Here is a 60,252-nt window from a genome sequence, read left to right as displayed (position 1 = left end):
TTTTAGATTTTTTATATTTAAAATAAGATGTTTATCTTGTATTTGATTATGTTTATCTGCAATTAGTTACACGAATTCAAATATGGAGCTTTACTAAGTTGTACGTAAGCACAATCTACTTGTAATCTTGAGTGTTAAGTAATATGCATTAATAAACAGTACTTTACGCATAAAAAGTAATTTTTAAGAGTTTTTGTCAAGTGCTTTATAATATAGTATAAATTATTTTTTTTAAATTTAATTTAAGTTTAATAATGAAATAATTTATTTTTGGTTTAACAGTATAACATTTTATAAGGATAATAATAATTAAATATTCTGTTAGAACTCAATGATTATCCTAATTATATTTTAGATTTTTTATATTTAAAATGAGATGTTTATCATGTATTTGATTGTGTTTATCTGCAGTTAGTTACACGAATTCAGATATGGAGCTTAATAAGTTGTACATACGCACAATTTACTTGTAATCTTGAGTTTTAAGTAATATGCATTAATAAACAGTATTTTACGCATAAAAAGTGGTTTTTAAGAGTTTTTGTCAAATGATTTATAATATAGAATATATTTTTTTATATAATTTAATTTAAGTTTAATAATAAAACAATTTTTTTTTGTTTAATATTATAAATTTTATAAAGATAATAATTAAGTATTCTGTTATAATTTAATGATTATACTAATTATACTTTAGATTTTTTATATTTAAAATGAGATGTTTATCCTGTATTTGATTGTGTTTATATGCAATTAGTTACACGAATTCAGATATGGGATGAAATCGGATAGGGATGAACGGGTTTAAGAGTTTTAGCCATATGTTTTATAATATAGTATAGATGATTAAGTAATCGGAATGCTTAAGATACTCTAATGATATAGAACAAGATATTATTCATTAGTGAATAATATCTACATGTGTGTGTGGAACTGGTTTGGTTGAGAAGTTGTTTTCTGTTGCGAAATGAGGGAGCAACAAGAACGACCACCTGTCTGGAACATTCATCAAGATTTTTGTAAAAAAATGCACGTGCATTAATCAAGATTAATGGCAACACGTGTCACACCCTTAGTTGCTCCCCGATTTGCAACAAAAATCATATTTTATAGGTGAATTTCCCTCTCTCACTCTATATATTTATAGAAGGAGAAAGTGAGATATGTAGAGCGACTTAGTTAATGGTTTCGATGAGAGATTCAATATACTAGATAAGACGAGGGACGGGTTTAAGAGAAATTTAAGGCGAAGGTGTATAGCGGTATTGGAAAAGTTGTCGGGTTTTTCATTAATATAATAATCACTAAATATGATAGTGTTTTATGCAGTAATGTAAATTGAAAATTAATTGAACTTGCTGATGTTTTCATTAATATATGCAAAAACTAGTCGAGCAATCATCTAGTAGCTATAGAATCCATCGAGCAGTATATTCGAAGGGAAATCTGTATTTTTAATTGATATATACATAAAACTCGTCAAACAACCGTGGAGTATCTATAGATCCGTCAAGTATCCATATAACCCTTGTCATATTTTCGACTATCACTTGATATATTACATAAACACTCATACATTGAATGTACGTTACTTCATATATAAACAATTGAACGTTTATAAATAAAACATGGGCAATTGCTAAAGATTATTACAAAATATTTATAAGTTATAGCATTCAACAAGAGAATCAAGTTTTACAAAGGTAGTTTGGTAGACCAGCTGACGAATTAGGCTAATTTACAAGAGAATCGTTATAATTGGATGAATCTTACTTATAATCTCCTATATACCTTCCACCTTCAACAACTTCCATCGAGTAACTATATCGAATTACTGTAACTTTCGTCTAAAAAAGAGCTCGAGGGTTTGTCGAACGAGTTTAGGGGTTTTTAGCAATAGAGGGGTTGGACGTCTCCAATATGATTTTCATATACTTTAAATTCTATTTAATTCAAGTTCACATTTTCTCTTCGAGAATGTTTATTCATGTGATTTGTGGACACACATGAAATGTAAGAGCATCTCCAACAGATGATCTATAATGAAAAATCAAAACTGAACATCTTTAAAGAAATTACACTCATCTAGCGATTTCTCCATTTTGGAGACTACAATATGAATAATTAATACATTCGATATTTTTTAATAAAAATATTAATTTTCTCCCATGTACATTTAATTTCAAGGATTATTATTGGTAAGGAAAATAAAATGTAATCTCTTTCATAAGTAATCATTTTTAGAGAGTTCTCTAAATTTGGAGAATTTTAGCCCCCTCTCATACTTTAACCATTTTGAATAATCTATTAGAGCAAAAATTCCCAAAATCTCTGGAGATGCTCTAAGAGCATCTGAAACAAATTATCAAAAATGGATAAAATAGATTTTTTTTTTTTTGAGATTTTGGCCATGTTTGTTGCTACAACAGATTTCCAAATTTTTTCTTCAAAATGGACAAAGTAGGAGAAAGAGTGTAAAAGCATCTCTAACAAATTATTTTAAATGGAGAAGTAAGAGCATATCCAACAATCATGCTATAATTTTCTTAAAATAGAGTATCAAAGAGTTAATTTTTTTACATCCAACTGTAAAAACTACTTTATTTTAACAATTATATCAGTAAATACATTTATTAAAATATTTTCAATACATTTAATAAAACATTATTATATATTCTAAACACTTAATTTCAATGTCTCATGTTGATGAGAGAGAATTAAATTTTTTATTTATCTTAAAAATAGAGTTATAAGAGTTGTCTACACCCTCTCTCTTCTTTTGTCTATTTAAACAAAAATATTACTTAAAATCTCCAAAATCTTTATTTTAGCACCTCTACAAAGTTAAAAGCTTCAAAAAGAATTACATTCATTTCCAATAGATTATTCATGCCGGAGATTACATTATTAATTATATTATTAAAATATTGAATACAATTCATAAAATATTATTTATTTATTATAAACATTTAATTTCAAACAACCTCATTGGTAGAAAGAATAAAAAAATATTTTCTCTCTCATAAATAAAAATACATTTAATCATTTTCAGAAAATTCTTCAAATTTGGAGAATTTCATCTTATGGATGTGCATCGGGCAGGGCGGATGGGTTTGGATGGACAAACCGAAAATCCAATTTGATTTCGAATGTGGAAACGATGCCCCAATTTTTGAATTTTGGATTACTTTAGGTTCGGGTCGATCGGATTTTCGTGGAGGTCGGTCTCAAGTTTGGATATAGTTATAATGCAAATAATTATATATATTCAATCGGTTTATAAAATCATTAGTAGGTTTAGATATTAGAAAATAGCATGATCAACTAGGGTTTGAGATTCTCAAAAAATAATTAGATGGATAAATATATTTACATTTAAAATATACATGTATACATATTTCGGGCGGATCGGATGGTCAAAAATCAAACCCAACCCGAACTCAAATAACCCCCAAAGTCGGGTTTCAGATTTATGGACATTCGGATTTCACAAAACACTTGACTTTCAGCTCGGGTTCGGATTTCAAACCATTCGAGTTTTTCACACTAAGGCCCTGTTTGTTTTTCTAAAAAATCACTTAATTGCCTCTTAAGTCTGATTCAGACCTAGAGGAATTAAGTGCGTTTGTTTTTTTTATAAATTAAGTGCTGAAAATGTCTCATTTTGTCTGAATCGGTTAGATGTAAATTTAACTCTGAAAACCTCTTAATTTGATTCCCCTTATTCTCGGCTGCTGCTTCCTTCCTTCTTCTGCTGCTTCCAATCGACAGCCCCCTGCTGCTCGATTTCTTCCTCTCGGCTGCTTGATGACAGCCCCTTTTGCTGTCCACTTTCGATGTTCCCTCTCGCCTCTATCCTTTTGCTGTCCACTTTCGATTTCTTCCTCTCGGCTGCTCGATTTCTTCCTCTCGATTTCTTCCTGCTGCTTGATGACAGCCCCCTGCTGCTCGATTTCTTCCTCTCGGCTGCTCGATTTCTTCCTCTCGATTTCTTCCTCTCGATTTCTTCCTGCTGCTTGATGACAGCCCCTTTTTCTATCGACAACCCTCGTCCTCGGTTTTTCTCTCAAACGACAGCCGGCTGCTTGATTCCTCTCGCGACCGCCCTCTCCTTCTTTTCTCCTTCCACGCGACCAGCCTCTCCCTTTTCGACAGCTTGCTGCTGTCCTCTTTAATTGCTCCCATCTTTGCCCACGATCTTCCTCGAACTCACCCACGATCTCCTGATCTGCTGCTCCTTCTCCCGAACTCTCGCTGCACACGTCTCTCTCTCTCTCTCGCTGCCGATTTCAGGACTGGGCAGCAACTTGGGCTGGTTTTTCCTCCTTCTCATTGCTGCTGGTCTGGGCTTACAGCAGCCTTGGGCTGCTTTTGGGCTTAGAGATGATGAGCTAAAGATTGTTATTACATGTGATTGATTAACTGTATAACTGATTGGGTAATGGTTTATGATTACACAATTACATATCACGTTTATATTTGTCAAGTATACTGATTCAGATTTCAGATTTCAGACGTAAAAACAAACAGTCTGACTGATTCAAATTTCAGACTTCAGCACCACCTCTTAAAATTCAGAAGTGAATTCAGACTTCAGCACCACCTTTTAAAATTCAGAAGTGAATTCAGACTTCAGCACCTCTTAAAAAACAAACGCCACCTAAAAACCTACACCAGTATTTTAATTAAAAATAATAAATAAATAAATAAATAATTAATTAATTTAAAAAGAGAATTTGTACCGGGAGGCGTGAGGTTAAATGCGAGCATATGCGAATCAAGAAAAAGGGTCAATGTCAAATGCCACATTTGAAAACCACCGAGGGATAAAAAAAAGCCCTCTTTCGATACAACAACGCCGATCGCTGCGGTGGGACGCCACCAACCACCACCACCACCACCGCCTTGGGATTCCAACTCATATCATCACCATTTCTCTCTCCAGTAAGTCTTTCTATGTATCTACCTCTACGCATATGAATTCTGGCCTGCCTTTTGCTTTGAAGTAAGCTGCAATTCACACACATGGGGCGTAAGAAGCGAAACGTCACTACTCGCCCCAAGCCTGCTAATCCTTCTCCATCGCCGCTTAACGACCATGGCGGTGATGGTGATGTTAGCTCACTCACTATGGAACAGAATTTGGGTGTGAATTCGTTGGTTGTACAAGAGGAACTGCCGAACCTAGAGAGTGAAGTTTCATTAGCGATTGAATCGGATGGTTACTCTGCTGTGAAAGTTGAGTGCGAGAAAGCTTTAAATGCGCTTCGACGTGGGAATCATAAGAAAGCCTTAAGGTTGATGAAGGAGATGTGTGCCAAACACGACAACACGACTTACTTGTCGTTGATTCATCGAGTTCAAGGGACTGTGTGTGTTAAGGTTGCTTCCATTATTGATGATCCTAATGCAAAACAGCGGTATGTGAAGAACGCGATCGAGTCGGCTAAGAAGGCGGTGATGTTATCGCCAAATTCTGTTGAGTTTGCACATTTTTATGCAAATTTGCTGTATGAAGCAGCTAATGACGGAAGGGATTATGAGGACTCGGTGCATGAGTGTGAGCGTGCACTGGCCATTAAGAATCCAATAGATCCTGGGAAGGAGAGTTTGCAGGATGAGAGCCAGCAGAAGATCTCTGCAGCGGATGCAAGGATCGCGCATGTGCAGAACGAGCTTCGTGCATTGCTTCAAAAGGCCAACCTTGGTTCTATTTCAAGTTGGATGAAGAATCTAGGAAACGGGGAGGACAAATTTAGGATTATTCCTATCAGGAGGGTTCCTGAAGACCCAATGGATATAAGAGTAGTTCAAGCCAGAAGGCCAAATGACATCAAGAAAGCAAATAAGACCGAAGAGGAACGGAAGAAGGAGATTGAAGTTAAAGTGGCTGCAGCRAGGCTGTTGCAGCAGAAATTAGAGTCGTCCTTATCCCAAAGTGATGTAGATAAGGGTTCAGAACCTTCTGCTGGGCCTGGTCAGCGAACAAGTGAACGAAAGAAGAGTGGAAAGGCGAGGAAGAATGCATCTGCTTCTGAGAGAAAAGATAGTATTCTCCCTTATTGGAAGTCCATGGGTAGGGATTTGAAGAAAGACTTGTTCAAGATAAGGATATCGGATATTAAGGCCCATTTTAGATCACTAAAAGATGGGTTGGCATATGATGTCATTTCGGAAGCTTTATCATTTGGTGTGGATAATAATGGTTGGAGGTTTTGGATGTGCTGTCGATGCAGTGAGAAATTTGCAGACCCTGAATTGCACAAGCAACACGTTGTACGCGAGCACATGGATAGCTTATTGCCGAAATTGCAGGCAATGTTGCCTCCAAATGTTGACCATGAGTGGACCGAAATGCTTCTGACCTTTCCTTGGAAAGCATTGGATGTTAATGCTGCAGTTAAGATGATTGAGCTGCAATCGAATTCCCTTGTTACTAACTTTGTTGATAGACCATACACAAAGAACCCAGAATTAGCTAATGACCATTTTGGTGACAGTTATTGCTCTGATGATGCATGGGATTCATCATTTGGACAAAAAAAACACAAGGATAGTTGCAACGCTATAATTGTGGGGAGCAGAAAGCATGCCAAGACTCTTGATTGTGTCCCAATGGAATGCAATCAAAGTGAAGGTTGCAAGGGGTATTTTAGTCCTGATAGCTGGCCTTCATCCAACGACATTGAGCGCACAAAGCTACTTGAAAAAATAAAAGCTTTATTCCAGTTGCTTATCAAACATAAGTGCCTTGCAGCTAGTCATCTTACCAAGGTTATACAGTTTGCAGTTGAGGAGTTGCACCCTCAGCTTCTCAACTGCAGTGTGGAGAACTCACCCATTTGTATATGCTTTCTTGGAGCACAAGAGCTCAAGAAAGTGCTCATATTCTTGCAAGAACTATCTCATTCCTGTGGAGTAGGTAGGTATTCAGAGAAAAGTAATGCCATGGAAGAGTTGAACAGTGTCATACAAGTGACCAAAATGGCCGAGAAAGTAGTTATTGATGAAGATGGTTCTAGTCTCTTGTTGGATGAGAGTTCTTTGCCGTTCAAGCTAAGTGTGACCACTCACCAAGATAATCCTGCAGGCAATGCAATCGCCGCTAATATTTGCTCTGAGAACAGGTTAGCACATGATGATGATCCTCTATTGTCCTGGATATTTTCTGGTCACACAAGTCGAGAGCAGTTGACACTCTGGACATGCACTAGAGAGGAGAAGATGCATCAAGGGATTGTGATCCTAGAGATGCTTGGTAAGGAATTTTTCCATCTGCGGAGCTTATGTGATAGAAAGTTGGAGCATATAAACTACGGGGAAGCATTGCAGCTAGTTGAAGATCTCTGTCTAGAAGAAGGTAAGAGAAGAGAGCATGCTACAGAATTTGTCCGGCAAAGTTACGAGTCTGTTTTGAGGAAGCGACGAGATGAACTTACTGAACATGACAAGGAGCTTACCTGTGTCAATCAGTTTGAGTTGGAGGCCTTGACAAATGTTCTAAAAGAAGCAGAATCTTTAAACGTTAACCAGTTTGGGTTTGAGGAGACATATGGTGGTGCAAATTCGCATGTATGTGACTTAGAAGCCGGCGAAGATGATTGGAGGATGAATGACTATCTCCATCAGTTGGATTCTTGCATAGAAGTTGCAATCCAGAAACAGAAAGAACAGTTGTCTATAGAGGTTAGCTTGAATAAATGGAGATATGTATTTTATACAGAAATTTTATGTTCAGTCTCTCCACCTTATCTCACCTTTTCAGAAATGCAGCTTAGCAAAATAGATGCCCGGATCATGCGAAATGTCTCTGGAATGCAGCAGTTGGAAGCCAAGTTAGGTCCTTTATGTGCTCATGATTTTGGAGTCATAGTTGTGCCTCTTGTAAAATCATATTTACGGGTTCGTAGACAACTTGCTAGGCAGTTTTTGAGATTATGTATTATCCCTGCTATGAAGGCCCTTAGAAGTGCGATTTTTTTTATTTCTATTTTCGTTTTTTCTTCAGGCACACATAGAGAATTTAGCAGAGAAAGATGCTACAGAGAAATCAGATGCTGCCAGAGAAGCTTTCTTGGCAGAACTTGCTCTAGATTCTAAAAAAGGGTTCGGAGGTATCCCAAAGCATCTTAATGATAAGCTAAAGGATAAAAGAAAGAACAAGGAATTCAGAAAAACGAAGGATTCCAAGGTTTGAAAAAAATTATTGTGAACTCTTATCTTTAATTAGATCATAAGTTGAGAATACACATACTGTTACATGTGCAGGCGATAAGCACTGGTGAGCTACATGTTTTACCCCTTGAGAATGCAGAAAAGGCGTATGTGCTTCCTCATCATGCTCTGATCTTCACAATAGGATTGTTTTTTTATCCCTGTTCTGATGTTATGGAAATGTCTGTGTTCTCAGTTCCTCCACTGCACTCATGATAGATGGACAACCGACTGAAAGTGGTGCCGAAGTTGGTGTTGCTTTCCATCAACATGTAGATGAAGCCAGGCGTAGAAAAATCGAACTTGAAGCTGAGGAAAGGAAGCTTGAAGAGACATTGGAATATCAAAGAAGAATTGAGGATGAGGCTAAACAAAAACATCTTGCAGAGCAACAGAAAAATAGCTCAAAAGTGATCCCAATGAGCATGGTTCCAGTAGATATTTCTGATGTCTACATGAAGCATAACATTGGTAATCATGTTGATGATAAACGTAAACCTTCTAGGCTGGTGAGCATCTTTGTGATGATATTACTTAGGCACATGTTAAGTTTTCTGTCCCTATTATGTTAAATGAAGTAGGAGGTTGGTAGATATAAAGGACATTATGAGAACAGCGTCAAAATAATTACCTTTTGGGTCAATGTAATTTCATAGTATGGGTGGCTTACCAACTTTTTCTTCTAGGAACCTATGAAGCAAATCAATGGACTTCTTAGCCCCCTTGAAGATGCTTCTGGCAAGGCTGAAGATGGAGTTCTAGAGAGGATTGGTATTGGTAGTGCTTATAATTCATAATGCAAATTAAAGAAAACGTATTGGACTAATTGGACTACATGCTGTTCTCTTTCTGTGTAGGTTTACTTAATGGAGGAATAGTTGAGGATGGTGCCTTGCTTTCTGAGCGTAGAACAGGAAGAAGAGGTAGGCGGCAAAAAAATACAACCAAGCTAGTTGAAGGAAGACAGCAACCGGCGTCATCTGGAAAGGAAACTACTGAATTTGGACAAGTTATATACGGTGACAGTTTCCAGGGTGATAGTAGTAAGTTCCATTTATACTCTGACAAGTTCTACATACTTGAGTTGTCTTAGAGCTGTTCTCTTTCTGTTCAGCCATCACTTGTGGTTACTCAAGCATGCCTCCTTATATGTCTTGTTCCTTATATATACTTATATTATGTGTGTGTGTCACTGTGTCTCTCTTCAATTCTCCATCAGTTTTGTGTGTGCCTCTCCAATTCTACATCCTTTTTGTTTTTCCTTTCCCCCCTGGTGTAATGATCTAGTTCCAGAACTAAAAATTAGTAGTAGGTCTTATGGGGATGCCTTAGATGTAAAAAGTTGAAAATGCAAGAAGCTGCAGCCAACAAGAACCATCAGCAAACACTGATAGCATTTGCTTGTCCTCGTGTACTGATGGCAATATAAATCATGGAATAATGTGATCTACATTTGAAGGAACTAGCAATAATCTATATCATGGATCTAACACCTATCAAGCGAAGTTTTCATCCTATCTGGTCAAGGACAATCAGTTCATCAATAATAATAATAATTCATTATTCAATAGGTATCCTGTTGTGACCAATTGATTTTCAGATGAAATCGCAGGATGATTTACATAGGATTAGGGTCTAGGACAGATGCACTATCATTTTTCCTTTCATGTCTCAGAGACTTGTAGATGTGCTGTCTCTGCATGTGTTTGCCTCAACCGATAAGCTGTGAACACGTAAGCGGGTGTGCTTTTCTTACTTATTTGGTAAATAACAACTAATTCTTCAACATCTATCATTTGAAGGTGCTCATAGCCAAAATTGGCATTGAGATGAATACCTAACAGATTCTCTATTACACTATAAGTTATCTTATGAATTCTATGTTCTTCTCTATGATATATGATCAGCGCTTGTGAGAGAGGGAGCTCCCTCAACACAACAAGCGTCCTTGCTGATCTTGAAACACAGGACAACTTTAAGTACACTTTTAAGTAGTGAAAACTCAAAATTTATCAGGTATCCATTATGGGGAGAATAATAACATACCGAAATGGCCTATGTGCAATCCGCGATCTTTGGGTTCTTGGTTTTGCACATGTTTAAATCCTGAAGATCACCTATTTTCGTGTGTTTCTGTGAGCCTGTGCTGCTAGATCCTCCCTAGAATCTCTTCTCTGGACTTTGCACGTTGGGTTTCTTTTTTTGGTAGTTTACCGTAATTAATTGTTAGGAAGTACTGATATGTGAATTTTTTTTGTCGGTTCATATCTTGATGAACATTTATTTTTGATATTCTTGTGGAGTTCTTTTCTTCATTTTGATGTTGATGGTTGCTAGAACTGTAAACAAGTTAAGTTGGCTTGTCATCTACATTCAATCAGTATTGAATGTGGCTTTGCAAAAGTGGGGTTAATCTCCAAGCTCGTTCGACGCACCCTAGGCATTTTGATATTTGCTGAACATTTTACATTATGGCAGGAGATAGGTGTTTTAACTTTTCCTGTCTGGTTTTTTCCTTTTCATTTTGTTATCTTTATCTGGACTGCATTGAAAGATAGAGATGGAAGAATACTTAGAAAGCTACTCTGACTTGCATGCTCACATTGAGACTGATTGGTTATGTGAATTTTGAGCCAAGTGATTACAATTGGGCTTTGCAATGGTTGCTTGTCTGTGTTGGATGAACCATGGAAGGCTCAAAAAGCTGGAAAGAAGCACATTGTGAGGAGCAATACTTTAATTCATCACCTATCACACAAGGGCTACCAAATCTGAACATTTTTAAAGGCTCTAAACATACATGTTGGATCGGGTCAAATGCATGCTGTATTTGCAATTTCCCATGTTTGTGCACACTAGGTACACATCAATCAAATTCTAAGAATAAGATGCAATCTGTAATAACATTCAAGAAGTCCTAAACTGACATTACTCATAAATTGAAGGTGCCGTGCTATTACTTCAAGTTTTTGGTAATATCAATCTTGTTTGGTGTGATCAGGTAAACGCTTATATCTAATTATTGAACATTGGTCACGCTTCTCCAAAATTGTAGGGTCTATTTGTTTCCTGTCATACTCATTTCGTTCCATACAGTTGTTATAACTTCTTTTGTATAAAGCAGGCTGGCTACTATGGGTTTAATGTGCAGAGGTCCCTATGGTCAATTGCTTTATGACAAAGCAAGGATGGCATAAACGAAAAATATAAAAAAATGAAGTAAATGAATAGAGGCTTGTTAATTACTGGAGTGCAGCATCTTTTTTTCCCATCTTCTCTGTGACATTAAGATATCAGCTGCTGATGTATTGTACCACTTGACGACAGATATTTCTTCAGGATATAATGAGACAAAGATATTTGGCGTTTTGCAAGCAGAAGATGATGACGAAAAGAGGTTCCAAGCTGACCTATCAAAAGCTGTCCGCCAAAGCCTCGGTATAATTTGCTTTTTACTAACAGACATGGTCATGATTTTGATGTTATTTGGGACATTCTGATTGATCAATATTTCATGGCATTGATAATCATCTTAATTTAACCCCTCTTTACTGATGGAGAGTGCTTTCAAGATGTCATCATCTAATTTAATCGAGTCTGTTGGTACCTGAATGTTTTTTACTTTTATTGTATGTGAAGCCACTTAGAACAGTCTTCAAAATTTATCTTTTGATTTACCATGGGATGTGTTAGGTGTTTCATATTGTGCTCTCCATGTAGACACGTCGATGGTTCAAGGTATAGTTCATAGGCAATATGCTATCCCAGATATGGTCAAAGAGTTGGATTCCTAGTTAGATGAGAAGGTGTTGCTCTTAATCTGAGAGTGGTCGAGAAATTCACTTGGAGCAAGAAGCTAGGGAACCCTGCTGTCTATTTTAGTTATTGCTACAGATGGCATTGTCCTTTCTCAACTTTTACCCTTATTTATGTAGGCTCTCTGTAAGGGGAAAGCAAATACCTTTTTTTAGAGGCAATATGGAGTTCTGTCATTGGTATTAGTCCATTTGTTTAGCTAATTGATTATATGTTACTTGGATTCTGGATTGTCGCTATTAACAACTTTGACTTGCCAAACTATACACAAGAACTTGATAAAGCACATATATGCTCAAAGTTGGTACGTCTATCCAACCAAGTGTATATCTTAAAGTTGACATTTGGTATGTCAATCTCTACACTTTCTGGTTATCTTAATGTAAAATAATCAAATTGTTGAGCTATATTTATCAGTTACTGTATATACAGCTTTAGTTAAGAAAAATTAGGTTATGATGCACGAAAACTCAAGTCTTACACTCTTCATTTACAAAGATATAATGGTGACTACAATAATAAGGAAACACCCAAAATCTTGACAGAGCATGTTTTAGAAGCTCAAAACATAACAAACAACTTAATGAAACTGCAACCTGTGGACCAGGTATGTTAAGGTTTTTTCCATAGTTGAAATTAGTATCACGGACCTCAAGTTAATGTCATTAATCTGCCTAACTACCCTGCAAGATGTACTTGGTGGACATAATGTTGGAACAAATACAAGTTCTGCTGATTGATAATGGGAGGTCTTGCGATCACACAAATGACTTTGTTGGGCGAGATAGGACATAAAAAGCTCAACTAGAAACATGTTAAATCTACGCTGACATTATCGAAGTTGGTAACTGATTGACCTAAGCTGGAACTGGATGGAAGTATCTGTATGAGTGTTAGAGAAATGAAAGATATAGGTCACCATAGCCTGGGGCAGAACTGTATGTTGGTTTTTGAAGATCCTTGAATGGTCATGACCTTTAAAGGTTGGTCTTAGCAGTCAGATGATGGCCTAAGAGATAAAAGGAGACCGTTCGTTAAAGCTTGATGCAGTAAAAGCTTGAATAGTGGAAGGAGCGGATTCGGAATGTAGCACAAATGTAGGCTGGATCTCAAATGTATGGTGGGTTAGGTAAGGCAGTAGCATGTATTTTGGGGCTTTGGGTGGACAGTAGAGGTGGGCATGTTAATATGTTAAGTATGTTATTGCATGGGGAATGATAACCTCCTGTCTACTGGCATGAGACCAACAGGGATCTACAAATGCATAATGCTGGTGTGATATGAACTGTGTTGCTACTTGCTAGGAAGTTTGAGGATTGTGAACAAAAGGGTGGCTCTCTTGAGTAACAACCAGAGGCCACCCTCCAGAGGCAGAGGATCTGCAATAATGGGTGTCCATGTTATTACCAAGTCAGAGAAGATGAGAGGTTTTTGATGGGGGTAGAGGATGCTAACACACCCTATTAAGGATCAGTTATATTTTCCACCTTTATTGCAAGTTTTTAATACCTTTTTTATGGTTGTAAACCCAGAAGTGTTTTACCCTTTTAAGCACAACACTTGTTGTAAACCAAAAAATGTAAACGAGAGGATTTATTTGTGAAACTAGGTTGAGCTTGGTTTGAAGAAAGAAAACAGTATTGTGCCATTTCACCTGGTTCATGCATCATGCTGGGTGTTCAGTAGTCATCTATTCTGGATAAATTGTTCTAGATCTTTGGAGGTCTATGTTATTTTTCCTGTTTCTGAAAAATGATCTTCCTTGTAGTACCGAGTAATGAGATGGTGCATTCATGGTTTAATAATTTTAAGGGAGAAAACCTGGATTTGGGTGTGGAATGCACACTAGTTTGCAGTGCTGATAATTAACTCAGGTTTTTAATTTCTGATCACTCCAGCCCTATATCTAAATGGGAAATATAGACAAAACCATTCTTTTCCTGGTATTAGATATCACATGTTAGGTGATAAAATAGATCGTCAAGCTAGTACTGGAACTGAAGAACGAAAATTCTAAACACTAGTTTTGAACCTCATAAATTAACAACACATTGGCAGGACTCTTGGGCTGCCTTGTCGGCTGAGACTCCCTTGTGTTCTTCTTTGCCTGTGACTGTTCTGTAAGCCCCAATTGGTCAAATTGTCTGAGAGAAGGGGAACTTAGCATCGCTTGGAGGTTGAAGAAAATTACTCTCCATTCCATCTTAATTTTTCCTCCTGTAAGCTGTTCATTTAATTCGGGCCAGGGTGGTAATTCGAAGGGAAATGATAAAAAAAAAACCTTGGGAGGGGGGCTGACTTCCATGGTTATAAAGTCAGAATGTGGTTAGCATCCTCTTAAAGCACCCGAGCGATTTTGTCCTCTTGCCACATTTCTAATTTTGCTCTCTATGGGTGGCAATTAAACCTTTGGCATTGCATATCGATCTTTTTTGTTTCTTATGCACCCTGTGGGCATTCAAAAGTCTGCCGTTTTTATAGGCCATATCCATATTAAGGCAACCCGCATGGACTAACTTATAAGCTTCCTTTCTTAATGTAAGTCCTACATTAAACACACTTAGGGCTGTTGATTTTTTATCCATTAAGTTCTGAATTAATTAAGTTGTCCCTAGGCATTAATCTGTTGGGATGAATTAAGATAAATTGTTGTTTGATTCTTGTCCTAAATAAATAGTCTGACCACCAAAAATTTCAATTTAACCTTATGTCTACACAAGTGTTGAATAAAAATAAGTTGTCTGATAAATATTTAATTTCTTTTAGATAATATGAGTTATTTAAAAATATGAATTCAAATTCAATGAGCTCATAACACAATACTTAGTAACTTCAAATATATTTAAAACAACAAAGTATTATTGTTTGATTACAAATTTTAATTTATGCACGTTGGTAAACTATTTATTTTTTAATGAGACGCTTGATTAAAAATTGTAGGACAAGGATAATTTTGGAAAAAATTCTATCTTAATCTAATAAGATAGGATGGGATAACTTAACATCTTAAGTCAATCTTCTTGTATTAAGTTGAAAACAAACACCCCCTTGGTCCAGTTCCTGTGGCTTTAGTTATGTTGAAAAGTGTATATTTTCCGTGCAAACATGTGTAACACTCTCTAACTATATTTGTGCATGATTTCTTTGGGTTTGCTTTAACATTTCTATTTTGAAATATGGCAGATGCATTTCATTCTCACAAGAAGTATCCTTCTATATCTCTATTAACGATGCCTGAAGATATGCTTATAGATGGGGAAGACTCTTGTGTTTCATCTAATGAAGTCGTTCCAAACAATGTAATAGGAAATGATGTATATGGTACAGGCCTGAAGAACGAAGTTGGTGAATACAACTGTTTTCTGAATGTGATTATACAGGTAGTTTTTAAATATCTCATGTTTTACCGATCTTTTTTTTTTATCTTGTCTCAGATATAAATTTGTAATGTTTTCCTGTAAATTGTAGTCTTTATGGCATTTGAGACGGTTTCGGGAGGAATTTCTGAGTATGTCTACTTCAGCTCATCTTCATGTTGGTGATCCATGTGTCACATGCGCTTTATATGATATTTTTATTGCTCTAAACATGGCTTCTACGGACACACGAGTTCAGGCTGTTGCTCCTACTTCTCTTAGGATCGCTCTTAGCAACTTGTATCCGGACAGTAATTTCTTTCAGGAGGTATGTGTATTCAGCCTTTTGGGGTGGAGTGTTGGTGGTTAGAAACATAATCACATTGTAGATGCTTCCCTTTAGCTCTTTTCTGTTGGGAAAGGTTATATATGTGCTTGCTTTTGTGTACATTGGGGGCGTGTTTGGTACACCAGACAGGACAACACGAAAACTTGTCCCATGTTTGGTGCGACATTAGATTGGGTGGGACTTGACTGAGCGGGACAAAAGTAGGTGGAACAAAAATCAGGGAGACGGGATAAGATTGGCAAATTACCATACTACCCATGTCAAATTAAAACCCTAAAATCTTGCACAAATTTTTTTACCCGCCTACCCGACTCTCACCCATCCAGTCATGTCTAGTCGCGTCGCAAAATGGAGGCCAGGGAAGTGTGACTGAGTTGAACATTGTGCATGGCATTTTCTTGAAGCACCTGTTAGGCTGATATTGAATATGTACAACGATTTGACAGGCACAAATGAATGATGCTTCTGAAGTATTGGGAGTGATATTTGATTGCCTACACCAGTCATTTACATCTGGTCCTGGTGTTTTTGATATTGAACCAATGGAAAGCAATGCCCTGGGCTCTTGGGAGTGTCAAAATAAGGCTTGTACAGCACATTCTCTTTTCGGAATGGACATCTTTGAACGCATGAATTGCTATAATTGTGGTTTGGAGACTAGGCGTCTGAAGTATACTTCTTTCTTTCATCAGATCAATGCCAATGCCCTTCGGACCATGAAGGCATGTTCCTACCCATGTGCTCAATTTGTAAACTCATCGTTAGATAATCACACTGAATTACCAATAATTTTTTTTGTTTTACCCTTCAGGTCATGTGTCCAGAAAGCTCATTTGATGAGCTACTAAATCTTGTCGAAATGAATCATCAATTAGCTTGCGATCTTGAGGATGGTGGCTGTGGGAAGCTTAACTACATTCATCACATTCTTTCTTCTCCACCTCATGTTTTCACAACAGGTGTTCCTAGAACAATGATAAGCCAGCACACACCACACCACTGCTTGTTTTTGCGTTTCGTTAACAACTATTATATTTTTGTTTGTTTTGTAGTACTTGGTTGGCAAAACACCTGTGAAAGTGTTGAAGATATAAAGGCCACGTTGGCAGCCCTATCTACTGAAATAGATTTAAGTGTTCTTTATCGTGGACTTGATCCAAGGAACAAACGCAGTCTGGTTTCAGTGGTACAGCTCTTTAAACACAGCGCTCTTAAGATTATTTTCTTTTAGAATTGGCAGTGTTTCAATTTTTTTCATTTGAACTAATTGGAAACATATAGTTCATGACATTTAGTCTTCCTCAATGATAATTACTCCCTCGACCCAAAATAAGTTTCCACTTTCAAAAATAAGTACCTGCTTTTAGTTTCTACTCTTAGTTATGAGATGGAGAAATTATTGCTCCTATTATTAAGGGTAAAACTTAATGAAAAAAAGGTGTGATAATTACATATTCTCAAAACTGTGTGCCCTTTTCTTCGTGGACATTTTTTCTGGGACAGAGGGAGTATAAGGTATGCCCCCAAAAGCTTGCAAGACTCGTAAAAAGTTACCACTCCGTTGTTAATTGAAGATAATAATGATGATGTACACCCTGAATATGCCTTTCACAATTTTACCTTTTCGAAGAACTCACCCTCAAAAACTGCTCCAAATAGACATAAATATCGTGTCTTCCAACTTTAAAAAGTCAAACTACATTAGACCCCTGCCTTTCAACTTTCATATTTGGAAACCGAACACTTGCTGCATGTGGGACTGCCTGATTTTGTATAATTTATACAGCCAGTATTCGCAAGGTTCACATTGCAGGGTTTGAATTGATTCCCTATTTTTTGTACGGGACCTTTCATTGATATTGCACTTAATTTGAGAACTGTGGTCATTGGTCCTGTTGATGTATGGTATTCAACACATTTTATTAGACCTCCTATCAAAGAATCTTAGTAATGATAGAAAATTTATCCGTTAATGCCTTCTCTTGTCTTAATTGAGAGTCTAGTTTTACTTTTGCTTGCTAAGTGTCTTCTTGACAGAATTTGCTTAGGTTACGTTATTGCCCTATCTTGTGCATGCTTGATATATCCATGGAGGACTGAACCTTACTTTGTCTCTTTTCATCTTTTCTGTTCTATGGACCAGTCTGTTATCTCTTCTTTGGTTTTTCAAACATTTGCTACATGGTGATTAGAGATGACCAAAATGGGCCCGCCCCGGGACCGGTAAGGACCGATTTGGTCCCGGCCCGTTCTGGGACTGGTTCTAGGGACCGGTTACAAAACATGGAGACCGGGCCATGGGTTTTCGGTTAGGACTGCGACCGGTTATGAAAAGGAAAGCAAGGACCGGGACTGATATTTGGCCATCTCTAATGGTGATGCATATCCATATATACCACTTTAAAGCCATGCTATAAAATCTGTACTCAACCACCATCCATTCTAAATACAACCTTTTAACATGTATAGTTGCAACAATAGTTTAAAAAAGCAAAGATATAAACTCTAGTGGTCATTTGGCTGAACTACCAAGTTGAGAAACTTGAACATGGTTCTCTAAGGGTGCGTTTGGTACGTGGAACAGGGTGGGACAGGACAGGACAGGACACACTTTTCCTATGTTTGGTGTGGCTTTATGTGGGACTAACTAGAACTAACTAGAACAAGGGTGGACACGGTGGTCCACCCTTTACCCCTGGAACTAAGTAGAACAAGAAATTTTTTACAACTTTACCCTCAAAAACCTTATACGCATACTGCCCCTTCTTCCCTCAAAAACCTCATACGCTTCCACCGTCTCTCCTCTCCTCCATCGCTTCCACCTCATACGCTGTTTCTACTCGACTGGCGACCGGTGACGGCAACGGCAGTCCGACAATTTCCTTTCCATCGCACCCTACCTTCTCGGCGATGGCAGTCCGACAGCCCTATCTCGACGAGTTCCTTTCCATCGCACCCTACCTTCTCCTTCATCAGGTACACGATTGCYCTMTGTTTGCTATGTTTGGAACGATTTAGGRTTTGTTATATCTGAATCRCTATTTGGGGTTGCTATGTTTGAATCGATTTAGGGCTTTTTTTGCTTGAATCGGCTGTTGCTATTTTGAGATTTGAAGAATGGAAGTTGCTTACACTCGGGTTTAGAATCTGATGTCATCTTTGGGTTTAGAAGTATGGTAGATTAATTTGATCATGGTGGTTAGAATTCTAGGATTGACTCATCGGGGGTAAATTGGTCATTTTAACCAGTTCTGTCCAGTCCTATAATGTCTTACCAAACGCTGAACAGCTGTCCTGTCCTGTTTTGTCCCGTCCTGTCCTGTCTGCGTACCAAACGCACCCTAAGGGTGTGTTTGGTAGATGGGACAGGACAACATAGAACAATAACTTGAAATACCACGTTTGGTGCAACAATTCGACCGTGACCGAACAGGACTGGGTGGGACAAAATTGTAAATCAAGGAGATGGTACAAACTTGGTTAATTACCAAACTACCGATGTTAGATTAAAATCCTAAAACGTTCCGCAATTCTTTCACCCGCCTACCTCACTCTTGCTTGTCTTGTCCTGTCTAGTCCAGTCTGCTTTCGAGAATAAGTGCATACTTTCTAATTCTACCCTTAAGTATGAGATAGGAGAAATTCAATACTCCCTCTATCCATAATTCGTCATTTACTTAATTAAAGTGTAATAATTACATATTTTTAGAACTATGAGCATTTATTTGGGACGGAAGGATTCCAAAACCATAAAGAATTTTTAGATTCATCATTCTATCATGTCTAACTTCGTGCAACTATTCTTTGCTGCCAATTTAAGGTGTGCTATTACGGACAACATTATCATTGCTTTGCCTACAGCTACGTTCATCAACGGTGGGTGATGTATGATGATAAAACTGTAAAGGTATGGAGTCTGCAATCGTTTCCACCGCATAATCATAGTTCCTGTTACAGTTTCGGATTAATAAATATTTACTTTCTTTAGGTAATCGGAAGATGGGAAGATGTCCTTTCCATGTGTGAAAAAGGGCATTTGCAACCTCAGGTTCTTTTTTATGAAGCTGTAAACTAAGCTACACCCGAGAAAAAAAATATACAACATTTTTGACGCACCAAGTTGAATATGGATCTGTTGTGGCTCGGCTCAGAAGTCATATAATTGCGAAAACTGTATTATAAGGAATTTAGTTAGGAGAGTTGGTCTTCTGAGAGAGGATGCAACAAGTTTTGACCCAGAAAAAGTCCGATGGTTGGAGGTTTCAATCGACAAAAGTCACCGTTTTCACTATTATTGAAATCCCTTCCGTTCTATTAGTAGTTTTTGGAGGGAAAAGAGTCTACAATTTGCATTTAAAACATCACCTTTTAGCAACTTATTTTCCAGAAAAAAAAGGATCATATTTGAAGAAGTTTGTGACTCTTTGTTTTGGGTTACCCAAGAAAATGTTTGTGACTCGAGTCCGAGTAAATGAAGCCAATTGTAATCCGGATTCAGAAACTAGAAAATGGGATTTTTACTATTGAGAAAGAGGTTGGGTATAGATCAGTCATTGGTGGTTTCAACTTTCTGATTTTGGGTTCGCACATAAAAACCAGAAGGTAAGCGTAGGCTCGATCTTTGTACTGCTAAAGTTTAGAATTCCGGCATGTTCTCTTTGTTTGTTGTTCATCAAAACTCGGTGGTGCTAACGTTACCTTCGAAGTCGAAAACAGATCGAGAAATATGCGATGCTTGCATTGTGTGTGTTCTGACTTGCTTTGTTACTTCACCTTTGTTTTCCCCCTTGTTCATAGTGTGTTGTTAGAGGCCGTTTATCAAACTTTTACCAGGTAAAAGTTTACTGTGTTACTTATCTTAGCGGGTGAGTATCGCAGAACCAAGAATCTTACCTGGTAAGTAAAGGATAAGACTCTTACCGGTAAGCGTTTACCTAGTAAAAGATGCTTACTAGCAATCCATATTGGTGGCCTAGAATGTTACTGATAAGGTGAGGATGGTGACTTTTGCTGGTAAGTTTTTACTTGGTAAACATTTGGTAACTGGCCGTTTTGTCTTCTTCCTGCTAACTATTGTTTACACTCTTGCATAGTATGGGGGTTTCTACATAAACACAATTGCTCTACTCTTTGGGTATCATGTCTGTGTACATCTTATCCCTTACCTGACTTCTGAACGGAATTTACTTTACTAGGTGATTATAGTCTGTTTTTTATAGCTGGTGGTGATTGGGCAGGCATTCAAAAATCAAAATGATTGAGATTGGTTACCAGTCTGGGACTAGGGGGGTGTAAACGAGCCGAGTCGAGTAATATGACATGTTAAACGGGTTAAAATTGGTTAGGACTGGTTATTTTCAAAATTTTTCATTGAGAATCCTAAATTTCTGGTTATACAAATTCGCTCCAATTCGTTTTGGTCCAAAATAAACTATAACTTGGAATACCATCTTCTTGTTTAAATTATAAATAAAATGTAACGATAACATGAATCAAAAGTGGTGCAGGTGATGGCAGGTATGGAGTGTTGGTTAAATTGGATTCAAATATTAAATTTATATTTTTAAAATTATAAATTGTGTGATTCTTGATAATGGTCAAGGAATTCAATGGCTTCTATAAATCTCTCGATCGTAGAATTCATAAATTCAATAGAATTGTGTTTAAACCAAATGACCCTTTAGATCTCATGGTTGATGGAGGTGGTTATTCTTATGGTGCAAGAGGGGACGAGTACGGTTGACAAAGGTTTGTTATATAATATAAAATTTATATACTGCAAATGCAACAATTAAATTTGGATGCAACAATTAGTCAAACTCAAGTGATGCATATGTATCCATTCAATAAATGCATCGAGTTTCTCAGGTCATAATTGACAACCGTAAGTCATATCCAACTGATGAGCTATAGAGTTAAAAGTGTTATAATAGAATTATAAATCATTCATCTTTAACTGATAATCTAATATGCTCGAGAGCCGAAAAATGTGTTAAAATGCTTCTTGCTAGGTCAAATACAACCTTATAGAAGCACGCTAGCACACTTTACAAGAAACATGAACCCTACCCTAGTTTAACTCAAATAAAATGTAATTTTTATACATATTTTGTTTTAGTTAATTGCAAGTTTTAAAATTAAAGAAGTATTAAAACTAGTAACCTAATAATATATTAGATAATAAAATATAAAATTCACTCTACTCTTTTCCTGGTGAATAGATGATGAAAAACATATTCTCTGTCCCAAAGAGTAAAAAGAACCGGTTGTTCCACGTTTGGTTCAATATTAGACTGGAGGCAGACTTGGATGGGACAAAAACACATTTTTTTTTGTCCCACCAAAGCAGGGGAGTAGTAGTAGACTCAGGATTTTTGTTGAGCGAATACATCTTTAAGGTGGATCAAAGACCACAAGGTCGTTTGATGTGTTTTTGGTCGAATTTTACCGTTTCAATGGATTTTTATGGTTTAGTTGATTTCGAGGGATTTTTAAGTTTTTTTTGTTTATTTCAAGGGACTTTTTTCGGTTTTTTGTTTGATTTCAAGAGACTTTTTTATTGATATTTTTTTATTATCTTAGAGCACCATTCAAAGATTAACAGATACACCTCTATTCATACAAAAAAAATCTACTTACGAAAATAAGTTGAATAGTTACCTTTCCCTCTCAGGACCACTTCTGGGTGGAATAAAGTTACAAAAGATCTAATAAAAATAAGTAAATTACTAAACTACCCATATCAAAACATTCTAAACATAATGTCATGTGAAGGATGAAATGCAAGAAATTAGTACAACAAACAAATTGGCTTTTCTAAATGCTCTGATATAACCATCACGATCAAATGAAACCCACATCTAAAGCAACAGCCTCAGGTCCCGACTCAAACATGACTCACCGATTCACTCGGTATGAAACAGGCTTGCTTAAAAAATGACTCACTGATTCACATTCCGAAGTTATCTGCATCATCATCCTTCATCGGACCGTCTTCAAACCCTGAACCAGGTGCAAGCTCGTTTAGATCGAGAAACCTCCGTTTTTGTGCACCGTTTTCGAACTCCTCTTCAACCGGGCTGTCGTCTAACTTCATCTTTTGTTCTTCCTCTTCAATCTTCGGGTTTTCTTGAATAACGGGTTCGACGATCTTCATTTCTTCGGTATAATTATCATTATCATCGTCGTTTTCGTTATCGTTATTGGGGACTTCGGAATCCTCGCTGCTTCCCATTGAAAACCCGGATTTATCTGATTTCTCGCTTGCTTCTGTGTGTTTATCTGAACTACTGGACGTCTCGGCCTTCGTTGATTCCGGTTCGGTATCCGAGAATTCATATTGCTTGTAATCTATCCGGTTCCGAGTGGCCCGTCGACTGCGTCTCGGACCCGACTTGAATTCCGCAACCGATCTGAGCTTCGTTTCACGCCGGGTTCGGCCTGGTAACTTCTTGATTCTTCGTGGGCTGTCGTCGCTTTCTTCACTTGCACTTAACGACTCGTCTCCTTCGTCTTCATCTTCTTCATCTTCAGCGTTATCGCCATCCCACCGATACTCCTCATCTCCTTCTGAACTACTCGACATCTTCCTCCTCTCTTTTCGTCTCTTTAAATACTCTTCATCGTACACAGCTTCACCGACAATATCATCATCATCATCATCATCATCATCGGTATCCATGTCTGCCTCGTTGTCGGAAACTGCTTCCACAAACTCTCGTGCCGAATAACGTTGCGGCCTCTGCCGCCTCCGATTGCTAAACGGAAAAATGACGAATTTAGCCATGAACGATGAGTTGCAAAAGGTTGAAAGAACGGGAGTACCTGCGGTCCAACTGTTCGGATTTACGATCCTCATCGCTTACATCATCGTTGAGTGAATCTGGAGATGGCGGAGTGAAGGAGGCATTATGAGAATTATGCAATGGTGTGGAAGCACCCCATCTACCATTTACAGAAGCGTCTTGCCTCAAACCTTCTCTTCTCACACTAGGTTCCGGCGACGGTTGCTTCCTTCTGCAAAAGTAAAAAGGTTGAGAAACTACCCGATGGAACAAACCTATATTTCACCAATATAACCTCAAAATAAAATATATGGTCATTTTATCTTTCTGTCATGTCTAGTTCTGTCTCACCAAACGCTGAACAACTGTTTTGTCCTGTCCTATCTTAGCTGGATACCAAACGCACCCTTCTGTGACTACCCGCCAAGAGTGACACTTAGGAACCCAAAATTGATTAAGAACTCGGGAACCACCCACAGCACGCCACATGCCCTCTTCAATATCCATCATGAACATGATCAATACCACGTCCATATTCCTCATAAATATGCTATGTGTCGCATTGTGGGCGGTCCCCCAGTTCCTAATCAACTTTAGGTTCCTAATGGAACCTTCCCCTTTCCTTGGTTTGGTTCTAATGTGCTCGTGCAAGCCATACTAGGCTACACGAGGTGGCTTGCACCGTCCATATGACTTTAATACCCCTAGGATCGGAACTATAAACATGTATGATATATAGTCTAGAAAAATACAATTGATATAGGAAGGGTCAAGATTGAGTACTTGGTTATCTTGATCGCCTCGTTGATTGATCGGTCATAATCATCTGAAAGGGAAAAAAACGCAACGACTTAATATGATAGGACTAAACGACCACATGCATAAGAAATAAACTCGGTATCACGTTTCCCATCAATAGTCTTACCGAAAGTGTAGGAAACTTGTTTTCTACCACGAAGGGATCGGCCCGGACCTAGCCCATCAACGACCATGCCGTCGAGAAGAATCGCTTGTCGGTGTTGTTTCTTTAGCAATTTCTCTTTCCTCTGCACCGATGAAGAAGAATAAAAAAAAACCACCAAACGAACTTATGCAAGAATCCAAGAGAATGGGCTACAAATAGAAAGTATGCCAAACGAACCCATTATACTCCACCTGAAGGTGAGGGGTCCGCAGGGGTGTTAACGGGTCGAGTCGAGTTGCAGGTTATTCAAGCTCGGCCAGAAAAAATATTACCAGAGTCAAGCTCTAATAACTTTTTCATGGTAAGTTTTGGGCTAAAGCTCGAGCGCGGATATTTTCCAATGTTCGAGCTCAATATTCATTTACGGGCTCGAACTCAAGATCATATAGCTTTCTTATTGGCTCGACCTAAATAATTTTTATCTTTGATCATATGAACATGTTTGGCTCAAAAAGTGTATGCCCGAATGGCTCAGCTTGACTCTGTCGAAAATTTAATCAAGCTCTCGAATGAACCGAGTTGAACATTGGTGTTATGGAGCTTTACTCGTTAAGTTAAACGAGTTTTAGTGTGTTTGAGATCAACCTGAGCTCGACAATTATTAAGCTAGAGCTCGGGTAGCTCATTAAAAGCTCGAACCCATCCGGAGAAGGTAAGATATACACAAACCTCTAACCTCTACCAAAAAAAGAAGAGCAAACAGAAAGTCATCCGATGATTAGGGTAAGTTAGAATGTCGATTACCTTTTGGACCTTCTCAATCTCCGGAAGCATGTCATTTTTTAGTTTTTTCCCGAGTGAAGCCTCGGTTCGGTTTTTGCTAGTAAATAGCTTTTCCTGGTGAATAGATGGAAAAAACCACAAAAATAAGGAAAAAGCGTCAATTGTGGTGAAAGAAATCACACTGAAAACTTACGGAAACGTCTTGAAACTCATCCAAATTAGTCGAGACGGTTTCCCATTGATAGGATGAAACAGATTGTACGTTTTTCCCCTTCCCTTTCTTGACCTCCACTTTCCTAATTTCGCGGTACAACCTCTGTCCGATGTTAGGATCATCTTCATACCTTCTCGGCAATAAATAACAAACAATAAGTCGACACAATCACAATCCAATACAAATTTCTAGTACTACTAAACGACCGTACTTGCTTTTTGTTGCAAACTAACAATCTTCTTGAGAATATGAACGAAAAATAAGCGATTTTGAAACGGACCCATGATAAGGAACGGTCTTATTACCAGTAAGAAACTCCATGTGAATCACCACCTGTACGTTCTTTACGAAATGCAGAAAGAGGAACACCGTGTTTTATAGAGTCGTCTATATAGCTCCGGATGTCATCTTGCTGCAAGATTTAAGCCATAACAAAGGTTATTGAGATTTAAGTAACATTAAAGGCTGCTTAGACTCAACAAATATATATATACAGAGAGAGTGAGTGAAGTTTAGAGGAAAACCCCCAAAAAAATAAAATTAAACTGAGGAACACCTTAATAACCGTTCATCTTTACGGTATGCTCATGTGCATAGAAGTAATTGAAAATGTTTCATGGTTTCTATGCACGTGTGCATACTTGAAATTTACTTGTATGCACATGTGCATACCGTACAAGGGTGTTCCTTAGTTTTTCATTTTCAGGTTCAGGGGAAACTGCAAAAAAATGAAAAAATGAGGAACACCCTAGTAACTGTACATCTGAACGGCACGCACGTGTGCATACAAGTAATTTGCAAGCAATTTGTCCAGTATGCACATGTGCATAACACGCACACATGCATAAAACCAAAAAACAGCTTCTTTTACCTGTATACACATGTGCATACCGTCTAGATGAATGGTTACCAAGATGTTCCTCAGTTTTTCGTTTTTTAGGGGTTTTTCCTTGAACCTCCCTCTATGTATGTATATGTATATGTATATATAGATTAAAGCAAAAGAGGACCCTGAAGAGCATATGATTGAAGCAGCTACTGGACCAAGCAACAAAAAGAATCAAACCAAACACATTCGTATGTCCCACTAGGAACTAGGATCTATATCATCTACCCCAAAGAGTAGAGCGGTTATTTCCATGAAGACCATCTTGGGAAAAACATTTGGTGAAAAACCGACTTCTTCAAGAAAACTTCGGAGATCGACTTTTTGAACCATAATTTTTGCTGGAAATTAACCAACCATTGTACTCATAAAAATGCAAAAAACACCACGGTTTACAAGAATGAACAATCTTGATTAAATTCCGAACATGTAAATACAAGAATGATAATTGTATTTTTATATGAAGTGTTCCGTATGCAATTTTGCAAGAATGATCGTTTATTTGCAACGATTTTAAAAATCAATCGCTTGTGGGAAAAATGTTACCTCGACACGGATATCACATAAGGCTTTCAGTATGACGACACGAACACCAGGATCAAGTGTGTTGTATGCATCAATTTCAGCCCTGGAAGTGCCAAAGTTAGTAAATTACCTATTTAACCCCCAAGGCGAGATACAATTATCCAAAATGGATTTATAAGTATAACCTACCCATGTGAGGCAACTATAGGTAACTCCCCCTCTGAAACCTGTAACGAAAGTTTTAAAGAAAATTTGGATTCTAGAAATGTGAAAATCGAACCAAAACGCTTAATTTTAATTTGAAATGAGTACCCAATGCCACCAATCTCTTAGCTTTCGGCATAGAACCGTAACCCATGTGTTTTGTCCTAACGCCATCCGAGTAACCGGAGGTATTGCCTATACAGAAAAAAATTAAACATCAATTGAAATAACACAATTAACATTTTTGCTTCTTGTTCTAATAATCAAACCTAACAAGCCCAGTATATAAGGTTCTAAATGGCGTGCGGCGAGGCCACGGTTTTTCAAAGCGTGACTTATGGCAGCAAATCTCTATATCCTATATAATATTATATATATGAACACATGTTTTCTACTATTGCTCAATGGGTCAATGATAATAAACAATTTAAATTAAGTTACGTATTAAAAACTAACAAATAAGACATTAAAAAGGTAAGAAAATCAAATATCTTGTTACAAAAAATCACACATTAAGCCATGGCGGTGGTTGCACCGAGATGAGATTGGGGTCTGGGGGAGGTGAGATCTATGCGGACCTGACTCTCCCCCCTCCGAAAAGAAAAGAGTAGAACGATTGTTTCCATGAAAACTCAGATGATTAACATCAATTAGGCCTACGATGGTCCTCTCCATGAGGTGATTGCTATATTAGTTGTTATAGATAACCTAGGCTCTAAGGCTCATAAGACTGAAGGTCTTGGCTTTTTTAAAGTCGAGGCTAGGCGTATTCACAAGGCTCACTAAGGCACTGCGTCTTGCCTGTGGCACCTTGTGGGCCTAGGCGTGCCTCATAAAGAATTATTAAATACCTAATCAAACCCTAATATTAAATTAGTTTTCTCATCGTCTAACTTCTTAAGAGAAGATCTACTAAATAGATGACATAAGTCAAACCATAATATACCCATACCTTAAAACTTCTCCCTCGTAGCTCACGCTTTAAACCTTTCTTCCTTTTGCCTCTATCAAAGTATTGTTGGTTGTGTCGGATGCTTCTACTTGTTGCATATTTGAGTTGTGTAACTCTGTGTGTGTGTGTGTGTGTCTATACGTATATATACACATTTTGATAATATGTGCCTCACGCCTAGGCCCCGAGACCCTTTGCGCCTAAGTACGCCTTGAGCCTTTAACGACTTTGCGCCTAATATCCTCTGATGCTCTGTCACTTAAAGCCTAAGCCAAACTAGTATATGATTACACCATATAATGCATCGTTACACCATTTAATCGAACTAACATGTCTATAACCAATTACCTTTACAAATCGAAATCAAACACACCAATGCTTTGATGTTCTCTAACAAAAATGTCCTAAAAAACATATATGCACTTGGATAGTGATTGAAAATGGTATCCCGAACAACGATATCTTCTATGTTCAGCAAGAGCCTTAAAAACCGACATAGGAGTTCTCCTTTTTCCTTTACAGTGCACACAAGAAATAGCTACATTACAATAGCACATGAAGTTCACAATGATTTTGTATTCTAATTCTAACAAGTTGTCATTAAGAGAAAAGTTCAATTGCAAACCTCCTTTCCTTTACGAACTGGGGATAAAGGAGAGCACCATATGTGTCCCTGGCTATATTCATCATGAATAACGAATGTAAACATTCGTGATCAGTTCATGATGAATAACATGTGAATGTATGGGACACGTGACGCACTCTCCTTTGTCCCCAGATCATAACAAAACTCAAATTTTCAATTGAACCTGCCTTTATCATGTAATTTGCTAAATATACTCCTCTAACTCAAAGAGTTCCCACTAAACAAGCCCCTTTAAACACAAGCAAACAAGAATCATCTTCCATGTCATATTTCTGGAAAAGATGCAATCTTATTTGCTCTTAGAAGCAAAACCAACAATCGGTTCCAACGGTGGCAACATACTTCACCGAAGTTAACAAAAACCCCAAACGTAACAGAATGGATACGGATTTTTTTATCAAGAATGAACACCAACAGTATGCAAGATTCAACCTTTCACTTCTATCCACATTATACCAACCTTCAACAAAGGAATATGTATTTCACCCAAAGTATTATTCGGCGAAATCAAAGCTGTTTCGAGCTCTTCAACTGAGAATTCAGCTTTAATATTCAAAAGATCCCTAAAAACCTGCAAAACAAAAGGTTCTTCACATTTCAATAATACCCACATCAACAAAAATAGCTACAAATTTCTCTAAAAATTTCATCTTTTTTGAGTTTAAACCTCACATTTAAGAAGTTAAGAATTGAGGCCAGTTCCCACATAGACCTAATATTCCACCGTGGCAACAGTGACGGCGGCGGCTCCGCCACCAACGGCGTCACAATCTTGCTATACGGGTTGGGCGGAGACGGCGGTGGCTCCTCCTCTTCTTCTTCATCCTCCTCCTCCATTTCTCGCCGAGAAGGTCTCCGCCGTGGCTTCTTCTTCCGTACGGCGGCGACAGCCGCCGCCTCCGCTGCCGCAGCTTCGTAAAGGCGAGCAGCGGAGCGAGCAGTACATGCACGTGACGGCCTTTCTCTCCTCACTACAACGTTGTTGCCGTTTGTTTGATTGTTATTGTTCTTGATTTCATCGTCGGAAGGGATCGGTGGCGATGAGGGTTGTTCGTCGGACATGGTGAGGGGATCTTGAAGAGGAAAGGCCAAAGATTATGATTATGTACAGAATCTAGACATTAGAGATCATTGGGGGGCATTTTAACAGGAATTATAACCAAGAAATCTACTTTTTGATAGAGATTTCGAAGATGGTATAATCATAAGGTCAAAATCATCATGATACAACACAGAGAACTCTCATCTTTTCCCTCTCTTTTTGGGTTTAGAGAGAGAAAATGGAGACAAGAAACCAAATTCGAAGGGATTTTCTTGAAATTGATTGAAGAAAGAGGAGTGAAAGGAAGAAGAAGATTAGGGCAGAAAGGGTGCAAGGGGAAAAACCAGTTTCTGCTCGACAAAGGCGAGGGCTTTGAGTACGGGGAACGACAAGCGATGGAGACAAGAAACGACGTCGTTGCTGCTACTTGTAATTTTTTCTCCTTTTTCTTTCTCAATTAGATTTTTATAGGATTTGGTTTGATCTCGTTATGAACATATTATCTTTTATTCCAAGTTAAAATTTGGATGGTTCAAAAAATGGAATCCATTAGAATTAGAATCTGAAAAAATTAGAATGAAATTTAATTTTTTTTGGTCATGTGTTCGGTTGGCAGGAATTAAAATGGAATATGTCAAAAGAATTTAAATCCATCTGTTCTGGTGGTGGGATAGTGGCGGTAGTGGCGTCAATGTTGGTGGCGGCGGTGACGACAAATGTGGTGAGGGTTTGGGTGAAGGCGACAATGATAATGTCGACGGAGGGGTGGTAGTGGTGGCGACGACGGTGGTGACATCCATCGTGGTAGGATGGAATAGAATGGCGTAATATAATGAATATAATGGTTTTTCGTAAAAGATGACACGAAGGAACCATTTGTGGAATTCGATTCATCATGGAAACTTAAAAATTGAGCCAAATGCAGGAATGAAATTGACCATTACAATTCCATCGGATTCCAACGAACCAAACGTCACCTAACTTTATAAAATGGATTTTGACCATATGAATTGAAATGAAATATTTCAAAACAATTGGAATCTACGTATTTGATTGACAAAGTATAGTTTTGGAAGTGAAATGATAATAAATGACCAAAATACCTCTCTATTACATTTTCATAATTTCTTGCTTAAATTATAAATACAGTATAATAATAATAATAATATCAATTGGTGATAGGTGTGGCGGTTGTGATGATGTCGATAGCGTGGTGGTGCCAACGATGGAGGTGGGTGGTGGTTGTGACAACAATAATAATGGTGTTGGGTTGGTGTGGGGTGACTGTAATGGCAACATTAATGTAATGGTGGCAACAACGACGATTGTGTATGGATGAGGTGGGTGGGTGGATGGAGGTTGTGACGATAACAATAATGTCATGGTGGTGGCGGCAATGGTGTTTTGTGGGGGTGTAGAGAACTAGTGATAGGGTGAGGTAGGTGGAGTTGTGGGGATAGGTGTGTGTTGGCTATGTTAAGGAGCCACTAACAACGAGGATTAAATTGGATACAAAGGTTATTTTTGTCTTTTTACGATTATAAATATGACTTAACCGAATCACAAAACTTTATTATTTGGATAACAATAATATATAGTTTCATATGTCTCTTCATTTATGATCATAAATATGATTTATAACTATTGCCAACATAATAAAATCACAATAGATCACACATGGAATGCTCGAATAAAGCTATTGGATAATTAAAGTGTTTAATTATTAATATCTTATATATAATTCAACGATATTAAATTTAATTTAATTACTCCATATATAATTTTAATTAGATATAAAAGGGATAATCCCTTTAACATCAATAAGTTGGAGACTCTTTGGTTGGTTTTTATCAAATGTTTCTATTAAGATTTTTGTTAGAGGGTTTTTTTCATATATGGAACGAGTGTGTTTTTTAATTTGGTGTGACATGTTTGGAAAAAACACGGCTTTCTGCATAAAGCTCAACTTTAAAAGTTTACTGAATAAGTCATAATCTATATCATTAAACCATTATCAAACAGTCATGTTTTAACTAACTCAATAAGCTATAAGTCTCAATAAACTATCAAACAACCCCAAAATATGTGGTTTTTATTAAGAATTATAGAAAAACAAGCACCAAGAAAGAAAGGAAAAACAGTGCAAATTTTGCAGCCTTCAGTAAGGCTCCCGATGTGGGAACTTTAGTCAAATTCGAATACCTTTCTTTGGCGCAACGGTACCCGCAACGGCTTGGAGCTGCAACTCTATACACACCGCTGCTCGTCAACAAGTACACATCTTTGTTGTTATCTTCACTTAACGACACCACGTACCCAAGGTCAGGAACCCCGTGACTCCCCGGCTTGAGCCCACATTGTATCGGTGAGTCGTGGGCACACCCAAAAGGGACACCAAAACTCTTGAAGTTTTCGCTGTTTTCAGTGGCTTCAATAGTTGCCCAGATAGCATAACTGTACAAGTCTGTGTATATGTACCTGCAAATGCATCCATGTGATCATAATCGCTCTGCTACCACGGAATATGTTGGTTCCGGGCTCAAAGGAACTAACTTTCAAGTTTAATTATGGCATAAGAAATGAACAATTAGACACCGTAAAGTTTCATAATGTTTTCAATGTCGGTTTTGAAACAAGTATTTGCCAAAATGTTTAAAACCTTACGAAATTGGCTTTATAGAACGTCAAATATGTCTAGATGTCCTAATAGAATGGTCAAGACTTAAATTTATTGGACACGACGATTGTAAAATTGTTACAAATGAAATAAAGTTTCTTATTAGTTTTTTTAATATGACACTTTTGAGAAGTGTCTTACGAACACATTTTTACACGACACTTGTTTTTATAATAAAACGTTTTTTCAAATAATGTCATATAAAAGACTAATATTTCAAAAGTGTCCTAAAAGACTTGTTAAGATTAAGATGCCTAAAAGCGTCCTATCAACTTATTGTAACACCTTTTACACAAGATCCACAATCATTTGGTCTCGTAAACCTAAATCATGTAGTCTATTAAGATAATTAGACATATTTAAAGTCCTATAAAACCAATTTTGTTGTAGTGAAAATATCATCGTTGTTGGCCGAAGTGTGGAAGAATACTAACCAGCCATACAAGCATGGATCAGTGGCTGAACGATAGAAGTAACCACCAATTACCGAGGCTGGACCTTTGTTCGCATCAATACTATCGTGGTTATATCCCGCCAAAGGAAATATGGGTGTAATGGAGCTTGGCTTAGTGTACCCTCCAGGAGCATGCGATGGATGGAAGAGATGGGGCCCCTCGTAAACACGCCATCCGTAGTTTCCGCCTTTCTTGATTAGATCAATCTCTTCGTATTGATTCTATAAAATGTAACACACAGATTTAAGGTAATAAGATCTAGAGAAAGTCTTTGTAAACTACTTTCTTGTGAACTGTTTAGATTCTGTTTCGGCTAAAACGTACCTTCCCGATATCCCCACAGATGAAGCGAGACGGGTTTTCGGAGTCAAAACTGCATCGCCAAGGATTACTAAAACCCAAGGCCCAGATCTCGGGATTAAGTTCCTTATCGGTAGTGTACGGATTGTCTTTCGGTATTGAATAGTTTCCCCATAGGCCGAGCCTGCTTATTTCTGCTGCACCTAAGTTTATGTTCATGACAAAAGAAAGTGGAACCCCGTCATATTACTCCCCAAAAGAGAGCTTAAAGGAGAGGGTGGGGGGCAGTTCCAACGTATATGGAGGAGAAATGGTCCAACTCTAGCCGATGCCTAATGTCGAGTCTCTAGATTGGTTGATACCATGTGAGAATATGTGAAACCCCATCAGATTACTCTCCAAAAGATCCCTCAAAGTTCATGTCCATGACAAAGAAAATGGAACCTCAACAGATTAATCCCCAAAAGAGTCCTTAACGATAGAGGGGAGGTTCTAACATATATGGAGGAGAAAATGGTCCAAATTTAGCCGATGTTGGACTCCAGCAAGTATCATAGATTACCATCTGCTATGGCCTTACCCGTAAACTTCACAAGTGTTTAAAGATGCCAAAGTGTTTTAGATCAATAAATCATCAAGAGTTCTTGTGAAGATACTTACTCGGAATGATGTCTACGTCAAGCCTCAATATCTTTCCTAGCAATGATCTCTTGTTTTGTGCAAAATTGTATGGATCGGCATCGTGAGAAGCATCTCCGATCATGAAATACAAGTAGCCATCGGCAGGGCCAAAGAGAATCTGGCCGGCATGATAAGCTTCAAACGGGAGCCCCATTGTGAAGATCCTCCTGACCTCAACCAAATTAGCATGTCCCATCTGTAGAATATTGATCAAGAACGCATGATCTAAAGTTGGCCAATCTAAAGGGTGCCTATATTCAGGAAAGGGCTATTTAGCCAAGTGACCTTCTCAGAAACGGAATTTAAGAATTTAACTCTCTAGTGTAGTTCTAAGTTTTTACGGTGGCAAACTATTTTGAACCAGGGGGTCCGTAGTTTGAAAGACCTTATCAAAAGTTCCTTTTAAATCCATGACCTTCTAACATGTTTAACATGCCACTTCCATACATCATATGATCATAATGCCACTTCCATACATCATATGATCATAATGCCACTTCAATACACCAGAATGTCACTAAACTTGTCAGAAGGTTATGTTGTTAATAAATATCTCATTTAAGGTCAATGGCCTAAATAGTCGTTGCAAGTTGGGATCACGTGAGAACAACCCCTTTTCGTGAGAAGGTGAGGACATTTTTGAGCGTTTGGATGAGTTGATTCTTTTATCTAACGGCTAAAAAATGCCTTCAATTGATAGCCAACAAAAACACAGACCTTCATCTACCTTCATCTTCACCTTTATCTTTGCTTTCAGTCACCATCATGAATACATATCTTCAATCATTTTCACATGCATGAATTTACTAGAGTTTCAGTCATGTTGATAGAAATAGGTAAATGAAGGTAGATAAAGATTTGTGAAATGCGAGTAGATGAAGCTTTTGTTCACAGGTTCTACCCAAATTCATTCTCACGGGAACCAACCCTAATCCTTGAACCAGCCGAAGGTCATTAAGCTAAAAAAAGAATTTTAGAAGGTCATGCTCTTAACTGAAAACTCATTTAAGGTCATTCATCCAAAGGACCCATTTATGAAAATCACAAATAAACGTTAGTTACCCATGAAAGTTTTGTCGAAGTGGTGGTGCCGTTGGCAGTGAACTCCGCAATTGCAACATGAAACTGGCAAGGATAAGTTTCTTGAAGAGATCCATCATTGGAAGGATCACAACCTACATCAGTATTACATGAACATCTGCCTTCGCATCCAGACTGCTGAAACTTATCACAGTTATAAGCAACAAAGAATCTGCCATTACTGGTAAAGTTTGGATGGAACGCAATGCTTGTAAGTCCCATTTCGGTCGCAAATTGCACTTGATCACTCAGATCAAAAAAGGGGTCTGATTCGTCCATCATCAAACTTTGTGAAGAACCCACCTCAGGAACCATGGTTAACCATATCTTACCTTGTTGGTTACACACAAAAACTCGGTTTGAGCCATCTGGGTGTGGAACCATATCAACGTAGGAACCATTTCCAAGTTTCTCCAGACATAGACCATTAGGAGCTCGAAGCCCATTTGAGTCGCAACAGTTTGCTCCATTATCAGAACAAAGCTTCAATTGGCCTGTGTCCACCAAAACCAGAATACATATTAAAGAACAACAGAAAATAGAAACAACTTAAATGAGCATAAACAAATATAAACAGAGATTTAGATTCAGACTTGAGTTGGTGCAAATTGGAGCTGATGAAGAATGATGAAGAACAAACAAGAGAATGAAGATGAAGATGATCTCAATGATTCCAGCCATGGAATTTGAACAATAAAACGTTTTAGTAATCCTTGAGTTTAACTTCTAATACCATATCAGACCACAGAACAACAAAATTTGGAGTTTCAAACCAAATTTGGAATTTGATTACCCAGAAAATGCAAATAGGACTTGATTTGATGCAACAAATCACCCTTTTCTCGATGTGTTCATCAATTTCAAGTCCAAGTTGTGCAAAAGCAGCAATCTCAAAGCACAATTTCGCTTTAATTTCAGTGCTTACAGCTGATTGGGACTGTCTAATCTAATGGAGGCTGACAACCTTATTGATTCTCGAGACAGATAGAGAGAAAGAGAAACCCTAGGTGTAGATTTGGGTGCAGTTACGAGATTGTGCTGGTAAATTTCACGACACCACCATGTTTAATTCTTCAATTTCATAGAATGTTTCATTTTCATCATCGTACATATTCAAACCAACATGAATCATCCAAACTACAACAATTAAAACATAACATTCATCAACTACAAATCTTACACAACTGAAACCATATTCGTAAATCGACGATTACATGAAACAAATTCTGATCAAATTGCGATGAACACTAGATAAAAATTTCTACATGCAAATGAGGGAAAACCAACAAGATCGACAACACTGAAAGTATTGATATCAGTAAATCAGATCGATAACTGAAACTTGACAGGAAATTGAATAATTAATGGGTTAATCCGAGCAAATGCATCACCATATCCATTATCGCCACCGTTGTTTGAACCGTAACCACCGTAACATCATCACTTTGCCTTCTTACCACCATTCCCTTGCACGAACCCTAAACGACACATCAAAAAAACAATGGGTTGGTCAGATTTAGGAGAAAACGAGAAGCCAACAACCATGAAATCAAGTAAGAAGATCATGACTGCCCATGCATCGTAAAAAAACCTTGCATGAACAAAAAATTTCCATAAATTTCCCGTATATTTAACGACAACAAAAAATTAATTTCTTTTCAAGAATTTTTTATTTTGTATACACCGAACCGATAAGTTGTTGATCTTGTAATATGTGGTTATTTTGTTATGACAGGTTTACAAAATGTGTACAAAAAGCTTATATGTTGAAGTGGACGATAAACTTGACATTTATGTTACATGATTATGACGTTATAAATCAATTAGAAATCTTGAAAATGTGTTATATTGATTGAGAAAATTTTATTTATTACACTAAATAGAAGCTAAGGGTTTAAAAGTTAGTCGATAAGTGCTTAATGTTCCCTTACCTTATCGGATGATCATGATAATGACCGATAATCTTAATGATAGGAGGTATGACGAGGACATAGGGTCTTGTCTGGTAAACGAAGGTGGTGAATCTTACCTGGTAAGTGTTTACTACATGATAAACATTTACTAACAATCTTATAATGTCATTTTGATGGTCGAGAATCTTAACCGGTAAGATAAGTAAGGGCAAACCTACATACAAGTCCTCGAGTGTACAAACTACTACTTAAAAGATTTGTCGTGATATAATTTTTTTTTGGTATGCCGCTGAAGTTAATTGAGAATAGTGACTCTTATTCGATAACTGTTTACCGCATTGACGTTTATTAAATGGTTGTACAGTAATTTTTTGTTGTTTTATAATCATTTTTACTCTTTATAAATAAATGATTTTATATATCGCTAATATGCAGTGACACGACAAAATGATTGAGAGTTACGTTGATTTGTTTGGTCTTCGTCTTTTCTAATAACAACAACGTTATAACTCAATTTCAAAAAGATTTTAATCGTAGAAATAATCGTCTTTAAGGCAACAACCAAAAACTCGTTATGTACTGTGAATTTTAATGGTTTTGATCGATGGTTGTCATGGATCTATTCTACGTATGAACGTTGCATACCTTGATTCATTCTTCTCTTTTGAATCTATGTGTAATTGTCGGTCTTCAATATGATCGAAGAACGGAAATATTCCGTCGTGGTTGTTTACAGCTTCTTCTATAACCGAAGGTTGCGACATCAAGGGGCTATGGTGGTGGTTGTTGGTATTGTTTGTTTCTTGAAGCCATAGCGTATTGATACACATACCAGTATTGTTGTGGGAAGAAATTGGCATTGTTGTCGTAGCTTCGTCTTGAAAAAGAGTAAGTGGTGCAATATCAGGTGGTGCTATAGCCATGCCAAGTTGCAACGACCCACGAAAGACAACAGGGGACAAAGCCGTCGTCCGTTGTTGCTCATGGTCTTGCTTATAAAAGGCTAGTCGAGTGAGCACGCTACGTAGCTCATCTTCAGCCTGCCTTATTTGGCACCAAAGCTCACATATTACACCCAAACACCCATGAACAGGGAACTGGTCTCGCATGTTAGCCTCGTAGATTATGGACCGCATGGCCTCTGGCTGCTGGTAGTGATCGATCTCTTCAAGTATTCTTAAGATTTTCCTCACGCCAAACAACTTGTGTACGTTCCTGAAAACGGTGGGGTGTTCAGGCCGGAAGTGTGGGGCAAGGGCGCACTCAGGGGTGCATCGCTTACGCTGGTATTTGCAGGCGGCACAAGCTTGGCTGGTGGTGGCACCCTTGAGGGTCATTTTGGTTCGGTTTAAAGAATGAAATGGCTTGTAATATAAAAAGACGAGACCAGGTGAGGTAAGGTGGGTTGGGTTGGATTGGGTGAGGAGTGGGGTTGGGGGCATGAAAGAAAGAAATATATTTGGAAGCATAATATAAGTACAAAGGTGAGCGAGGTCTCACACAATCACCCTATTTTAATTTTATTCCCACCTAACCCACAGGGCACAGGTGTCAGGTGATACTATGACATGGTCATAATGGTCATTTAACATCAAGCCCCCCATGGCCATATGAGCTTTTCAACCCTTGAAAGCTTAAAATGGATACCAAATAACAACCTATATCTCCACTCTTGTTTAATTTCTTCCCCTTTTTGCTACTCAAATTAATTAATATCCAAGTAACTATATCGGTTAATAAATTAAATATATCATTTTATTTAATGTAATATTTATCAATAAAAAAATTAATTTTAAAGTTAACTATCAAATAACTTACAATATTGAGTTTTAATAAAATAGTATAAATATGGCTATTTATTATTAAAATATGTTTTTTAAAATTTATATTATATTATAAAGCATTTGACAAAAACTCTTAAAAATTATTTTTTATGCTTGAAGTACTGTTTATTGATGCATATTACTTAAAAATCAAGATTCCAAGTAAATTTTGCATAAGTACAACTTATTAAAGATTAATGTTTGAATTCGTGTAACTAACTACAGATAAACATAATCAAATAGAGGATAAATATCTCATTTTAAATATAATATATTTAAAATATAATTAAAATAATCATTTAGTTCTAACAAAATACTTAATTATTATCTTTATAAAAAAGGAGAAATTTTAAAGTCATTTTGGTACTAACATCAATATTTTTTTTCAATTTTTTATAACATCAACCGAGACAAAAAAATGAAACATTAAAATCGAAATGTATCTCGCTGCATTGTACGAGTACCCTTCTAATATTATATAAATATATTTATTTATTTGATTATTTTTTGAAAATTGTAAATGCTTAGTCAGCCATACTTTTTTCTAATTTCTAAACAAACTACCGATTTCATCAATCCTTAAAAGTCAAAAGCGATATATATATATATATATATATATATATTACATATAATTGTTCCCGAACTTGAAATCCGATCAAATGAACCTGAAGCAATTCGAAATATGAGTTTCGATTTTCATATTCGAAATCCGATTGAATTTTTGGTTTACCCACCCAAATCAGTCATATAATTAAACTCATTTGACCTATGAGCTGTTTGACAGTTACTGAATGGTTTTGTATATAATGATTAAGTGGTTGGAATGATTAATAGACTCTCATGATATAGTGCAAAATGAAATATAATTGTTCACAATAAACTTAAGGTGCTGCATGGTTAAAGGAGACCTATGATACAAAATCATTCCGATGGTTTTAGAATCATTAAAAAACAAACTTTTTTACCAAAAAAATTTCACCTTTTAACGATTGAGAAGCTACCTCTTAATAAAAACTATTAACAGGTAAACAAACAACCTAATATCTAATCAATTCATTTGCCATTTATATATATTTGTAATTGATTAATAGTTTAAATTAAAAAGAATTGTTGGGTGAATTGTTGTTAGAAAAGTTTAGTAGGAAAGGCTTTGGTGATGTTTGTAATTATCTCCGTGTCAATATGAAAATTTGACCCACAAATCATTTATAAATATAATAAATCTTATAAACTGATTTTTATATCTTGTTTCACATATGAAACAATATATGTAAAGATGCAGTATTTATAAAATGTTATTTTATACGTGGAACGTTGAATACTGTTTTGTGTGTGAAGAAAAAAAAGTCTTCTACATTTCATACATGAAACAACACTCTGTATTCTAAACATTGCATTTTTATATGATAATTAGTTTGGAAATTTATATGAATTTTTGAGTTTGTAAAAAAGTCTCTCCTTATACACACACACACTAGAAAGATACTAATGCAATGCATCGAGATACATCTTGATTTCAATGTTTTGTTTTATTCTTTATCTATGTCGATGTAATACGGTTTTGTATGATTTTGAGAAAACGATAATGTTTTTTTATTTTTAAATAAAATATAAATTTGAAAATATCATAAAATTTTAAAAAATATATATATATATATATCGATATTAGTATCAACATAATTGTTTAAAAGTTCTTGTTTTGTGTAGTTTCTTTAATTAAATTTTTTATTATAATTTAATTTAACGTAACGAAATAATTTAGTTTAGGTTTAATAATGTAATTTTTTATAAAGATGATAATTAAGTATTCTGTTAGAATTCAATAATTCTAATTATATTTTAGATTTTTTAAATTTAAAGTGAGATGTTTATCCTATATTTAATTATGTTTATCTGCAGTTAGTTACACGAATTTAAAAATGGAGTTTTAATAAGTTATACTTACGTACAATTTAATTATAATCTTAAATTTTAAGTACTTTGCATCAATAAACAATACTTCATGCATAAAAAATGTTTTATAATATAGTATAAATATATGGGCTTAAGCATTTGAGAACTCTAAAATTTGTGAGATTCGTGAGAACTTCTAACTTAAGATTTTATTTCACGTGATTTTTTTTCTAAGTATAATATTAATGTATTAATTAACATACATATCTGTTTCATATGTATTCGGTTCATAATGTGAAACTTTTTTACGTTTATTTTTTTGTTTCACAAAACACGTCAAGAAGTTTCACATCATGTATTGAGTATATATGAAACAAATACATAATGAAACAAATATATGTTAACTACAACATTAAATTTTAGACATAAATAAAAAAAATTCATATTAAATAACACATGATACACTGATTTTCAGAAATTTCATAAATTAGAGTGTTTCCAAAAGAATATAATTTGATTTTCAAAACACTTATTTACATTAACTACTAATATTTTACCTAACAAACATCAATAAGCAAATCTCAAACTGCGTTTTTTTTTACCAGACGTGCATGTTATGTATGATTTGAATTGCCGTTAACCAAATTCTACGTAATAACTACTAAGAACTGGTACACACATATACATACATATAAAACCAAACCAAACAAATATAATAAATTCCAGATATGACTTCAATAAAATAAGACGTAGCATTTGGAATTTCATCTCTGATGGTACCTTCTTAATTAAAAATAGTGACGGAGACAGTTATTAACATTCATGAATGTTAATTCACATAGAAAACAACACATTTTCATACGTGAAACAACACATGAAATGTTCGTAACTGATTTAGTGACGGATCATCAACGAATCAAAGAAAATTGGCTTTTAACGTTACAAATCTATCAGTGATCCAACTGATTTTATTAAACAGGACTAACATATAAATTATTATCTTTAATTATAAACAATAGAATTTCATTTCAATTATCGAACGGTTTCTTAAACCATGTTATGATCATGCAAAAACGGTGGATATACAAAAGCATGGCACAAATGGTTTCCCCATTAATTAGTTGGATCATGTCTTTATCAAACTTAATTATGATTTCATGTGTAACTAATCAAATCACATTTTCAAACATTTTTAATCCCAATTAAATTCATTAATTCAAGATTAATATCTAATAATTTACCAAATAACCCACCCAATATGAACCTATTTCAAGACTCTTTGATCCAAATAGTTGAGCTACTCAATTTATTTAATATTTAAATCATTATTTATTTTCTATGAATCCATTCAAGTTTTGAGAGTAAATGTGATTTGTTCATGAAAATTTAGTTAATTAGGGCATGCTTTTCTTGCCTTTTTTCTTCTAACTTCAATTCTCCATTTTAAGTTCATCATCTTTGAGCATTTCTATTATTAGAATAGGTTAATTACACCAAGAATGCAATCTTCTTTATGTCGTGGGCGAATTTTGATCTGATCGATATATACGATTAAGATCATGGTGAGACCTTTGTGTTGTGATAAGCTCGGTATGCGAAAAGGGTCGTGGAACGAAGAGGAGGATGCACAGATGCTTGCTTTTGTAACCAAACAACCTACAGGTAATTGGCAAGTCGGGGCTCCGAGAAAACCAGGTAATTAGTTTTAGTTCAAGTATGAATCAATATCTTGTTTGTGTAGTCTATAACCAAACAGCTGTTCTATTTTTTGGGATAAAGGTCAGATCTACATACATAAACCTTTTCCGGAACCCACTTCTAAGTGGGATATACTGAGTTCATTTGGTTTTGGTTTCTTGAGAAAATTAGTTTTGGGTTTTAAATTTTATGGTTTCGTGTGTGAGGTAAAGGGTTAAGAAGATGCGGGAAGAGTTGCAGGATCAGGAAAACAAATGTTTCGAGGAACGATCATGTTAGGCATGAGAGCTTTACGCCACAAGAAGAGGAGTTGATCATCAAGCTTCATTCCGCCATAGGCAGCAGGTGCACCTCATTTTGATTGATATATATATATATATATATATATATATATATAGTTGAGTTACATTGATCCATGTTTGGATCAATCATAAAGCGCAATTTATGGGTTGGTTTGAGACTAAAAAGTGATCAATGGTCCAAATTCCTTTCTTACACTTCTCATTTTAACTTGTATTCTCACACGTGCTTCGTTTATGCACACACACATATATATCGCTCGAGTCTCATATCGGCTAGATTTTAACCATTTATCCTCCATACGTTGAAACCTCCCTTATCTCCTCAAAAGTATCTTTTGAATATAATCTACTATGTTTCACATATGCTTATATGATATCAGAGTCAAAGTCTACCACTGAACGAACTTGACACTCTAAGATAATTTGCGCATGCCTAGCCCTCTCGACACTCTATGACAATCTGTATCCGTCTAGCCTTCTTTGCAGGGAGCGTCTTACAATCCCATATCGGTTAAACTTTGACCTATTCTCCTCAATATAGTTGGAACCTCCATTATCTTTTCAAAGTCTCTTTTGAAATATAATCTACCGTGTTCCACATATTCTCACATAGTATCAGAGTTAAAGTCTACTGCTCTAGGGACTTAACTCTGGACAATATGTGCCAGTCGAGTATGACAATCTATACATATTTAGCATCCATTGTAGGGGTATGCCAGAGTCCCATATTAGTTAAATTTTGATATGTTATCCGCTCTTTTGAAAAACAATCCAATGAGATTCCATATATTCTCAAAATTTTGATATTAGATCATGTCGGGTTTTTTTGCAGGTGGCCGATAATCGCACAACAACTTCCGGGAAGGACGGATAACGATGTGAAGAACTACTGGAATACTAAACTGAAGAAGAAGCTATCGGCAATGGGGATCGATCCTGTAACTCATAGACCTTTCTCTCAAATGCTGGCCGATTATGGCAACATCAGTGGACTCACAAGGACCCAAACTCGAATCGCTTCACTCAATCGAGACAACAACAACAATAACAACAACAAGAAGATAAACACGTTCTTCATTTCGAATCAAGAAATCCAACAAATCCCTGAAACATTATTCCCCAATTTCAACAATTCGGTCAAAATGGAACCATCGGAGGTCATCAAACCCGATTCGCTCGACCTTCTAACTCAACTCCAAGCAATCACGCACGTTAAGGATCCATCAACGAATCCAGAGATCTCCCTGACTCAATTCCACGTTTCATTGGCATCATCGTCGTCGTCTTCTTCGAGTACCTGTTCTGCAACTCTAAATGAAGCGACGCCACAACAGACCTTCAATTGGCGCGATTTTCTGATCGAGAATTCGCAGGATGGAAACGTTAACGATGAAAGCTTTGAAGCCATGGGAGGAATTGAGGTCGTTAAGGGTAATAATACCAATACACCATTGATGAAAGGAAGTGTAGACGAAGAAGGCTGTGACGGATCGTTTGTGGAAGCCATGTTAGATGGAGAAAACGATATGCTTTTGGACTTCCCAGGGCTTTTGGGTGAACCAGTTTATTACTAAAAAAACCCGGTTTGGCTTATAATAAATGGTTTGAAAGTATTTTCTAGAACACAATATCTACTAATACAATCGAATTGAATGGAACCCTTTTTTTTTTCTTTTTCTTTTTCCTTGTAGGAAATGTTTCTAAATCCAGAGTTATAATGTTATGGTAGAATATATTTAATGGATTAAAAGTTTTAAGCTTTGGAATCTCTGTTATTACTGATTTTTAAAAATAAGTGTCTACTTTACTATTTTAGTTTATGTAAAAATAAGTGTCTATTTTTAGGATAAAAAATATTTGTTCTAAATTTTTATATCTCATTCATATCCACCAATCATATGAATACATATAATCAAAAAGATAGTGAACATTAATTAATTAAATTTAAATTATGGCATGTCTTAATTTCGTTGGTGGAACAAGAACGAGACTATAATTTTGAGACATGATTTTCGTCGGTCTTTTCAAAGTAACGAGTATCTTTCCATTCTATCTTTATTGTGAGATAAAAAAAAGTTCAAGGGTAAAATTGTCATTTTATTGATTGAAAAAAATGTAATAATTAGATTGCTTAAACTATAAATACTTTTTATTATATACATTTATTTTAGGACGAATAAATATTATTATCGTTATAAGTTTTATAATGTTATCCACCGTTTTGATTAGTGTTATTTTTGTTGTTTGTACACTTTTTGTTCCTCGAGTTTACGTTTGACTTTCGAGTTATTATATATTAGGTTCTTTTTTTGTGTGGTAATCATGAGTTTTTGGATCGTCTTATGCATACTCACTAATTCTTTTGGCAACCATGAATGACTTGGAGTTATCGCAGATGAACCTTCAGGCCATAAGGGTAGGTATGAGAACGGAGTGGAGACCCCAGTCTCCAACTTTGTCCTCACCATCGAGGAATATGACCACATACTCATCTTCGTCCCCAATGGGGAATCAGAGACACATGAGTTTTAGAATTCACTTAAAATGGATTTTTATGATACAAGATTTTGTTATTGTCATACATGGTCCATATATAAAGAAGAAGTCAACATGCATTTAGCCAATTTTAATGCACTCGAAGTGCACTTGAGCACTTCGCCAAAATGGGTATTTTGGAATTCTCCGAACAAAATAGGTGTACCTTTTTTAGATCTGGGTCCCACTTTGTAAGTATTTCGTCAAAACCTTCTAAACTGGTTAAATAGATAGATGAATCATTACTTTCATGACATGTGAAACCAATGTAAGAAATTCATCAAACTGATGGTAATACTTAACGAAAATGGTAGTCATTTTAGTAAATACATAAAAAAGAGTCATTTTATCAATTATATATTTGTATATCGGTCATGTAGATGATTTTTCCTAAATTTTTAAGCTGCAGTTATGACAAAATTAATTAAAATTACATTTTATTCTTCATTTTTAACATTATTTTTTGTAACTGAACTAAGCATATGTATATGTACCAAACAATCTATACTATATTATAAATTAGTTAACGAAAATTCTTAAAAAACTATATTTTATACATGAATTATTGTTTATTGATGCATATTACTTAAAATTTAAGATTACAAGTAAATTATCCGTAAGTACAATTTATTAAGCTCCATGTTTGAATTCGTATAACTAACTGTAGATAAATATGATCAAATATAAGATACAATTCTTATTTTAAATATAAAATCTAAAATATAATTACGATAATTATTGAGTCTTAACAAAATACTTAATTATCATCTTTATAAAAGTTAAACCAAAAATTAATTACTTCGTCATTAAACTTAAATTAAATTATAAAAAAGTTTGAATTAAATAAACTATATAAAAAACCGAGAACTTTTATAATCTTTTTTTATTTTTATGATATTTTTAAATTTATATTTTATTAAGAAAATCATTATTGTTTGTTCAAAACCACATAAATTTGTGTTATAACATCGACAAAGACCAAAAAAATAAAATAAAACATTGAAATTGAGATATATTTCGCTGCATTGCGTGAATACCCTTATAGTATTGCATAATATATTCATATATTTATTAAATAAAAGAACAACAACATAAAATGTGAATCAAATCTTTGAAAGTCTTGATTTTCAGTTCATAAATGTTTGAGACTTTAAGATAAATGTCAAGTACAGTTATTAAATCATATGTACTGTACCGTAATTGTAAGATGTGGATATATGCTTATTTGCATTATACGACTTTTAATATCTAGAGTTATAACCATCTAGAAAGATGCAAATTAAGGAAATGAGATATATAAATACAATGAAAGTTAGAACAAGTTATATCTGCAACTGAATACCCAAAGTTTTCAATATATAGATCTGCATTTATGTCTTAATATGCTGAATGAATGACAAGAATAAAGCAGATTTCAAGGCAATAAGTAGTGCAAGGACTAATTTTGCACAAAACCATGGTAGGGGATGCATAGTACTGAGTACGTATATGAATGAATTAAAGTGAAACTTAATTATCTCGATACAATAAAATGTTATTTAGACTTGGAATCAGATCCATAACAATGCGATATCAGATAAAATGTATGAACATATATTTGCATATAAGAAAATAAGACGCACAACATATGGTCAAAATGAAAACGTAAAATACAACATGTAATGCATAAGTTAGAAGTTAACGACGCTTACAAGACTTGTTATTTCAAAGTCAGTAAAGAAGCATGGCATGTTAAATCTATAAAACATGGAAGCACGATGTGTTGAATATAGTGATTACTCGTTAAACCTAGAAGCCCGCCATGTCAAAGTCAGTGATATGTTACAACTAGAATCACGACATGTCAAAACTAATGATGACTTGTTAAATCTAGACGTGTCAAAGACAGTGATGGATACTGCTAGGTATTGTCAGATCATCCCATCAACTTTTGCTATCAATATAGCTCGTGAACGACTCTTTGAACCTCCTAAAGTTCATCAACCCATATACCCTACAAGTCATAAGAAACATGAAACAACGTTATAAAATCTTAAAATAAAACATGTTAGGATCATCCCAGTTTTAAAATATGATATGTATTCTATGTTATGAATCGACATAGCAGAGTAGGATTTTACAAAACTGGACAAAAAACTTGCTTCAAAATCCTACTTTTTTGTTTTACTGGTTAAATTAAACATAAAATGATGTTTTTAATCCACAAACAAATATATTTAACTTTTTTTAATCAAACAAATATATTTAATTTATTGAGCGTAACCTATCAACTTATAAAGCATCTCTAATATATTTTTCAAAATGAAGATTCTGGGTAGTTTTTGCTGCTCAAAGCGATAAAACCAAGAGAGAGATAAAATTCTAAAAAAAAAATGATTATAATGAAAGATGAATAATTTTTTATCGTACTTCCGTCCATAAAAAATCTTGAAATTAATTGTTTATAAAAATAAATAAATGTTTTATTAATGTATAAAGTATTTTAACAATATCTATACTATATTACAAAATATTTGATAAAAACTCTTAAAAATCACATTTTATGCATAAAGTACTGTTTATTAATGCATGTTACTTAAAACTCAAGATTACAAGTAGATTGTGCGTAAGTACAACTTATTAAAGCTTCATATCTGAATTCGTGTAACTAACTGCAGATAAACATAATCAAATACATGATAAACATCTCATTTTAAATATAAAAAATTTAAAATATAATTAGGATAAACATTAAGCTCTAACATAATACTTAATTATTATTTTTATAAAATGTTATATTATTAAACCAAAAATAAATTATTTCATTATTAAACTTAAATTAAATTATAATTAAAAAAAATAAATTAAAAAAATTATATAAAAAATAAAAACTTTTAAATAGTTGATTTGATATTAACATTGATATATATATATTTTAAAATTTTAATGATACATAAACAGTGATGCTACTGAAAATGACTGTTTTAATATTGTCAATATACAATTCTTTGCATATATTTTTAATGAATATATGCTTTATTGAAAACAAATAATTAATTATTACAAAGGTCCGAAAGTGATGAATTCGGGTTGAATGGAGTCGGATACCCGACTCGTTTAAAAGGACTGTTAGAAGGGGGTTTCGATTTCGTTCAGCAACGGAGAAAGAGGATTGCATAAAAAATGGTGGCCATTTCGCTTTATAGAGGGAAGCTCCACCGGAGTCCCGACGTTCCACGCCAATGGCTGATGCCCACACCTAAAATCTCTCTCAAGGACTTCAAGACCCTGCTCCACCGCCGTTCCAGAGCCCTTTCTCGCCTCCAAGCCACCACCACTCCGAATCCTAACCCTAACCCTAATTTGAATTCAGTTGAGGATAATAATTCCGGTGGTAGAGTACCAACTGAATCCGACGGACCTGGGGTGGAAGATGTCGCTAAAGATGAGGGAACATCCAAGGCTAATGGTGATAAAAGGACAGTTGATGATGAATTGGCGAGATCGAATTATGCAGATGAAGAGGTAAATGGTCAGAAATTATCGAAGGGTGATGATGAAGATGAAGTTTTGGGGATACCTGGTGATGAATTGGTGGCAGTTGATGATGCTAAGGCTGTTGCTGAGGTGCCGGAAAATGCCCCGGATGCTGTGGATGGATTTCAACAGGAAGGGAAAACGGATGCTCCACCGCAGCATCTGTTAGAGGTATAAATTGCTTGTTGGGTGTTGCGTATATTGCAATATGATTGCTTATCTTTGTTGACAATCTGAATGTAGAACATGATAATGTATAATAATTGTGATTAGTTGCTTGTCGTATAAGAAGGTTGCTCATGATGGTTGGAGGTGTTCCTTCATTTCTAACTTCACATCTTAGTAATGGTGTGATAGGTAAGGGGAGTGGGACAAAAAATGCATCTTTTCCAACATACATGATTTGGATCTTTAATCATTGATATAAATGAAACATGATCTAACTACGGAGAAACTTGGAAGATTGGACTGGTATGATGACTGCAGCCTGCGGGGTTTTGAAATTGGATTTAAGAATTGATACTTACATGTTGGAAAGGTATATGTTCCGAAATCCAAATACTAAATATATCGGTGTTATGCAAGCATCTAGCCAAGTTTAGTTTAAATCAGAAACCGGTCCTTTTTAGTTAATAGTTACTTAAGTTATATGTGATTTGTCAATTCCAACATAGCGTCCTCTGAATTTATATATCTATATATACTAGGAATGAGGACTAGGGGTTCAGGTGTATTGCTTAAATTAACCGTGCTTATTAGGACTGTATGCGTGAGATGGCGATGAGATATATGAACGAAACTCATTGACTCAAAAGACTATTAGTGGACATATATGCTTTGTTAAGAGATAAATTGCAAGTAATAAATAAGTAGAAAATTATTGGGGATGTGTTTATGTCTTGATTTGATTATTTTGGTGGTAGGTTATGGTTAGAAACGAATGAGGTTTCCTAGTCCTAGTAGGTATAGGGTTCTACATGAATCAGAATACATAAGTTGGTTTAATGCAACATCATATATCGATGTAACTCCAAGTTCTCTTGCGAAGGTATGTTATATGTCTCATCTTTCACTTCCCATGCCACGGAAGATATATTTCATTTGATCATCGAGTAGGGGGTCTTCACGGAAACGCCAGCTCTACACTTTTTGGGTGGAGGTTAGGTCTGCTTACATCTATCCCTCCCGAAAACATTACTTTCATGTGGGATTTATTGGTCAATTTGGTTTGAATAATTGTGTAGGTCGGTATTGTTCTCATCTTCATTGTTTCTTTCTATTTTATCCACTTCATCTCCATATTGAATTATTTGTGAACATATAGATGCAGACACACACTCACACATGAAAAGAGGGAAGGGAAAAGCGGAGGGTCAGGCCTAGTTCAAATATTTAGTTTCTCCCTTCATCAAATTGGTATTTTCAATGTTAGCAAGAAAGTTTCATGCTGCCTTCCTATTTACATTATAATTATATAGTTTTCATCTTTGAGTTGGGAAAATGTATACACATACACTCAAACATGCATGCATTATGCATATGTATTGAAGATCCTGTTTGTTAGTATCTTAATGAGCTTAATCGAACACACAACTTTATCGGTCAGCTATACATGACTGTTTGGTAGTAGCTTAATGATATAGAAAGTGGCTTATTCAGTAAGCTTCTAGGGGGAGCTTTATGTAGAAAGCCAAGTTTTTTTTTTCCAAACATTCCCCTCCCAATTAAAGAACACACTCCTCCCATCTATGAAAAACCCTCTCAAACAAAAACTTTCTCAATCTATACAAACAGATTAATCAACATAGATAGCTTTCTCAAATATTTAGTTTCTCCCTTCATCAAACAGCCCCTAAGTGTTTATTTGTAGCTAGATGGATGGAGAGGGAAGGAGCCTTTGGATTGCAAGGGGGCTAGGAGCATACACAGAGCCTTTGGTTGTTTTTCCGTTAAGCCCTGTTTGGATTGAGCTGCCTGTATGAATTAATTTGTCTGTCTTTGTCTGCATTAACCTAAAATGTTGTTTGTTTGTTGTGCTGAATAAACTGTCTGAAAGATTTAAAAGGCCATTTTAGCCTTACTGTTAGTTTGTTGTGTGCTTATTGAATTTTAAATTGAGCATATGTATTGATAATAACAGTTTTATCGCTACAATTCCTCTCTTTTATTCCTTCACTAATTGTAGTTTCTATTTATCTAGAATGTCTTACTAAGTAATTATCCTTTTGCTTACCAGCCCGTTGAGAACAATTCACTAAGTGATATAGAGAAAAGGAAAAAAGAGGTTGAAGAGAAGCTGCAAATTTTGAATGCAAGAAAGCATAATCTGGTACAAGTTCTGAAACAGGTGATTATATTCTTATTTGACATAGCAGACTATTTCAAATTACTCGTCCGACTTCTTTACTTTGAAAATAAACTATTCATGAATAATGAAAATGCATGATATTCATTAATATTTAGGTATATTCATCCATGAATAATTCATGTATAGTTGGTTCTCACAGTTCTCAAAATATTTGTAGTTCCTAAATGAACTTCCCTCAAGTACTCATCACCAAATAATATTGTTGGCTGTTCATAGATTTTGAATGCCGAAGAGGAGCTGCGAAGAAGAAGTAATGCGCAGGGCTCTACAGGCCGGCCATTGATGCCCCTCCAAGTGGACGTTGGAAATGACAACGGGTCTATGAGTAGACACGTCACACCACAACCAGTTTCAGAAGGCAACTGTAATGGTGATACCGAAGGAGCAGATGCCGATGATGGTCCTAACCAAAATCTACGTTCTCGCAGTTTGCCAAGAATGAGTAGTGTGTCACCATCTTCAGATTCCCTTCATAGGCGGGCACCCTTTGCTATGGTAAAACATAATACTAGCTGAATTTACTTTGGGTGTGTTTGGTACGTGGGACATGAAACGTGTCCCATGTTTGGTGCGACATTTAGACTAGGCTAGGACATGACTGAGTGGGACAAAAATCAGAGATGAACAAGATCGGTAAATTACCAAATACCTATGTCAAATAAAAACTCTAATATCTTGAACAAAGTCGTATGTAGCAAAATGTCATGCCATGGAGAGAATACAAGTTAAATCTTGTGGTTAGAGATCTAAGCAGTTAACTCGGAGTGATCGTGGAAATAGCGGGCCCAAATATCCCGCGCCTAGTGAGTCCGAAGCCCAGTCCAATCTGGGCCCTTTTCAACCCCAAAGCCCGGTTCGGGGATTATTTTCTCAATGAAAACAGGCTTGGAAGTCCCGGGCCCAGGCCCGAAAAAGCCCTGGCCTTGTGCATCATCCCCTTGTGGTAGTGCTTGCTTCCATACACAAGAATGCCTAAAAATCTGTCAAAATGTCATGAATTTAAAAACACGTATTAGGATGTCATTTAGGTAACTAACCCGATTAAAACATCATAATATCATATAGTAATGTTTGAGATGAAGTTCCACAGATCCAGTTCTTAGATTTACTAGACTTTTTCTTTTATAGTTACAAGTTCACGTATGAATCATACATTTAAATGCAGGTACCAAATCCTTCACGAACACCTTCAGGGGTAGCTGCTAGTAGCCCATCGCGCTTTGCTCCTAGCGGCCAACAAGCTAATCCAACAGCATCCGTAACGGGAACAAATTACGTTCCCACATCTCCTTCACCAGCAGCCGGTGGCAGTTTGGCATTCAGAGATGCTAGGCTTCCTAGTCCATGGAGTTGAACACCAGGTGCCGTCTGAAAAAAGCTCTTGGGTGCAATTTGCAGTTTGTTCATTTCACATATATACTTGAAATGCTTGTTATTTGACTTTGAATTGCTTCTTTAGAGGTTAGAAAGACTTAGGGCCGTTTACCAAATGCTTACCGTGTAAGTGCTTACTGGGCTAGCCTAGCAAGAACTGAGAATCTTACCCGGTAAGAGGCATAACAAGGACCAAGAATCTTACCCGGTAAGTGAGGGAGAAGTCTCTTACTCGGTTAGCGCTTACTGGGTAAGAGACAGCTTACCATCAGGCAATTGTCCATGGTTGAAAATGTTACCCGATAAGGTAAGTGAGGATGGTGACTCTTGCAGGGAAGAGCTTACCCGGTAAGCGTTTGGTAAACGACCCTTTAGATGCCGGAAACCATATGTGCCTATAAACGTTCTTGGCCCGCTGTATATTGATTGGTTTCTAGGCATACGTTATGATCATGTATGGTTGAAACTAACAGGTATATGTCATTGGCTCGACAACACCTGGATTATTGGTAGATCCTAACCTCTTTGGAGGTCAAGGGTTCATGGATCACCATAGGTGATAGAGTCTGAGAGTTTCGCTGTATATAAATATCATATTTAAAAAAAAAACAAATTATGTGGATCCCATTTTGTATTCTCTTGAGGGTTATGGTCTTTCAAAGTTGTTTGGTTATTGCTCACACAATCCTTGACTGATAAAAGTGTTTCATATATCTTTGATTCTATGTAAAAATTAAATTGTTTCTTTCATTTTGATGAAATTTGTTATCAGAATTAATAGAATGAAGATGATAATGTCCATAGTTAATGTTCTTCACAGTAAAAATAACTAATCAACCCTCATAATTAAAATAAAAATTATGATTGGTTGAATGAGGTTTTCACGATTTGTACTAATGGTTTGGTGAGCATTTTATTCTTTTTAATTTGACATACATATTGTTATGCTTTTTTCATTAATTATTTCATCATCCTCAACCTTGTTATCGTTCTTGTTACAAGTGTACGATAATTTTTAACATATACATACATATATAACCTATCTTGGTTGAACTGTCTCTATAAGATCAGTCATTATCTTGGTTGAACCGTCTCTATAAGATCAGTCATTATTTTAGGACAAAGGACCAATTAAAACCTAACCCGAAGTCGAATATAACCTGGCTATAGAATTCCATATTTAGCTTGAAGCCGGTTATCGGTCCAATTCGACCTGGTTTATGGCCATCTTTCCTTGAGTATGAGCCATGAACATTTAACTGTCCAAATGCTAGCTACAGGTTTATTGGCCATCCCGGTCCTCCGATGGTCCCACATTTCGGTCCTATACCCTTAATTCTTGTAAAAAATTAAAAATGAGTTTACATTTTATACCCAAAATTGTTTTATAATAGCACTATACTCACTTATATTTTGTACAAACGGACAAGTTCAAACAAAAAGGCAGCCAAGAAGGGTCAAATCACATGTGAATATAGACTTATAGAGTAAAATCACATGTGATATACGCACGCCACATTGACCGGCCATTGCTCACGCAACTTTAACACGACCTTGGTGGTCCCATTGATCAACCGTGCATGTACTTCTGGACGTATTGTATCACATGTTATTTATTTCTTCTCGTGTTTCTTGTAAATTGACCGGTTTTTCACATGATCTTCTCACAATAAAACGTCATCTTTTGTTACAAAGACGACAAGTTTGAACGAAAAAGCAGTCAACTTATTAGAAGTACAAGAAAGGCCAATCACATGTAATTCAACCTATTCTTACATTTTTCGTAAATTGACCTGTCTCTTACGTGATTCTGATGATATCTGTTAATAGTGGGCACAATAGATGGCGTGAAGATTAGCCATCGATAGTGGAGTGGCGTAGCACCATCAAAACGACGGCGTGGTGAGTTAGTTATGTGACACGTAGAACTAGATATGCTACAAAAAAGATCCTCGGCCAAATCATGTTTCGATAGAAAAACCTTTTTCATAAAAGGGGAAAGTTGGGTGATGGATTCCAATACTTTTGAAAATACCCATTTTAATTTTTTTTTCCAACAGTTATACTATTTTAATATATCTTCAACAGCTATGTCATTTTACAAATTTTATCTGTTGTTTTGAACTTCTTTCTAGAATTAGAAAGATACTCGTACAATGCAGTGAGATACATCTTGATTTTAATGTTTCATTCTTTTTTGTCTTAATTAATATTATAATACAGTTTTATGTGGCTTTGATAAAGCGATAATGTTTTTGTTTTTGAATAAAATATAAATATGGAGATATATCATAAAAAATTAAAAAAAATGTTGATGTTAGTACCAAAGTAACTATTTGATTTTTTTTCGTTTTTTTGTATATTTCTTTAATTCATTTTTTATATTTTTGGTTTCATAATATAATTTTTTATAAAGATAATAATTAATTATTTTATTAGAACTCAATGATTATCCTAATTATATTTTAGATTTTTTATATTTAAAATGAGATGTTTATCTTCTATTTGATTATGTTTATCTACAGTTAGTTATACGAATTCAAACATGAAGCTTTAATAAGTTATATATACACATAATTACTTATAATCTTGAAATTTTAAGTAATATGCATCAATAAACAGTACTTCATGTATATAAAATGGTTTTTAAGAGTTTTTGTCAACTGATTTATAATATAGTATATATAGAGAGGATAAAAAAGAGAGAATGAAGAATTCTCCAATTTAAAAAAAGAAAACATAGTTGTTGGAGATGCTTTTATATTTTTTTTAACAAGAAATCAAACCTAAAATATTGAAATGCCAACGCTTTTTAAACTGTTCTGTTAAGAATTCACAAATTTTAAGCCTAATAATTCAGATATGTTCGAAAAGCGATCCGACCAAAAGAATCAACTAATTGTATGGGCCAAAAATATGTTTAGCATTAAATTTTTGTTTCTTTCGTCAAACTTTAAACATAATAACGAATTTTGATTCTGAAGTCAGATATATTTTCTACTGTACTAAAGAGTCGTTTATCAAAAGTTTATCGGATAAACGTTTATCGGTAAGAGACATCACCTTACTTACCTTATGGTGTAATATTTTCAGCCATCAACTTAAGCTTTAGAAAGATGTAGTGGAAAATCTCATCTACTTTGGGTTCGAATCCAAGCGTAAAATCCTTGTGGTCATGGAGGTTCACCTGCTATGACTCTAGACGATTCATGATCGTCCGATAGATTAGTCGATGCGCATAATCTGGCCTGAAAACCCACGGTTAAAAACACACACCAAGTTTCACCTATATTACATTTACATTATTTTTGAAATAAAAAAAATTTAATTCTTAAATAATAACCACTTTCCCTTTTAAGTAAGTTTAGAACCTTAAACTTTAAAGTCACACAAATTGCCAAAATGAGAGCCAATGAGGAGTAGAATTTGTGGGTTTCTATTTTAAGTAACTTTTTGTAAGGCATTTTCAACATCTTTTATGAAGGCCAATAAATTCTTGACACAAAAAATAATGAAATAAAAGTCATAATGCACCACTCACAATGGTCTTCATTCACTACAAAAATTGGTGTTATTCCATGTGATGTGTTATACCAATGCGATGGTCATTGTCTCAACACATACATCATACCCAAGGTCCAAGAATTTAGGAACGTGTCAATTAAACAACAATACACGTTTAAATACTGATATACAGAGGTTTTGACTACAAAAACAATGAACAGAACGACTACAGTCGTAACAATATAAAGACGAAAAAAGGTCTCCTGCAACGTTTTATGCGACTTTTGTCGTCTAAAAGGTTGCCCAACTCTCTGGAGGCGAGACAGAGGATCCGACGACCAACTGTGCGCCTTAAGCCACGTGGGTAGTTGTTCACGTCTGGCTGAGCAAATGCGTGCAGATTCAATCGCTTTTTTTATTATCTCTTTAATATTTTCTTAATTTAATTAAGTTACCCTTTAGTTTTAGGATTTGTCTGTTGTTAATATTTTATCGGATTTCCTAGTTGGTTTAGTATTAGTATTGAGTTTGAATTTAGATTCTACAGTTATCTCTTAGTTAGTTTAGTCTATGAAAAAGGTTTATTCATAGCGGGTTGGATATCCTGGGATTATCGAGTTTCATTTACAATTAATATTATTAAATATAACCAAAAAGCATTTAGCTTAGCGGTATGTGAGTTATTGGCCTCTTAGGAGGTCAAAGGTTCAAACATCACCAAATGTGAAGAGGGTGTATGCGTTTATTTGTTCTATTTACCGTATATAAGTATTATATACTTCAAAAAAATATTATTATATATAATTTGAAATCACAATAATGATGTTTGCATGGTTTGACCAAATTAATTCTTCCTTGACGTTCTTCACGGTACGCAATTCTAGAAATACAGGATTCCGGAGTGTGCTTCTTGAGTCCGTTCTTGATTTTTTTTTGAATTTCGGATTCTTGAGTGTCTGTCACGGTTAAATGATCTTTCGGTTTTATGCCAACGCTATCCGATATTGAAATTTGCGCTTGAACATAATTTGATCTCAATTTAGACGTTTATCAAATCAAAATATTTTATAACACATCAATAAAAATGTTTCTATAAATAACGTTTTGGGTGTTTGTCGATCATCAAAATAGTAACACGTGTATATAGCTTGCCAAAATAAATCAACATACATACACTTGTACCAACAATCTTCCACCTTATAAGGTGATTAAGGGGTTGTTTACCAAACGCTTATCCGGATAAGCATTTACTAGAAAAATTCAACACTACAACTCACTTACCGGGTAAGATTTTAGTCCACCAAAACGGTATCGTATGCAACATTTACCCGGTAAGAGCTAACCGTGGTAAGAGTCTTCGTCATCACTTACTGTGTAAGACTCTTGGTTCTTGCCTTCGTTCTTACCGGGTAAGATTCTTGGTCCACGACATATTCATCTGGTAAGATAACGTGACTTGGTAAGCGCTTACCCAGATAACGTTTAGTAAACAGCCGGTACAACCCATAGTAAGTTAAATCTCAAATTACCAACATGCTCAACATATAAAATATCCATATTATTGCACTTAACGTTTATTCGGGTAAGTGAACACCAAGTCACATTACCTTACCGGATGCATATGGTAAGGACCAATAATCTTATCCGGTAAGAGCGAGACAAGGATCAAGAGTTTTACCCGGTAAGTGTCAGCGACGACTCTTACCATAGTAAACGCTTACCGGGTAAATTGTTGCATACAATACCGTTTTGATGGACTAAAATATTACTCAATAAGTAAACGATAGTGCTAAATTTTTCTATTTCTGATCATATAATGTATGTAACCTGATCAGAATCCAACTGAAATCTTGAATGTAATTTTTTCATCTGTTTAAAAGAACATGTGTGCCATTTTTATGGCACCAAATCTTTGATGGGTCCTCAAATATTGGTATAAGACAACACATAACACCAAGAAATCAAGTAAAAGAAATAAAAACCCATAGAAAGTTGCAGATTTTTATAGGATTCTATAGTGGAAGTTCGCATACTATTTTCAAAACAGGGCCTTTGATGTCGTATCAACCACTCTGGACAGTGACAGACCCATAATTTTTGCTGAATGAGTGCATCAAAATCGATGTAGTTTTAGCTGAATTCCACTATTTTAGGGGATTTTTTTAAAGTTTTTTGGTTGTTTTCAAGGGATTTTTTCGGTTTTTTTTTGTTAATTTCGAGGGATTTTTTTGGTTCTGTGGTTGAACCCGAGGAACTTTTTTGATGTTTTGGTTGATTTCGAGAGACTTTTTTGTTTTTTTGTTGATTTCAAACGTCCTTTTTCAATTTTCTGGTTGATATTCTTTGTATTCTCTAATATTCTCAAGCACTTTTCAAAGTTTAACGAATGCACTTTTTATACCCCAAAAATTCTACTTATGAAAATAAGTTGAGCATGTATGAAAAAATAATGTAAAATACACATAAAAATGCACTGGTTTTCAAGGTTATCACAATTTTATGTATTCTTTAATAAAGACATTCCTCTTCATAAAATGTCATTTTTTAAGTGCAAATCAAAATAGTTAATAAAAACCAACCTTCAATATATAACACCTTTTTTAATGTGTACCAATGTGTTTGTAGGGTTAGGTTCCGATGAAAATGAAAGTTATGATGAAAAGAGTAAGAAGAGATCTACACCATTGGATCAATCCTAATTGAAGAGTCCACTAAATCAACACTTACCAGAAACACATGATCAATTTCATTCTAAAGCGCAATTCATGGGTTGGTTTGAGATTAAAAGTGGTCAATGATCCAAATCTTTTCTTATATTTCTCACATAAACTCTTATTCTCACACGATCATTCGTATATGTTTATGTTCATTTAAAATTATAGAAAGCTTTGCATTTTTAATTAGTTTTTTTTTTCTTTCTATTGTACAATTTTCTATCACTTGTATTCTACCTCAATTTGAATACGAAGTTTGTATTCAGTATAAGTCTTGACTCACACATTCTGAACAATATTTTTCAGAGTTTCAGAACAACACGCTTCTTAAGTTGATTCGGGTGCCTTATCACGATCATATGATCTTGTAATTTCGCACCAACATACTTTCTCATCTTTTTGGGTAACCGTGTGTTTTCAGGCCGCCTTAAGTGTACCGAATAATCCCTCGTACGAGCACGAATGACCTGGAGTTATCGCATATAAACCTCCATGGCCCACAAGGGCTTTGACAACACCTAGATTCAAACTCAGTATAAATAAGATTTTCCATTACGTCCCCTTGAATCTTAACCAATGCACCACAAAGCCAAGTTGTTAGCATACTTTGTTATGGAAATTCATGTTTCAACATGATTTGAATGTTAATCAAATGAAATGATTAGTAAATAAAACGAACTTGGTATTCGTTAATCATTAGATTGTCAAGTATATATATATATATATATATATATATATATATATATATATTATATATGATGTATCAAAATAAATCCAGTTTTGGTTGAGATATCATGTCATAAGAAATATCATAACATGTATGGCAAACTGATGAATTATCAAGTGTCATGATGCCATATTGTACTGGTGCTAAATCAAATCACCTTTCTCCTTTCACGAGACGCTACTCAACTCACACACAACATCTTTTCAACCGTTAAACCCTTCGATTGAACTGAAATAAACAGCAACCCTCATTTCATACGAGTTCATAATGCAACAAATGGGAGGGTTGAAGCCTGTCATTAGTGAACACAGATAACTTAACGACACCGGAAAACACATCAAATCAGATGACGTAATAAGAAGGATGAGATTAGATGGAAATTAGGAGGGTGTCAAGGTCTTAATTGTTCCCATTTGATAAAAACATACATTAATGAATAAGATAGGGCATGAGAGACCCTAGATTGTGAAATTACCATTTTGGGCATGATTGAATTTGGGCTTTATAATGACCTCATTTGTTGAACTTGAAGTAATGGGGATGAGGTTGGAAAGTTAGGCACAAGAATGGTCCTTATCTTATCATCTTTCATTTGGGTACTTAGGTTTGTTATAACTTAATTTGGCATCTTAGGGTCCCTTTTTATTACTTGTACCAATTTTTGTACTTTTTCCTATATTTTCTTAATTCAATTATTTTTTTTTTGTAATTGATATATTGTGTTTATATTGTATATGTGATGACTGAAACTTGAACATAAAAACCTGACCATAAACTTTTTTTTAAGTATATAAGATTTATATACAATAAATAAACTTACAAATTCTTTTCATCTTTGGTAAAGTTTGAATCTTTGACCTTCTAGGAGGTCAAAGACTCGTATACCACTAGGCCAAAGGCCATTTGGTGACTATATACCATTTTTGTTTGTTTATGTATTATTCTTGACTATATTTTATTGATATACTCTCGAAGTAAACTTAATTCTCTTTTAAAACATCAAATATGTTATTTAAA

General features: G+C 35.6%; 5 protein-coding genes across 9 annotated transcripts; 3 read left to right on the top strand and 2 right to left on the bottom strand.

Moving 5' to 3' along the window:
• Window positions 1–4,835: 4,835 nt before the first annotated feature.
• On the top strand, window positions 4,836–20,474 carry LOC112514052. Of its 3 annotated transcripts, none has more exons than XM_025120357.1 (15): window positions 4,836–7,686; window positions 7,774–7,902; window positions 8,009–8,191; window positions 8,269–8,321; window positions 8,411–8,723; window positions 8,901–8,985; window positions 9,072–9,257; window positions 11,542–11,652; window positions 15,214–15,410; window positions 15,499–15,714; window positions 16,182–16,457; window positions 16,547–16,694; window positions 16,788–16,921; window positions 19,556–19,642; window positions 19,724–20,474. In XM_025120357.1, the coding sequence occupies exons 1-15, from the start codon at window positions 5,026–5,028 to the stop codon at window positions 19,808–19,810; spliced, it is 4,866 nt and encodes a 1,621-aa protein (XP_024976125.1). In that variant the 5' UTR covers window positions 4,836–5,025; the 3' UTR covers window positions 19,811–20,474. The 3 variants fall into 3 exon arrangements, with proteins under 3 accessions (XP_024976125.1, XP_024976124.1, XP_024976126.1); XM_025120356.1 differs by having other exon boundaries at window positions 8,901–8,991; XM_025120358.1 differs by lacking the exons at window positions 16,547–16,694; window positions 16,788–16,921; window positions 19,556–19,642; window positions 19,724–20,474 and having other exon boundaries at window positions 8,901–8,991; window positions 15,499–15,538; window positions 15,646–15,714; window positions 16,182–16,258.
• Window positions 20,475–22,350: 1,876 nt separating this feature from the next.
• On the bottom strand, window positions 22,351–30,049 carry LOC112514053 (DDT domain-containing protein DDR4). Of its 3 annotated transcripts, none has more exons than XM_025120361.1 (12): window positions 29,306–30,049; window positions 29,094–29,204; window positions 27,144–27,230; window positions 27,021–27,058; window positions 26,853–26,934; window positions 25,726–25,832; window positions 25,469–25,550; window positions 25,228–25,320; window positions 24,445–24,565; window positions 24,303–24,345; window positions 23,560–23,751; window positions 22,351–23,492 (listed from the first exon to the last, which is right to left on the bottom strand). In XM_025120361.1, the coding sequence occupies exons 1-12, from the start codon at window positions 29,693–29,695 to the stop codon at window positions 22,685–22,687; spliced, it is 2,154 nt and encodes a 717-aa protein (XP_024976129.1). In that variant the 5' UTR covers window positions 29,696–30,049; the 3' UTR covers window positions 22,351–22,684. The 3 variants fall into 3 exon arrangements, with proteins under 3 accessions (XP_024976129.1, XP_024976128.1, XP_024976130.1); XM_025120360.1 differs by having other exon boundaries at window positions 25,400–25,550; window positions 29,306–30,048; XM_025120362.1 differs by lacking the exons at window positions 26,853–26,934; window positions 27,021–27,058; window positions 27,144–27,230 and having other exon boundaries at window positions 25,400–25,550; window positions 29,306–30,048.
• Window positions 30,050–31,777: 1,728 nt separating this feature from the next.
• LOC112514260 (HIPL1 protein-like) lies at window positions 31,778–38,118 on the bottom strand. The gene is made up of 7 exons (XM_025120594.1): window positions 37,427–38,118; window positions 35,992–36,005; window positions 34,851–35,362; window positions 33,768–33,984; window positions 33,132–33,310; window positions 32,787–33,028; window positions 31,778–32,153 (listed from the first exon to the last, which is right to left on the bottom strand). The coding sequence occupies exons 1-7, from the start codon at window positions 38,116–38,118 to the stop codon at window positions 31,778–31,780; spliced, it is 2,232 nt and encodes a 743-aa protein (XP_024976362.1).
• A 3,938-nt stretch (window positions 38,119–42,056) lies between these two features.
• Window positions 42,057–44,071, top strand: LOC112514056 (transcription factor MYB35-like). The gene is made up of 3 exons (XM_025120365.1): window positions 42,057–42,192; window positions 42,408–42,540; window positions 43,330–44,071. The coding sequence occupies exons 1-3, from the start codon at window positions 42,057–42,059 to the stop codon at window positions 44,069–44,071; spliced, it is 1,011 nt and encodes a 336-aa protein (XP_024976133.1).
• Window positions 44,072–48,167: 4,096 nt separating this feature from the next.
• On the top strand, window positions 48,168–52,365 carry LOC112514055. The gene is made up of 4 exons (XM_025120364.1): window positions 48,168–48,719; window positions 50,785–50,895; window positions 51,133–51,411; window positions 52,082–52,365. Exons 1-4 carry the CDS (start codon window positions 48,195–48,197, stop codon window positions 52,268–52,270), a joined length of 1,104 nt encoding a protein of 367 aa, XP_024976132.1. The 5' UTR covers window positions 48,168–48,194; the 3' UTR covers window positions 52,271–52,365.
• Window positions 52,366–60,252: the final 7,887 nt, after the last annotated feature.

Source organism: Cynara cardunculus, assembly GCF_001531365.2.
Source record: "Cynara cardunculus var. scolymus isolate 2C chromosome LG 6, CcrdV1, whole genome shotgun sequence".
NCBI classification, from domain to species: domain Eukaryota; kingdom Viridiplantae; phylum Streptophyta; class Magnoliopsida; order Asterales; family Asteraceae; genus Cynara; species Cynara cardunculus.
Note: the sequence above shows the minus strand (reverse complement) of the source record. Positions and strands in the feature narration are given on the sequence as shown.

Bases quoted from the DNA above. Each gene is read 5' to 3' on its own strand.
- LOC112514053 (XM_025120360.1), bottom strand. From the start codon at position 29,695: ATGTCCGACGAACAACCCTCATCGCCACCGATCCCTTCCGACGATGAA. The intron at 29,205-29,305 runs GTGAGGTTTAAA...TTTGTTTTGCAG, and splicing joins CAATTCTTAACTTCTTAAAT to GTTTTTAGGGATCTTTTGAA. The intron at 25,833-26,852 runs GTAACATTTTTC...TAAATCTTGCAG, and splicing joins TATGTGATATCCGTGTCGAG to CAAGATGACATCCGGAGCTA.
- LOC112514260 (XM_025120594.1), bottom strand. From the start codon at position 38,118: ATGACCCTCAAGGGTGCCACCACCAGCCAAGCTTGTGCCGCCTGCAAA. The intron at 33,985-34,850 runs GTAACTAACGTT...AATATTCTACAG, and splicing joins CTTCGACAAAACTTTCATGG to ATGGGACATGCTAATTTGGT. The intron at 33,029-33,131 runs GTACGTTTTAGC...TACATTTTATAG, and splicing joins TCTGTGGGGATATCGGGAAG to AATCAATACGAAGAGATTGA.
- LOC112514056 (XM_025120365.1), top strand. From the start codon at position 42,057: ATGGTGAGACCTTTGTGTTGTGATAAGCTCGGTATGCGAAAAGGGTCG. The intron at 42,193-42,407 runs GTAATTAGTTTT...TGTGAGGTAAAG, and splicing joins CGGGGCTCCGAGAAAACCAG to GGTTAAGAAGATGCGGGAAG. The intron at 42,541-43,329 runs GTGCACCTCATT...GTTTTTTTGCAG, and splicing joins CATTCCGCCATAGGCAGCAG to GTGGCCGATAATCGCACAAC.
- LOC112514055 (XM_025120364.1), top strand. From the start codon at position 48,195: ATGGTGGCCATTTCGCTTTATAGAGGGAAGCTCCACCGGAGTCCCGAC. The intron at 50,896-51,132 runs GTGATTATATTC...GGCTGTTCATAG, and splicing joins TGGTACAAGTTCTGAAACAG to ATTTTGAATGCCGAAGAGGA. The intron at 51,412-52,081 runs GTAAAACATAAT...ATTTAAATGCAG, and splicing joins GGCGGGCACCCTTTGCTATG to GTACCAAATCCTTCACGAAC.